Raw genomic sequence first — 72,089 nt, 5'->3', positions numbered from 1 at the left:
CTAAGGCTCCAGACTTAAAGCGTAACATAAGAAAAAACTTTAACAAATGTCTTGCAGATAACTCGTCTTCCATAACCGTAACTTTGCATTTCTAAAACAAATACAGTATTTAGCAAAATGCAATGACATTAATATGTAGATGCATCATAATACTGCTGCATTGTGGATCATTTTTCTAACAGAAAATTTTTTTTTTTTCTCTATATGTAGATTAATGAAGTATGTACGGTGATTTTGATGGAAGTGATGCATCAGATACAATTCTAAATAGCATCCTGGTAAACGATTACTACCAGATTACAATTAATAGACAAATTTGTTTCACAAATCTTTGCTGATCTGCAAAATTAACAGTTAAAAAGTATAAAAAAGAAAGTACACCCTTTGTATTCTATGTTTTTTCTTATGGAGATTAAAATCATCTTGTCCTAAGCATGTCTTTAAATGAGCTAAATACAACCTCAGTTGAACAACATTTTTAATTTAACAAAAATGAAGCCGAAATGAAACCATGTGAAAAATTAATTAGACCCTTACTCACCGGTGCATGTAACATTTTGGCTCCCATTAAAACGCTCCTGTTTGTTGCTGGCCACAAAACCCTTATCACACATGCAGGAATATGAACCAATGGTGTTATTGCACAGGGCATTAGGACCACAGATGATTTTGTTTTCTGTACATTCATTGATGTCTGAGAGAAAAGAACAAGAAAAGAGGTTCAGGTTTATCCTCAGTGCACCGTTAATCCAGGAAATAAAATCAGTATTATAGACATACTGACCTTTGCATTCTAACCCTTCAAGTGCAGTGAAGTTAAGTTTCCTGTTCTTATTCTGGTATCCAGTCTCACACTGACAGTAGTAGCCACCGACAGTGTTGGTGCAAACTGAATTATTAACACACACTTCCTCTTTACACTCGTCTTCGTCTGTGTCATAGGATAGAGATCACATGTAAAGAAATTTCAGAATCATGTAAACTCTTTCATTTTTTCCTTTTAATTTTCTCTAATATGCAGAATAGAAAGTATGTTTCAAACACGTTTGTTTCTTCAGAGTTCACTTGGGTTTGATAATAAACCAGTTATTGGGATGAAAGCTCGTAGGTGACCGAGCACAACTCTGTGTGTTCTAATTACAAGGTAACAAATAATACAGATGACATCAGTTCAAGTTTAAAGAAATAAAAAATGTTGAGGAAAATAATTTTACATGTATTTAATTATAATTGAAATAAAGGAGTGTTATAAAATCATTCTTGCAGGTTTGTTCATACCTTCACATTCACCGTTTGCCAGCCTTATGTGTCCTTTACCACATGTATCAGTGGTGGCGTTGCTCAGTACAGCTAACAGGAGACCTGCAACAAATAATGTACCTTTAGTTCAGTTTAACTGCGTATCTGTGTTGATTTCATTATTAATATTGTTCAGAGGTGGGAAGTAATGAAGTGCAAATACTTTGTTACTGTACTGAAGTAGATTATTTTGGTATCCGTACTCCACTATTTATTTAATTTTATTTATTTAACTTTCTACTTTCACTCATTACATTTTTACACAAATATCTGTACTTTTTACTTCTTACATTTTCAAAACTTACTTCAGTTTTAATTTATTTATTTGGTGAAATGTCAATATTTTTGAACTGCGCGCCGATTTCAGCCCATTAACCAGTTTCCTGTCATTGTGCGTCTTTTTTAATCCACTGGTGTATAAATCCCTCACTCTCACTCACCACAGATGTAGACTAGTTTATGAAGCTAAGAATGAACAGGCAGAAAGCAACAAAAAGTGAAGATAAAGTGGATGAGACAGAGGGAGTCAGTGATGTAAACATGACTGGGAACAGAGACATTCCTGATCATCATCATCATCATCATCTTTTCTCTGCTTGTGTTTTATATGTGGATGTTCAGCCTGGATACATTCATTAGGTAATTTTTTATTAATTTTGTATTAATTTATATTAGGCTGTTAAAATTCAAATTCTTTTAAATTGCACTAAATTGTATTAACACTCTCAAATCAGTGCACATTTCTGTTTTTACCATTTTTATAAAAAAATATAAATACATAAATAAATAACAAAATTTAAGAGGCGAAATTAAAACCTTCAGCAAAACATACATTTATTCAAGACGTCCCTTCTTTACTTAGATATAAAATAAATAAATAAACTCCACCGAAAAATATTTGTAATCAGTAAACATTGTTTTATTTCTGCGCCAAGTCTCAAATCAAACACCAAATCCACCATGTTTTACACAATTAACCCTCTGGGTGGCGTTTTGTGGGTTTTTCCCTCATAATGGCGAAGCGAACTTAAATTACTGTCTTTATTGATCATACAGATAAAAAACAAAACATCATTCAAATCTGTAAAATGTCTATGATTATGATAAAAGCTTCTTGACTTGAAGAGGTGCAGTTTCTCCGGTATCACCTCATTAACTGTCCGTGTGGAAACATAGCAAAGGTTCCGTTTAGTGTCCTGATGATTTACGTCATTTAAACCACCATTATTACTTTAAAACATTTACAAGAATTGTTTTCTTAATGCTCTATGTTGCATTCATATTTCTTCATGTCCATGTTGCTTAAAGTATTAAAAACAGGAAGTATTAATACATGGTACATTTAGAACAGATAGAAATGTGCGATTAAGTTGCGATTAAATATTTAATTTGATTGACAACCTTTATACATACAATGTACATATTACATAGTATATATTTTTTACTCCTCATAACATCTGCACTATTTTTCTCTATATGTATCTTTATATCCACACTGTACATTTATATAAGTGCATAGAGGTACAATGCAATGACAATAAAGTTCTATCTATCTATCTATCTATCTATCTATCTATCTATCTATCTATCTATCTATCTATCTATCTATCTATCTATCTATCTATCTATCTATCTGTCTGTCTATCTGTCTGTCTGTCTGTCTGTCTGTCTGTCTGTCTGTCTGTCTGTCTGTCTGTTTTTCATTAGCATTTGCATATATAACTTCAGCCTTCACTGCACTCATCATCACATGCTTGTCTCTCCATGCCCTTGCTCAGGTTTGGTTTCTGGTTCTTTGTTCATGTTTGGGTTCTAGTGTTTGTGTCCTATGTTTGCAATAAATAAAGATTCTGCACTTGCATCTACCTTATCTTGATAACTGACAGATTTTCTGTTGGTAATGAGGTCCTGTCCCTTTTAAGGGATCTCACTGTTCCTCTTGGGGAAATGGTAACCCAGTGGTTAAGATGTTTCACTTCTGATTAAAAGGTCATAAGTTTAAATCCCAGATCCACTGAGCTGCCACTGCTGGGACCTTGTGCAAGGCCCTAATCCCTCAACTTCTCAGTTGTATTATATTACATAAATGTAAGTTGCTTTTTTAAGGAAGTCTGGCAAATGCTGTAAAAGTAAATCTGAAGAAACTGTATATTTGACAAGCAAGCACTGTTTTGTCCTATTGACACTGAGATTCGTTTTTCTATTCCAAACCCACTCATGATAGCCTTGTTGACCCACAGGGTAAAGGTGGGACCCCAAATAATGCATTGAAAGCTGGCTGTTCAATATACATTGAATTTCTGCTTCTCTTGGCATGTTCATGTTGTCCAATGGAAACAATTTTGCATTAAACCAAAAAAACCTGCGATTTCATCAACATTCACATGCTGTCTTACAGCAGACGTCTGCAATACTAATGTGGGTGTAGTGTGTATCTGGTAAACTTGTTTCACTGTCTCATTTCTTGCCACATCAATACAGTGGTTAAACTGCACTGCTTGAAGCAGGTATGATCTCTCCATAGGAATGAAAAAGGCATCTTAGGAATATTATAACTCTCTTTTTATGACTTATGGAGCTGTATTGTGGAATCCTTGGGCATGAGATAAATCGTTTATCCTCCACCTACTCCTGGTACCTGATCTGTTTTTTATTTTCTGTGAGTTTTGTGGATTTTTTTTGGCCCTGGCATCTGAGCAGGCACAGCTGCATGTGGGATCAGTCAAAGCAACACTTATTCCACACAACGTTCCTTGTATTGTTCCTAAGAAACAGCTGTCAGGTCAGAAATGTCCTTGTGGTTCTTCCTGCTGGTCGAGAGAACAGCTGGTCAAGTTAGACACGTGACAATGTTTCAGGGCGCAGAAATATCTTGTAATGGCTAGTTGTATTATTCACATTATGGTTTTTAAAATAGCTCTGAATAGTTTAAAACACAAAGAATATCCGGTGCTTCTGTACAGTGGATATTAGATCACTGGCTGGCTTCTTATACTCTTCTACCACAATGCTGCTGATCTTTACATCTAGCTTAACAGAAAGTGGGATTAATATTAAAATGAATGTGCTTTAGTAGAACAAAAAAGAATAAATGTTGCCATGATTCGGTTTTCCCTGAGCTGCTTAGATAACATTTATAGAAGAGGTCTTCAGTGACAGTGCTTCGGAACAATCAGAGGTAAAGTTGTAATTTCAGGCTTAAGATTTTATTGTTTGTGGTTTCTCTGTAGAAGCACTATCTGCTTTATTAACTACATGTTAATGCTTCGGTCATTCCGAAGCATTCGGGCCGCCACATCCAGACTGTGCAATAGTTTATTTCCTCAAGCCATCGGGCTCCTCAACAAAGAACTGAACTGAACTGAACTCTCACACACACTTACACACAACTGTGTGACTGATCTGCACAATTTTACCGGACTCAACACACACTCATACTCACTTCGTGTGACTGATCTGTACAAACCGGACTCAACACATATCATACACTGCACACACCCATCATTCAGTACCACTCACACTAATCATTACCACAAAAATGTTTACATGCCGTTTTTGCACACCTTCCAGGATTACTGCTAATTGTTTTTTCGCACAATATTCTGTCCACATATTTTTGCCACTGTTCACTTTATCTCTGTTGCTGCTATATGTTTAATTGCACAATATTGTTTAAATTTTTCTGCTACTGTGCACCTAATTTTATTTTGTTAAGACAGGTTTACTGGCGGAGCTATTTTGTGTTTTGTGTATTGTATATTGTCCTGCACTGTCCTGTGTTGTCCTGCACTGTCTTGTGTTGTCTTTTTGCACTGTTTGCACCAGTTGCACACATGCACTGTTTTTTTTTTCTGTTTCTGTGACTGTTGTTTTATGTTGTTTTATGTAGCACCTGGGTTCTGGAGGAACGTTGTTTCATTTCACTATGTACTGCATCAGCTATATATGGTTGAAATGACAATAAACGCTTCTTGACTTGACTTGAAAGAATTTGTGATTTTGAGAACCTTTTTGTGTATGTTTAAGAGCTAACTGTCACCTTTCATATGAAATGGATAACTTCCTTTTTTTTACCTTACAGCTACTTCTTTTCTCATAGATTTGAAATCTGTTGGGTCATTTGATGGGTTTGTTTAAGAGGCGTTTCGGTTTTGGTGTATTTTACACTGTCTTTCAGTTTGAGATCTTCAAGAAAGAGGAAATAACGCAAGCGATGTACGGGAACAACTGTTTATAGCTACTGAACTTGTTTTGCTTGAAAATATTCATGTTAATGATCAATAGATAAAGAAGTGTGATGTTTTAATGAATGTAATAAAAATTATAATTATTAAATTGGTGTGGTATCACCTTTTTTTTTTACCTGTTACAGGTAAATATACAAGGTATAGTTATGGATTAATCATCACATGGCTGCAAGTTAAGGAGCCAGAAAAAGGGGAAGGTGGCATGTGCAACACTTACCAGATACATTAACAGGAACCAAGCTGTATTAAGTTATAACACTTACTGAAGTGAACACCTCCCTATTTTTATTGAGAGCAAACAGACTAAACTGTGTTGCCCATGTGCCTCATAATGTACAAGCAAATGCGCTTATTTGTGTAATTACAGTTTTCCATAGTTTTTTGCACAGGTATAATTTGAGAATGCAAATATGAAGTTTCTTAAAATTCTTTTCATTAATATCCATGCATTAATACTTTTATTTTAATTAGCATTTAATTTTATTTTAGAGTTTTCTTATGATTCCAAATCTGTCAGTAAAGAAATAAAGCTGCTAAATACTATGAATAATTAACACAATTTTCATGTTAAATTACACACTAAGCATCTCTCGTGTTACGTGCACAGAAAACAATACTTGCCCATGTGCTGTTATAGAAAAATAATCAACAATGCTGTGGGTCCAAGGTGTGGATTCTTTCGCAAAAAAACACATCCAAGCACACCTTGAGGTTTTCCATTTTGCAATTTAATTATTTATTTAAAATCAAGGCATCATTAAAAAAAGATTTATTAAATGAAACATCTATGAAAAATGTAGAACAGCTAAAAACAATAATATAGAGATATGACTGTGGTAAAACACTGATGTTTTAAGAATATAATTAATTTAGGGTGGTTAGAGTTACTTCATTTTGACACCACACTTTTTCTAAAGAAAATTGTAATTTAATGAAATATTAATTTTATTATTAACATTAATAAATTTTATATTTATTATAGATTTTTTTTTATTCCACTCTGTTAATTAAACATTTCTACATCTCCACTCATATTTACTTGAAGGTTTAGTCATTCTAGTAGGAGTATATTTCATACTAATTTATATTTTTAGCGGTTTTTATTCGCACTAAGTGTAAGTTTTTTCTTATTTATGCTTTTAAACACAACTTTTTACCCGACCAATCTGCCTCCTCTAGAGTTCCCCCCAAGCATAACAGCTCTTCCTGAGTTAATGCCACACTCCTGCAGTCCTGTAACGCACAGAGCGATAAATGCACCTTTAATTTCCTGTGCCTCTGTTTCCTCCTGTAACAAACACCCCAGTTTTCCAAATCTCCACCATGCACTCTTCACCTCACATCTGCTTTCTCTCCCCCTTATCATTTCTTTCACATCTGCTCTGCTGAATTCCCCTGAGCAACACGTTTGTTTTGTCATCGTCCCATGATGTCATGACCCTTTGTGTGTGTATGTGTGTGTGTGTGTAGGTGAGAAAAACCTGTGGTTAGAAGTAAAAGTTGAAAGATTAAACAAATGTAAGAAAAGGTCAGATTTTTAAAACATATTCCAACATTTTGCAGACACCGTGAAGCTACATCAGATTTTCCTGAGCTCTTTTCACTCATGCATCGCTTCCCTGCCTGAAGATGCTTGTAAAACTGCAGATGTTTCACAGACCTTTTCTCACTAAAGAGGCAAAGGCCTCTTAATAAACATCTGCTCACATTGTTTTTGCGATTAGGGCACAAAAAGTACTCCAAAAATCCAATCCACAACATACCTGACAGTTTCTCGATTCTGAGTTGCCAGAAGCTGTGGATTCATTTTTTTTTTATATCACAGTGCTGTTTAATACTTGATTCTGATTGGTTGACAGATATGGGGTGCAGTTAATTTTTAGCAAATGAACTTTTTATGTAATTGTAGTTCAGTAAAATAAACCAGTTTGGGATGTGACAGTAAATCAGTTTCATCAAACTCAAACCTTACAGTTCTGTAAGTTATATATTGGATTTAAGGCAAAAGTTTTACGGCCAACAAACTATCATTATTATAATGATAACACTTACTGTATTGTACACCTACTTTACTAGTCAGCAAAGAAATAAATACTAAATGCTAAATACTGTGAAATATTGACACAATTTTTTTTTTAAAACACACACTAAGCATGCTTTGTGTACATAACTCAACCCTTCGCTGTGTTCTGTTATAGAAAAAAAAAAAATCAATGATGCCATGGTGTAATGAAGAGGAATCATAGTTACCACCAAGGAAATAAACTTTTTATGTAATTCTAGTTCAATAAAATGAAATGTCGAGGTACTGCCTGCCACAGGACACACACATGCAACAACAAACACAATGACACAATGACATTTCAATTCATTACTCGTTACTGTATAAAATACAGTGAATAAATAAATATTACAGACTTTACTATATTACTAGAATCACATGTCCTCTCTCTCTCTCTCTCTCTCTCTCTCTCTTTCTCTCTCTCTCTCTCACTCTTTCTCTGTCACACACACACCTACACAAACACACAAACACACAAACACACACACACACACACACACACACACACACACACACACACACACACACACACACACACACACACACACACACACACACACACACATTTGTGTATCTCTCTTTCACTCACTCTCTCTCTCTCTCTAAAATGACTTCTAAAATGACTAGCAACAGAGGCATGAGATGGAATGCACAAACAATTATATACACAAAATATCTTGTCTTTTAAGACAAAAGACAAGATAATCAAAAACAATGAGAAATGTCTTTATATAAAACAGATGTCTTGAGGAGTGGGACCTGTGAAGTGGTGGACCAGCAGTGGATGAAGTACACAAAGCATGACTCAAGTAAACGTGAAAATGCTCCCTTTAAATGTTCACTTGAGTTAAAGTACATGTCATTGTGCATTGTGCGCAATTTATCAAACTTTCAGAACCAAAAACAAACAACTCCTTGGCTAATTGTAGCCATAAGATACATACAACATCCTATATGTCTTTTAAATTAGCCTTTTAAGCTGCACTGGAGATTCCCCCTTACTGAACTCAGTCCAGGAGCTTTTCAGTACAATCACAGAAAACCTTTATGATATCACCTCAATTAAAGGTAACCAAATCAATAAGTGCTGTTTAACTCCAATCCAACTAGACTAGATAGGATGTAATTGTTTTGTTGCTACACACATTATAATAAACTACATACTATAAATTTAAATGTTATGTAAACATTAATAAGAAATAGTGTTGCTCTATGTGTAAAAGCATAGCAGGCAGCACAGCATACCCTAAGTGATATACAGTTATTTACCTATTCATTAGATGAAATAGCCCTTATGATCCTCATAACAAGAGATGAGTGATAACGACTGATTTCACGGAAAGTAGTTAAGTAAAAAGTGAGATTTTAAACTTTGAAATGTAGTAAAGTTAATGTAAAAGTCTCCTCAAACGGAAATATTTGAGAAAAGTACAGATACACGAAAAAGCTACTTAATTCACTGTAAGGAATTACATTAACTTAGTTACTGTCCACCACTGTTACTTACACAATTAATACCATGAACCAATAATTCCTTCTTATTAATAATTCCTTTACAAGCTCTAATGCATTATTGGTTCTCTATAGTAACTTGTTGTTTTGAATAAAATCATGTCTGTTGAATACAGTGAATGTAAATGTAGTGTAAATGTATTAACTTGCACAGAAACCTGTATGGGAGTCCCTTTGCATAAAGTCTGATAATATTTATATAGTTATTTATGTGGTGATAGAAGGAGTCTCCAGTGTTCATGGGGGACAGAGGAGTTTGCACTTTGTAGTAACATCATGAACTAATAAAGCTGGTGAGATGTAAGGGGGAACACCTCACACAGCTGAGCGCGAAAAAATTATACAGCATGAAGTGTTAACAATATGTTAATTAATTTTAGTTTATTAACTGCTGTTGTATAGGACGACAGAGGGAAACACTTAAGGGTATGATGGTTATAAGAAAATAATATGTTAGTTGTAGTTAATCCACCACTGTCACTGATTTTTTTCATGACATGGAGTATTTCCTATTTAATAAATACTGTACATTTACATCAGACTGAATAATACTTAGAGACGCCAGCTTTCATGCAGACTATGACCAAGACTATTTTTTTTATAAAAACCCAGCAGATGTATTCACAATATCATCAGGAAAGCAATATGATTACAAACTCAACCCCTGCCATGGCAACATGAATCCAGAAATAGCGGATGTGACTCACCCAGAAACAGCAGATACACGTGCTTCATCGTGAGGAGAAAGAAAACAGATCCGACGTGAACACACTGAGTGCTGATTACACTCTGCTCTCACACATTCAAATGAAAAGAGAACACAATCACTATCAGTATCTTTGGTTTTCACACACAGTCTTTCTGCCTTAAACTCAGTTCTGAAATCAGACGAGGAGGGGTTCCATGTGTAAGCAGTGAGAAGGTCTGTGTCCTGCCCCTCTGGAGGTGGGAGAACACTGTAAAGTAGTTGTGATGCTGACGGTAGGAGTTTCCACAGCTATAAATATGAAAGGGCTGAAAATACATACAGAACACAGTGTTGTTTTTTTGATCTCTCTCTCAGTGTCTTTCTCTACAGTGGATGGAATATATTCATTAATAGAGATTTCAGAGTACTTTTCTATGTCATTCTGGATAAGGGCATCTGCTAAAGGCAAAATTTTTTTAATATAATTGTTTTTTAATTTTAATTTTTTAATTTTATTTTTTATAAATAAGACTGTGTTTTCACATCCATAGTCGGCAAACAGATAACTATATTTTATTGTAGAGACTGGAAGTAAATAAAAATATATTAAACAATGAATAAAACAAGCAAACAAACAAATATATAAGTTGACCTTTAGATTGTGTGAGCAATTTTCAGTCACATTCTTATAAGTAACACAGCACAGTTTTAAACAAACAAACAAACAAACAACAAATAAATAGACTTTAAAGACAATTTATAAGATGATTAAAAACAATTAACTTTAACTTAAACATTAATTACTATTAAACTTAAAGTTAAGACTCTAACATCCCTATGATTTCATGTAACAGGTTAACAATTTTTTTTTCATTGATGTTTTTTCCTGGTAGTTAATCTGTCTGGTATTGCAGTAAAAATGTACTTATAATAATTAATAACATATTACATATTAATTATAAAGTAATATTTTATAATAATTATATTTGCAGCATTTGGAAGACACCCTTTTCCAGAAGGATCCTGCACTAGTTTACTAGTTGCGTAGACCAGGATCAACTGAAAACTCAACCCCTATAATGTCTCTGGTCAGCTCGCTCTCACTGCGCACGCACTGAATTAAACAGTACAAGCTAACATTAGTTTGCTCGTTAGAGAGACTAAAGGTGGATTGATATGCGGATAACTTTACTAGTCAGTATATTTGTACATTGTAACAATCTTAAACATGTACAAAATGTTATTAGGTTGCTAGTTAGCTAAATAAATATAGAAAAGAAAGGTCTATTTTGAATCAAGTTCCATGTTGCACATTTGTTTGCCATTTTTACATTTTCTAAAGCCAAACCCACACCTCACATCACTCCATGAATATATGGACCATGAGATATGTGCATGTTAGAGATGTTGTTGGTAAAGTGTGTATTTTAAAAAAAGTCAGTCAGAGAATTTACATTTTTTTATTGACACTAGAAAATAGAAAATTGACACTAGAAACTGCTACATCCTGCTTAAACATAGCACATAGCACATACACAGCAGAGGAAGTGACTTTTGTGCAACCTTTCACTTTTTTTTTTTAGTGTCACACTTCAGCGTGGAAACAGAATGTTCTTTTTGAAGGTGCTACTTCTTACTTTTTAATCTCATTATTATATTGTGAATGTCAGAGCATTTGAACATTATTTAAGACTGTATCAATGGAAAGAGATATATACAGTATGTGTGCAATGTTCTTTTAGAGAGAGAGAGAAAAACTGGGGAGGGTTTTTATTTCTATACTACACAATATTCAAGGTTACGCATGGTCATAAAGTGCTATTCAGCCAGAAGAATGAGCTGTAAAGCCCCTGACCTCCTAACAATAGAAATATGAAGCCCATAAGGGACATGGTGACATAGTGTGGCACGATATACTGTCTTACTGACTGGTGTTTGGCTGTTATGCTGACGTTTACCACAAAAGTTATTTGTTTTATGTCACAACAATGGGGTGACCCATAAAAGACCAGGGGTCTGACCAAGGACATAGAGTGCCTGATGAGTAATGTTATTCAAAGTTTCTGAAAATAGGATCTAGTTAATTGTGCTGAAGTACAATATTTTTGGCTCTGTAAACAAATAAAATATTACATACATTTTTATTGCAAATGTTTTTTGCGTAGTCGCAGGCTCAAAAGTAATCTGACAATTGTTTTACATTGAAGTAGTAGCTCAGTGGTGTTTAAAGGCATTTGACTTTTGATTGATTGTTCAAAATGAGTTCAAATCCCAGCACCACCAAGCTAACTCTCCTGGGCCCTTGAGTAAGGTCCTTAACTGCCCAATTGTATGAATGAAATAATTGCCTCTCTGAATAAGGGTGTCTGCCAAATGCAGTGAATGTCATGATCATTTTAATGCTTGGATGCAGAAAATTACTTTCTGAAGTTTGTATTTCATAAACATAAAGCAAATGCTTCCCAGTTTCTTGCCTCAAGATGTTTTGACAGGCCTTACTACTGCATCTGCCTTAAGTGGCTGCTTGTGTGTGGGTTTTCTGCCTTCAGTTTTGTGTACAGTAAGAAAAACCAATGAGCATGCTCTTTTGGGCTGAGCTCGTGTGAGGGGTAGGAATAGTTCAGTGGTCAAGATGAAGTAGTTAGACTTCTAATCAGAAGTTTGTGAGTTTAAATCTCAGCACCACTAAACTGCCACTGCTGGGCCCTTGAGTAAGGCCTCTTTATACAACTGCTTAGTTGCTTGAATCAAATCATTTTAAGTTGCTCTGAATTAAGATATCTTCAAATGCCTTAAATGTAAAGAACCAACTAGTCCATTTAAGAACATTTAATTTCTAGACATTAAGAAAATCTAGTTTTGGTCTGTGCCATAAAAATGTGTAGCAAAATATAATGAATCTATTATTTCTTGAGTGTTACCAGGTATTGATTTGAGATAAAATGTCTGTATTTACATTCATGAAGGTGTCTCTCGAGTGTAGACTTTGGCACAATACACATATCTCACAAATCTCAACACATTCTCAAGTTGTCTAGGAATTTCCTCCACCGTGGAAAGAATTATGTGTCATGCTTTTTATTTGTCTTTTGTGGTTTCCCAGGCCCTTTGTTTTTGCTGGGTTTGCTAGTGCATGTTTTTCTTTTTAAGTGTTAATATGGCTACTACTAAGATTTCTGCTTCTGACCACTCTAGAAACTGCATCGTATTCCCATAGTGTTTCCATGAAAATTCAACAACTGTAAGAAACTCCATCTCCATTCCAAAAACCATTTCACACCTCGCCATGAAATTATAACTACTTATAAACCTTATTCTATCTATCTATCTATCTATCTATCTATCTATCTATCTATCTATCTATCTATCTATCTATCTATCTATCTATCTGTCTGTCTGTCTGTCTGTCTGTCTGTCTGTCTGTCTGTCTGTCTGTCCGTCTGTCCGCATATATATATATATATATATATATATATATATATATATATATATATATATATATATATATATATATATATATATGTATATATATATATATATATATATATATATATATATATATATATATATATATATATATATATATATATATATACAGTGAGGAAAATAAGTATTTGAACACCCTGCTATTTTGCAAGTTCTCCCACTTAGAAATCATGGAGGGGTCTGAAATTGTCATCGTAGGTGCATGTCCACTGTGAGAGACATAATCTAAAAAAAAAAAATCCAGAAATCACAATATATGATTTTTTAACTGTTTATTTGTATGATACAGCTGCAAATAAGTATTTGAACACCTGAGAAAGTCAATGTTAATATTTGGTACAGTAGCCTTTGTTTGCAATTACAGAGGTCAAAGGTTTCCTGTAGTTTTTTACCAGGTTTGCACACACTACAGGAGGGATTTTGGCCCACTCCTCCACACAGATCTTCTCTAGATCAGTCAGGTTTCAGGCCTGTCGCTAAGAAACACGGAGTTTGAGCTCCCTCCAAAGATTCTCTATTGGGTTTAGGTCTGGAGACTGGCTAGGCCACGCCAGAACCTTGATATGCTTCTTACAGAGCCACTCGTTGGTTATCCTGGCTGTGTGCTTCGGGTCATTGTCATGTTGGAAGACCCAGCCTCGACCCATCTTCAATGCTCTAACTGAGGGAAGGAGGTTGTTCCCCAATATCTCGCAATACATGGCCCCGGTCATCCTCTCCTTAATACAGTGCAGTCGCCCTGTCCCATGTGCAGAAAAACACCCCCAAAGCATGATGCTACCACCCCCATGCTTCACAGTAGGGATGGTGTTCTTGGGATGGTACTCATCATTCTTCTTCCTCCAAACACGTTTAGTGGAATTATGACCCAAAAGTTCTATTTTGGTCTCATCTGACCACATGAATTTCTCCCATGACCCCTCTGGATCATCCAAATGGTCATTGGCAAACTGAAGACGTGCCTGGACATGTGCTGGTTTAAGCAGGGGAACCTTCCGTGCCATGCATGATTTCAAACCATGACGTCTTAGTGTATTACCAACAGTAACCTTGGAAACGGTGGTCCCAGCTCTTTTCAGGTCATTGACCAGCTCCTCCCGTGTAGTTCTTGGCTGATTTCTCACCTTCCTTAGGATCATTGAGACCCCACGATGTGAGATCTTGCATTGAGCCCCAGTCCGAGGGCGATTGACAGTCATGTTTAGCTTCTTCCATTTTCTAATGATTGCTCCAACAGTGGACCTTTTTTCACCAAGCTGCTTGGCAATTTCCCCGTACCCCTTAACAGCCTTGTGGAGGTGTACAATTTTGTCTCTAGTGTCTTTGGAGAGCTCTTTGGTCTTGGCCATGTTAGTAGTTGGATTCTTACTGATTGTATGGGGTGGACAGGTGTCTTTATGCAGCTAACGACCTCAAACAGGTGCATCTAATTTAGAATAATAAATGTAGTGGAGGTGGACATTTTAAAGGCAGACTAACAGGTCTTTGAGGGTCAGAATTCTAGCTGATAGACAGGTGTTCAAATACTTATTTGCAGCTGTATCATACAAATAAATAGTTTAAAAATCATATATTGTGATTTCTGGATTTTTTTTTTTAGATTATGTCTCTCACAGTGGACATGCACCTACGATGACAATTTCAGACCCCTCCATGATTTCTAAGTGGGAGAACTTGCAAAATAGCAGGGTGTTCAAATACTTATTTTCCTCACTGTATATATACAGTGAGGAAAATAAGTTATAATAAGTTATAATTGTCATCGTAGGTGCATGTCCACTGTGAGAGACATAATCTAAAAAAAAAAAAATCCAGAAATCACAATATATGATTTTTAAACTATTTATTTGTATGATACAGCTGCAAATAAGTATTTGAACACCTGTCTATCAGCTAGAATTCTGACCCTCAAAGACCTGTTAGTCGTCCTTTAAAATGTCCACCTCCACTACATTTATTATCCTAAATTAGATGCACCTGTTTGAGGTCGTTAGCTGCATATAGACACCTGTCCACCCCATTCCAATTAGTAAGAATCCAACTACTAACATGGCCAAGACCAAAGAGCTGTCCAAAGACACTAGAGACAAAATTGTACACCTCCACAAGGCTGGAAAGGGCTACGGCGAAATTGCCAAGCAGCTTGGTGAAAAAAGGTCCACTGTTGGAGCAATCAGTAGAAAATGGAAGAAGCTAAACATGACTGTCAATCTCCCTCGGAATGGGGCTCCATGCAAGATCTCACCTCGTGGGGTCTCAATGATCCTAAGGAAGGTGAGAAATCAGCCCAGAACTACACAGGAGGAGCTAGTCAATGACCTGAAAAGAGCTGGGACCACCGTTTCCAAGGTTACTGTTGGTAATACACTAAGACGTCATGGTTTGAAATCATGCATGGCACGGAAGGTTCCCCTGCTTAAACCAGCACATGTCCAGGCACGTCTTGAGTTTGCCAATGACCATTTGGATGATCCAGAGGAGTCTTGGGAGAAAGTCAAGTGGTCAGATGAGACCAAAATAGAACTTTTGGGTCATAATTCCACTAAACGTGTTTGGAGGAAGAAGAATGATGAGTACCATCACAAGAACACCATCCCTACTGTGAAGCAGGGGGGTGGTAGCATCATGCTTTGGGGGTGTTTTCCTGCACATGGGACAGGGCGACTGCACTGTATTAAGGCGAGGATGACCGGGGCCATGTATTGCGAGATTTTGGGGAACAACCTCCTTCCCTCAGTTAGATCATTGAAGATGGGTCGAGGCTGGGTCTTCCAACATGACAATGACCCGAAGCACACAGCCAGGATAACCAAGGAGTGGCTCTGTAAGAAGCATATCAAGGTTCTGGTGTGGCCTAGCCAGTCTCCAGACCTAAACCCAATAGAGAATCTTTGGAGGGAGCTCAAACTCTGTGTTTCTCAGAGACAGGCCAGAAACCTGACTGATCTAGAGAAGATCTGTGTGGAGGAGTGGGCCAAAATCCCTCCTGCAGTGTGTGCAAACCTGGTGAAAAACTACAGGAAACGTTTGACCTCTGTAATTGCAAATAAAGGCTACTGTACCAAATATTAACATTGACTTTCTCAGGTGTTCAAATACTTATTTGCAGCTGTATCATACAAATAAATAGTTAAAAAATCATACATTGTGATTTCTGGATTTTTTATTTTTTTTTGGTTATGTCTCTCACAGTGGACATGCACGTACGATGACAATTTCAGACCCCTATTTTCTGGGTTTTTCTTTTCAGTAACACTACAGATCTACACAGATTTCTGTGTGTGATGGTGATAGTTAACAAAGGACTAAAAACAAGCACTACTAGTTTTAGTTTTATTTGTTGACATATATTTATACTATCGTGGTTCTTATTCAAAATGCAAGTATTAATGTCAGTGGCTGTGAATGTCGTTTTTTCTGATGGTTGCTTTTTTCCAGCGTAACTGATTTCATAAAAAATTCAGCTTCCTGTTTGGTTAGAGTCGGAAGTGTAAGATATTTGGTAACACACAAAAAGCCCCTTGATTTACGTACGTGTAGCTCAATTTCTTACTTTTTTCCGATATGATGGTTAAAGTCATGATGTTTCAGCATTTAATGAAAGAGGGTGATGAGTTTGATATGGCTCAGCTTCTAGAGAAACCCAGAAAAGATCCAGATTTTATCAAAAATGAACCTTTAAACCAGCTGAACCAGCAATCAACTTTATAAATTAAATCCTATTGCACAATATAAAAATTAGTAATAAAATTTTAGTAAGTACTTACTTCTTCTACATCTTCTTACAAGGGACTTACATCATACAACATATGACTTACAGAATCCTACATTTGAGGTTGAAATCATTTATTGATGTCTCCTTTAAACCTCTAAGCCCCCTTTTTATTTGTTTTTATAAAATCAATTCAGATTGCAATTACTTCGATTGAATTATGTAATCATAAGTAGTGAAACAATCTACATTCAATCTACATCTGATTTCTTGTTTTATGTATATTAATAAGGTTGTTGAAGCATATTGTGATAGGAAAATTTAAATAGTAGCTTTATCGTTAGATTTATGTTTTAGTGAGAGATACTCACTCCAGCTGTGGTTCTAAATATATGCTATGAAATTTATAAAACCGGGATCTTTTTTTTTCTTTCAATAGCTTGGCTTCAGAGCGAAAAAGTCCTTGCTGTTAAGTCTTAGTGTGCTACTTAATGCGATACTGAGCCTCTTCTTCTCTTCCTCTTCAGCTTGCACGCCGATTTCAGTTCTTATATAGGGTTTAATTTTAACCAGAAATGACACTACAACCACTTCCTTCTAAAGATGAAACCACAAAAACTTAACTACATGACGAATGGCACCATGTACACCATGCCAAACAATAAGTAACCAACAAAAAAAAAACTCTGTGTACATGAAACATGTGTTTCGATGTGGTAACTTTGGTAACAAATGTATTGGTTTATATTAAACCATCAGTAAGAGGATTCCACCACAGCACATAAGCCAAAGAAGAGGAAGTGATTTGACTTGTTTGCGACCATATTTAGGCTAAATATGTAAACTAATGTTAAAAAAAAAACACCAGTCACACATTTGTATTTATTTAGCATCCTCAAAGTAACACCTGAATCTAACTTAATCCTGAAGCTCAGTATCCAAATATATTTCATGAATAAAATCTGCAATGGTTCTTTCTTAAGGTCAAAACTAGCTGATCTTTTCATCACCATGGACACCTTTAAAACAGAGACACACAGATTTCCCAAAAACCTGCGGATGCTGACCATTTATTAACACAATAAATCACATATGAGGACATGTTAGAAACCACAGGCTGATTTTCCAGAATTCAAAATGATTGAGTTCTTGTGCAGCAAAAAGTTTCTCTTATGTTTACAGTGGGTACGGAAAGTATTCAGACCCCCTTAAATTTTTCACTCTTTGTTATATTGCAGCCATTTGCTAAAATCATTTAAGTTCATTCTTCTTCCTCATGAATGTACACACAGCTCCCCATACTGACAGAAAAACACAGAATTGTTGACCTTTTTGCAGATTTATTAAAAAAGAAAAACTGAAATATCACATGGTCCTAAGTATTCAGACCCTTTGCTGTGACACTCATATATTTAACTCAGGTGCTCTCCATTTCTTCTGATCATCCTTGAGATGGTTCTACACCTTCATTTGAGTCCAGAAATTTTTGATTATACTGATTGGACTTGATTAGGAAAGCCACACACCTGTCTATATAAGACCTTACAGATCACAATGCATGTCAGAGCAAATGAGAATCATTAAGGTCAAAGGAACTGCCTGAAGAGCTCAGAGACAGAATTGTGGCAAGGCACAGATCTGGCCAAGGTTCCAAAAACATTTCTGCTGCACTTAAGGTTCCTAAGAGCACAGTGGCCTCCATAATCCTCAAATGGAAGACGTTTGGGACGACCAGAACCATTCCTAGAGCTGGCCGACCGGCCAAACTGAGCTATCGGGGGAGAAGAGCCTTGGTGAGAGAGGTAAAGAAGAACCCAAAGATCACTGTGGCTGAGCTCCAGAGATGCAGTCGGGAGATGGGAGAAAGTTGTAGAAAGTCAACCATCACTGCAGCCCTTCACCAGTGGGGCTTTATAGCAGAGTGGCCCGACGGAAGCCTCTCCTCAGTGCAGGACACATGAAAACCCGCATGGAGTTCTCCAAGATGGTGAGAAATAAGATTCTCTGGTCTGATGAGACCAAGATAGAACTTTTTGGCCTTAATTCTAAGCGGTATGTGTGGAGAAAACCAGGCACTGCTCATCACCTGTTCAGTACAGTCTCAACAATGAAGCATGGTGGTGGCAGCATCATGCTGTGGGGGTGTTTTTCAGCTGCAGGGACAGGACAACTGGTTGCAATCAAGGGAAAGATGAATGCAGCCAAGCACAGGGATATCCTGGACGAAAACCTTCTACAGAGTGCTTTGGACCTCAGACTGGGCTGACGGTTTACCTTCCAACATGACAATGACCCTAAGCACACAGCTAAAATAACGATGGAGTGGCTTCACAACAACTCTGTGACTGTTCTTGAATGGCCCAGCCAGAGCAATGACTTAAACCCAATTGAGCATCTCTGGAGAGACCTAAAAATAGCTTTCCACCAACGTTTACCGTCCAACCTGACAGAACTGGAGAGGATCTGCAAGGAGGAATGGCAGAGGATCCCCAAATCCAGGTGTGAAAGACTTGTTGCATCTTTCCCAAAAAGACTCCTGGCTGTATTAGATCAAAAGGGGGCTTCTACTAAATACTGAGCAAAGGGTCTGAATACTTAGGACCATGTGATATTTTAGTTTTTCTTTTTTAATAAATCTGCAACAGTGTCAACAATTCTGTGTTTTTCTGCCAATATAGGGTGCTATGTGTACATTCATGAGGAAAAGAAATGAACTTAAATGATTTTAGCAAATGGCTGCAAAATAAAAAATAGTGAAAAATTTAAGGGGGTCTGAATACTTTCCGTACCCACTGTACATACATAATTAGTCCTATGAGTGTATCCCTAATGAGCGAGCCAGTGGCATCAGTGGCATGAAAAAAGCTTCCTAAGAAGGTATAACCAAGAAATCTTTAGAGGAACCAGACTCAAAAAGGAACCTCATCCTCATTTAAGTGAACAGAATGCCCATTCATTATAGTTCCACTATTTGTGAGGTAATCAACTGTTCACTGATGTAGACTTGAATACAAAACTGCTAATGGTGATTGCATTAAATCCATTAAACATTGTAGCAGACTGTAGTAATTACAGTCTAAATCCATCTTCATGATTCTTGAGTTTAACGCTGACCTCATAAATTATCAGGTTGTTCATGTGTAACCTTTCTCAGCTGCAGCGGGTGGTCTCCAATTGAGGAAAACCCCATCCAGAGGTAGAGGGTCAGGTTGAATTAGGCAGGCCTGGAGAGCAGAAAGGGACACGATCCTAAAATATCTCATATATGTGCATAGAAAAGTGTCTTCTGAGACACATATTTTGTGATTATTGACATAAATAGTATCAATATTACTGTATATTTAAATTGATCTTTTCAAGTGTCCTTTATGTACACTATAAATACTACACACTCAGTTTTAATTGTAAAATTGTGTGCAATAGCACCACTAATATTTAGAATAAAAACACACACAATTTTTTTAGGCTCTGATTTCTTTCTAGGCACAGACTATAGATCTGTGCAGCCTATCAGGCATCAGATATCATATGTATCAGACACACATGTGAAGGTAAATGAGAAGCTGTATGTGAAATACAGAGTGTAAAATGTAACTGAGGTGGATTGTATTTTATGTCCTTAGAGGACAAACTAGGATTAGCGAGACTTGACACATATTGTATAATCAAAACCACAAATTGGCGAAAGAGATGACGGATGTGTAAGCTTAGAGTTTTTTTCCGGTTTAAACAAAGGGGTCTTGACTTTTCTTTTTAGCATGTTTCTCTTTCCCTCTCACACACACACACACATACACACACACACACACACACACACACACACACACACACACACACACACACACACACACACACACACACACACACACACTTCATTTCAGGAAAACACGCTGATGGATTTAAGTGCTCTATTGTATGTGCCTCATTCTGTTTCCTTAATTCACTGTGTGATGAATGATAAACAGATTAAACCTCCTTCTTCACACTCTGAGTGCTCTCACAGGGTGTGCTGAGGTCACTCACACACACGCACACACACACACACACACACACACACACACACACACACACACACACACACACACACACACACACACACACACACACACTCTCATATGCATGCTACACAATATCTTCTTTCTCTTTCTAACTCTCTATTAAATAGAAAAATACATTACAACGCTCGTTTGTTACTGTGTCCCTTCTTGTAGTCTCAGATTGACCAAAATCTCCCGGGAACTGAACTAAATTCAGCCTTTTCCCTGTTTAAACGTGTTCATCTGTTCATCTCCTCATGTCCGTGTGAGTTTCCTCTGGGTTCTCTAGTCTCCTCTGACTGTTCTATCCTGAGACTTTTCCCTCCAATGTGTTCAAAGACTAGGACATACACTTTAATCAAATAATTCCCGCTATCTTTTCAGCTCTATTTATCTAATGATATTTCAATTACGAAAGGTTATTAAATGACTTACATTAAATGCCCAAATATTTGTATTTATTGATGTCATCATCCACTTTCAGATTTGCGTGATTCCTTGAAGACAATTGCACTACTTTTGTGAAGCTATTAATCTAAGACTATCAACATGTACCATTTCCTCAGATCAATGTTCTCTAAAATGTCTCAATATACTATACAGATGGCTGATGATAATATTTCAATCTGACTTCAAGTCTGGATTCACAATAGGTGAAAAGGGAATTCTGCTTAAAGGGCATTCCGGCACGTTTATTACCATGATGCCTTTGTGTATTTATTGTCCCAAACACTTCTTTTTTTCTTAAAAGAAAGCATCATAAGAGGCTTCTAATGGTTATATATACATTACAGCATGGTGTAATTCTTTCTACACATATCCCAGTTTGTTAGGATTGGGGTCAAAGTGCAGGGTCAGCAATGAAACAGTGTCTCTGGAGCAGAAAGGGTTAAAAACGTAGGACCCAGCAATGGCACCTTGACAGCGCTAGGACTGGAAATCAGTAACCAAGAACACAAGAAATTTTTTTCCCTCAAGCACATCCACCTCAATAGCACTTAAACTTACATCCGTAATCAATTCATGTGCCAAATATGTGAATTGTTCAAGTGCAATATTTATTACATTGCATTTACTTCCACTTCCATACTTCCATTTATTTTCCACTGGCACATATCTGTGTATAAGATATGAAATTTGGCATGCCACCCTTACTACCTTTTTCTTTTCAATATATATACTGTATCTTAAAGCTTCTGTCACTAAGACATGTGTCATGGTTCTATTATTAGAATATTCTATTACATTATAATGTGAAAATTTAAATAGACCAATAATTCCCAATATGAAACATGTCTGGATATCAGAGTAGAGGCAGAGCTTTCTACTTTATTGTACACTGATGAAAACTGATCTTTTCAGTCAAGGGCTACATGGCAAATTTCTATTTATTTTACTGCTGTATTAGTCAGAAAATTATAAATATGCCAAAGCACATTTGAAAAAGCAGCTCATGAATATTGTAATGTTGTATTTAGTCATTTGGCAGCATCTGGTGTATAACTATGGTACTGCAAATATCTCAAAATATTCACCATAAGTGTTGCAAGGACATTACTATTGAAGGTTATTTATCTCACAAATCAGACTTTTTTCCCAGAAACATGGGCTATATCAAGTCAAGTCAAGTCAAGTCAAGTTTATTTGTATAGCGCTTTACACAACAGACATTGTCTCAAAGCAGCTTTACACAAATCAACAGTTAAGGTGAATGGTGTGAATTTGTCCCTGATGAGCAAGCCGCTGGCGACTGTGGCAAGGAAAAACTCCCTTAGATGTTATGAGGAAGAAACCTTGAGAGGAACCGGACTCAAAAGGGGAACCCATCCTCATTTGGGTGACATCAAGAGTTTGATCATAAATCTTTCAACAATACAGAACACTGGAGAGTGAGAACTAACATGATTACTGGAGTATAAGATTATAAGTGATGTTCTTTCTGCAGTCTTATACAGTCTATATGGTTAGTAGCTCCTAGTTTTATAAGCTCAGCATTTGTGATCATCACAGATCCAGCATCAGCTTCTCCATGCCAGAGCCTTTAAACACTCCAGGAGGTCCAATGTCAAACTCCACACATGTAGCGGGATCCAAATGGCACTGGTACGTCTCTAGATGGTTCGGGATGTTTGCGAGTTCTGCATCTACTTCTTCAAAGGTCCGTAATCATCACGAGGTGGGAGGTGACTGGAGCTGGCCAAACCTCAGGGTGTCTCGGGATGGGGAGAGAAAGAGAAGCAGTGGAGAGGAATTAGCGTAGCTGCTGTTCATGATATTAACAGCACAAGTTGATAATGTGCATGTGATCAGATGTTCTGGAGCACAAGGTTATGATGTGATGTGTGTGATGTGTAGGCTTTGCTAAAAAGATATGTTTTTAATCTGCACTTAAACTGGGTGAGTGTGTCTGAGCCCAGAACACTGTCAGGAAGACTGTTCCAGAGTTTAGGAGCTAAATGTGAAAATGCTCTACCACCTTTAGTGGACTTTGCTATTCTAGGAACTACTAGAAGCCCAGAGTTTTGAGATCTCAGGGAGCGTGGCGGATTGTAGCGTGTTAGAAGACTGAAGAGATACATAGGAGCCAAACCATTTAGTGCTTTATAAGTGAGAAGTAATAGTTTGTAGTCTATTCGAAACTTAACAGAAAGCCAGTGTAGGGACGATAAGATTGGGGTTATGTGATCATATTTTCTTGACCTTGTGAGAACTCTGGCTGCTGCATTCTGGACTAACTGAAGCTTGTTTATTAATGACGCAGGACATCCACCTAGTAATGCAAGAAATGCATATCAATAGGAGAATGCTGTGGATGGAGCCACCAGGAGGGAGGAAAATAGAAAGACCAAGGAAGAGGTTTATGGATGTGGTGAGGGAAGACATGCATGTAGTTGGTTTGAAAGAGGCAGATTAGAGGACAGGGGGGTCGGATGACGGATGATCCGGTGTGGCGCCCCATAATGGAAGCAGTGCTTTTTTTTCTAGCAATTGAGAGTTTATATCTCAGAATTCTGACTTTTTCTCGCAGTTCTGAATTACTTTACTCGCAATATATTAAAAATTAGTTTTGGCAGCTCTGACAGTAGTGCAGTAATGTATTGTTTCTATAGAAACAACAAACACCATACAATATATTTTCCATGTTCCTGCGCATAATGCAGCTGCAGAATTGTTTTTTTTTTATTTATTTATTTTTTATTAAATATTTAACTAGTACAACATTTCTTACTTGACTTACTTTAATATACCTGTCTATGTAGAGAAACATTACTGTGTGGACTATACCATCTTTCCAGTGTACAGTTGTTCCTGTTACACTGTCATATAAGTAACTATAAAAACATTTTTTTTGACAAGTAAACATACTTAACAGTGTAAATAACACCATCAGACTTTTGTATTTAAGATTTTATAAAGCTTAACAAACATCATACACTCCTTTCTTTTTTTTTTAGACACTTGGCTTGGCAGTGGACCCACAGGGCAGAGGATAAATCAACTCTTCCTGGCCAGGAGACCCAGGGAGCTGTGCGAAGTCCACACCTGCTGCCCATTTCTGGATATATGCACCTATATATAAACTCACTCGCGTTCAATGTGCCTCTTGTATCAAGTTTGTTGTCATTTATGGGTATTGTGAATATTGATCCACAGTTCAGGTTATGTACTTTTTCTTTTTGTTTTATGTGAGGTTTTTATTTAGTTCATTTTGCCACTTTTTTATAAACAAATTAAACAAATTATCTGCATTTCCTTCTCAATTCCTGGTTCTTTACATTTTATGACAGGGACTTCATAAGCTACACATTAACGTTTCTAAATATTTTTATTTGTTGTTAAGAATAAACATTTTTAAATGAAGATTCTAAGAAATATAAATGTGTGAAAACATCAAAATCCAAAGAGGTAGAAATGTAAAAAAGCTCGGGTTTAAGTGTCGGTGTCCATTGCTTGTCTCAGCATGCGTGCAGAAAACACTGGTTTCACGGCACTCGACATCTGAAACGTGGAGAGATTCAACTGCAAGAAAAGAGAATGCAGAAAGAATTTACTTCTAAACAATATCAGTGAGCCAACAATAGTAAGCAAGCCATTGGAGACAGTGGCAAAGAAAAACTCCATGAGAGGTATGAGGTAGAATCCTTGAAAGGAACCAAAGGGAACCCACAATGTGTAATTTATACCACACTGTGCCTCTTATACCACAATGTGTCCCTTATACTACAATGTGTCCCCTACACTACACTGTCTCCTATTATACCACACTGTGTCTCTTATACAACAATGTGTTCCTTTTACCACACTGTTTCCTATTATACCAAATTGTGTCCTGAAATCACAATGTGTCCTATTATACCACACTGTGTCCCTGTTACCAGAATGTGTTCCTTATACCACATTGTGTCTCATATACCACATCGTGTCCCTTAAACCACAATGAATCCTATTATACCAAGGTGTGTCCTATTATACTACACTGTGCTCCCTTATACCACATTGTGTCCCTTAAACCACAATGTGTCCTATAATACCACAGTTTATCCTATCATACCACACTGTGTCCCTTATACCACATTGTGTCTCATTATACCACAATGTGTCCTATTATACCACACTGGGTCCATTATAACACACTGTGTCCCTTAAACCACAATGTGTCCTCTTATACCACAATGTGTCCTATTATGCCACACTGTGTCCTCTTATACCACACTGTATCCTATTATACCACATTGTGTCCCATTATACCACAATGAGTCCTATTATACCACAGTGTATCCTATTATACCACATTGTGTCCCATATACCACAATGTGTCCTATTATACCACACTATGTCCTCTTATACCACACTGTGTCCTCTTATACCACACTGTGTCCTTTTATAACACACTGTGTCCTATTATACCTCACTGTGTCCTCTAATAACACATTGTGTCCTATTATACCACACTGTGTCCTCTTATACCACACTGTGTCCTCTTATAACACACTGTGTCCTATTATACCACACTGAGGAGAAATCAGAGGAGAAATCAGAGTCACATCAGCCGCTTATTTACTGAGGGAGAGTTTTTGAAGAGCTGCATGATGAAGCTGTGAGACGTCTGGTGTTTGACTGGAGATATTTTTATGGAGAGCAAAATATTTTAATTTATTTAAAGTTTAAGATTATTTTTTATAAAATTGCACAAGAGCAAAGGAATCTGATTGTTTTGATTTGTTGTTATTTTAACGTTTACTTGAAAGCACCATTTTTATTGATTTGTTCAGGGTTTTTTTGCAGCATGTTCATATTTCTAACTATCATTTTGACAGGATATTTCTAGAGCAAAATATTTTAAGTTTAAGTTTATTTATTCTAGAATAATATTCCTGTCTGTTTTATTCATATTTATGTTCAAAAAACATTCTTTTAGTGAGTTCAATAAATGTTTATCCTGTTCGGCCCCCTCGGTGTGCATTGAGTGTTGGCCCCCGTGTGCAATTGAGTTTGACACCTCTAATTAGAATAATAGAACAGGGACATAGGGACAGTGTAAATAAGAATTATTTAAAAGATTGAGCAAACCTATAAAGAAAAATGTTTAATGAGTGTTTGAATGTGGAACATAATTGAAAATGCACTGAGATTTGAAAAAGAAAAAAAGTGTCTTTTTGTTTTTTGTCTTTTTATAACGGAAACACCGTTCTGAAGCGTCTTTACATCTATTTTGACCGCTCCCACCAACAATACCGTAAGTGCACAATTAGACGCGCAACACTAAACAAAATGCGGCTGTTTAACCGTGTATTTTCAAGATGCGGCTGCTTTAACCGCAGTAGCATTTTGCACAAGCAGGAGCTACTGTTACACGTGTTGGTGCAAAGTGTATTATTACCACACATTTCTATTTTATCTTTACCCTCGTCTTCGTCTGTGTTATAGGATAATCACATGTAAAGATCATGTACATCTATAAGACTATAAATACAAACTCATATTTGTGTTTGCCTTTTTTTTTATTTATTTTTTTTATTTGGTTCAATGGCCACTGAGTTTGATTGTGTAAACTACTATTAAAGGACTATTAAAGGAGCAAGTGAGCCTCAGTGAAAGCAAGAAAGCCTCAGTGCACCGTTAATCCAGGAAATAAAATCAGTATTATAGACATACTGACCTTTGCATTCTAACCCTTCAAGTGCAGTGAAGTTAAGTTTCCTGTTCTTATTCTGGTATCCAGTCTCACACTGACAGTAGTAGCCACCGACAGTGTTGGTGCAAACTGAATTATTAACACACACTTTCTCTTTACACTCGTCTTCGTCTGTGTCATAGGATAGAGATCACATAAAGAAATTTCAGAAACATGTAAACTCTTTTTTTTTTCTTTTATTGTTTTCTAATATGCAGAATAGAAAGTATGTTTCAAACACGTTTGTTTCTTCAGAGTTCACTTGGGTTTGATAATAAACCAGTTATTGGGATGAAAGCTCGTAGGTGACCGAGCACAACTCTGTGTGTTCTAATTACAAGGTAACAAATAATACAGATGACATCAGTTCAAGTTTAAAGAAATAAAAAATGTTGAAGAAAAACATTTTACTTGTATTTAATTATGATGGAAATAAAGGAGAGTGTTATAAAATCATTCTTGCAGGTTTGTTCATACCTTCACATTCACCGTTTGCCAGCCTTATGTGTCCTTCACCACATGTATCAGTGGTGGCGTTGCTCAGTACAGCTAACAGGAGACCTGCAACAAATAATGTACCTTTAGTTCAGTTTAATTGCGTATCTGTGTTGTTTGATATTTGTCATTGTGATTAAATATGGATTAATGAGATTTTCAAATCATCACTGTTTTTATTTACATTTTGCACATTGTCCCAACATTTTTGTAATTGGGTTTGTAACACTACCAATGCATTTTTTCTGACTGTGTTTATAGTTTTATAGTGCTTTTTTTGTGTAACAGAAAGATATTTTGATCCATTACTTATTACTGCAGAAGAAAAACAATGAATAAACGACAAATATTAATACTTGTTTAAAGGCTTTTTTTACTTTACCATAGATTATTTGCCACCAACGGATTGGCATGAAGACTTTTCAATTTCTTACATTCTGTCCATTCGCTTCAGTCTAAATGATACGCCAAAATGGCAGAGGTCTGATCTATCACACCCCACATGTGACATCCACAATACCATGAGGAAAGCAATAGGATTACAAAACTACAACCTAAATGGCCATGGCAATATAAAAACCAGATAAGGCTGATGCGACTCATCCAGAAACAGCAGACAAACAGGACTCATGGTGAGGAGAAAGAAAACAGATCCGGAGTAAACACACTGAGTTCTGATTAATCCCCGTTTTCAACCAAATGAGTAGAAAACGCAATAAACACACACACAAAAAAGCAAAATAAAACCACACACTTTTGTAGCACTCCCTAATTCTCTGTAAAGCTTAGTCTCAAACTTAGCTCTGAAATGAGAAGTGGAGGGGTTCAGTGTGTAACCAGTGAGAGGGTTTTAGAGTCCTGCCTCTCTGGAGGTGGAAGAACCCTGTAAGGAAGTTGTGATGTTATAAAATTCAAACGGCTGAAAATGTTAAAAAGTCTCAAAACTCAGCATTTAATGGGTAAGAGCATGAGAGAGGTTTATTTGGCACTTCTGCAGAAAGTGGAAGTCACTGTCCTTTCGGAACATGAACAGATGATTTATAATCTGATGCGCAGTAGAAAAACTGTACAGTACACACCATTTTGTCTATTTGTGTATTCAACATAAAACAGTTTCTGCACCTCCTCATAACTCATTTAAAAGACATCTAGAAACAGTCCAACACACTTCAATTAAAAACTAAGTAAAAACAAAGTAGAATTTTCCCAATACAATTCATACAAGACTCCTCTATAAAATTTGCGTTACTAGAATGTTCACCGTTTTTTTAATCTCTTTCTCAGTCTCTTATATATGGGAATAGTGATCTATTAGTTAATTAGGCAGTACTCATTCATTAAACATTCTATTTTTGGACGTTTATAAGGCATGGAACTTGCTTTAGGAGAGCTTGTGGTTGGTTCTTGACATATAAAACTTTTGTGTATTAATTTTAGAAATTTAATGTACAAATCTGATTAAACACCAACTGAGCAGTGGGGCTGAAACTTCCTTATTGTTTAATTAAACAGATTAAAGAAATGTGAGATTTAAATTTTAAGACAAATTTCTGGAAAATGACTCGTCTATGGTGTTAATACTGTAGTTTTAGTAAAATTTTCAGCAGAAAAGTATCAAACTGGTGAATAATCAACTCAGTAAATGCATTAAATAATACAAAATCATGTATAGAATCTCATAATGGCATTATAAAACTTTGCTGTGGTTGTGCAAACTGACAAAACTTTATTGTAGCAAGTGCTTTTTGTGTCTCACATAGATTCATGTTATCACTGTGTGGAGTTTCTTGTTGTGTTGTGAGTCTTAGATTCACACACAGTGATCTCACAGAAGCTTAACTTATCAGAAAGGAAGAAAAAAACAAAACCAAATATTCAAGAATATGTTTTCATTCATGGATATAAGCATTCCATATGACAAAGTGTCCTTGTACAAAGTGTTCCTAAGTATTTATTTGCTAGGTTTCTGCTAGTTACCATGTTTGTCTATTCATTTAGCATAAAGATATAAACCAGGACTAACTAACTTACAATATATGTTTTATACATTTTTCTCTGTTTGTGCTGATTTAAACAGTAAACGCTAACATTAGTTTGCTTGTCAATAATCTAGATAGACAGTCTACACATTTTTTAACAATCTGCACATGTATTTATATCTTTTAAATTAGTATGTACAGAAGTTTGGTAGTGTTTAGATAAAAAAATACACTAGAAACTGTCACTTCCTGCTTGAACATAAATGTGTCAAAGGAAGTAGCTATTTGCAGCAATTCGCTTTTTTATTTCCAGTGTCACAACATGAAGGCTAAATGTTCTTTTATTTTTATATCTCTGAGTGATTATCACTGAAACCAAAGGCACATTATTTAAAGCTAGCACATTATTGGCACATTGGAGGATGGATGTTTGGGAGGATGGATGGATGGGTGTTTGGGTGGATGTATGTATGGATGTATGGATGGATGGATGGATGGATGGATGGACACCTAGCATATTATGTTCTTCAAAAAGTGCAAGTATGAGGTTTTATGTAGAGACCAGCAAAATGGGGATGTGGTGTAGATAAATGTGGTCAAATATTTTAACATACAAAGGGTGACTAAACAGAAAGCATGTAGTGGATATAGAATAAAATGTGGAACCAAGCAAAGAATTAGGTATGAGGCAATTAACATGGTGGTGCAAATGATAAGAGTGGAAACAGCATTCATAATGTACAGTACATGTTCTTGTGGGTTCTTTTGTAGCATGTACAGTTGTAAATGCATGTAAATGTAAAATTTAGTGACCAAAATCGGGACGGGGTTATAATTCTTATGTAGGCTTCAACGTCTGAGTTTGGAGTTCAGCAGACTGACAGCTAATGAGAAGAAACTGTTCTTGAGTCTGCTAGTGTGACAATGAAGACTCCAGTTTAGATCACCTTCAAACCTTAGTCATGCAACAAATTGACACACATGTGATTTTGCTTCTGCTTCAGCTCTTTTCTCCGAACTTCAATCTTCTTCAAGGGAACAAATTTAAACAGCACATTTCCCACAGTCACTTCCTCCCTGAGCAGAAAGCTAAAAATAAATATGAAGACGTAATCGAAATGATCAGGTGTCACCCCAGCAAGAGGTTTAAAAATGTTAATGTTAGTCTGTAAAAAAAAACTCTTGGTGACTTTTTCCCCCCTCATGTTAAAAATGTTATGAATCTTCTCAGAAACATGCACCACATGGCCCAGATCTTGTGCACACCTCAACATCAGGTCTCAACAAATGTTTCTCTAGATTTTGGGACTAGTTTTTTAAGATATACAGTACAGACCAAAGGTTTGGACACACCTTCTCTTTCAAAGAGTTTTCTTTATTTTCATGACTATGAAAATTGTAGAGTCACACTGAAGGCATCAAGGGCTATTTGACCAAGAAGGAGAGTGATGGGGTGCTGCACCAGATGACCTGGCCTCCACAGTCACCGGACCTGAACCCAATCGAGATGGTTTAGGGGTGAGCTGGATCGCAGAGAGAAGGCAATAGGGCCAACAAGTGCCAAGCATCTCTCGGGGAACTCCTTCAAGACTGTTGGAAGACCATTTCAGGTGACTACCTCTTGAAGCTCATCAAGAGAATGCCAAGAGTGTGCAAAGCAGTAATCAAAGCAAAAGGTGGCTACTTTGAAGAACCTAGAATATGACATTTTTCAGTTGTTTCACACTTTTTTGTTATGTATATAATTCAATATATAATTCCACGTGTTAATTCATAGTTTTGATGCCTTCAGTGTGAATCTACAATTTTCATAGTCATGAAAATAAAGAAAACTCTTTGAATGAGAAGGTGTGTCCAAACTTTTGGTCTGTACTGTATGTTTATTTAACAATGCTGGAACAGGTTTGGACCTATTAGGTTCAGAACAGGGAAGTTCAGGGATCTGTGCAGGGCACTCAATTGTCCTAATGGAGTTCGCTTTGTGAAGTCATGCTGGAAGAGGTTTGGACCTCTTTGTTCCAGTTAAAAGAAGGTCAGGGATCTTTGCAGGACACTTGAGTTGGTCCATGTCCTGTTGGAGTTTCCTTCATAAGCAAAAGTGTTGTCTTGCTGGATCATGTATGGACCTCTTAGTTCCAGTAAAAGAAAATTCTATGGATCATGTAATTGTGGGCTTAAAATTTGTGAAGTAACCACATATGGGTGTGACGGTCAGGGGTGCAGATAGTTTCTCTTGTTATGGTCTATAAAGTGTGCAGATGTGAGTGCGGGCAGATCCGTTACTTTTACTTTGAAATAGGATTGGACGTTGTCATGGTAACGTAACCACCAGCTGCTTCTTTAGCCATAAACCACGCTAGCAAGTTAGCTATTTTATTTCTTTATTAAATTTTTTAACAGTACATTTTGTGTTTTGGTTTGTTTATAAATTATTATCCAATAATTATGTGTTTGTTACTTGGTGCGACCGGCGTCGGAAAAACGCTGCTCCTGAAACGCCTGCAAAATATCCTTACTCGGCTAGCTAGCCGGTAAGCTAGCTGACTAGCCGTATTTTTATTGTAATTAAATATATTGGGAGGGGAAAAAACGATATTGTTGAGTATTTCTGGCTAGGAATGACACATTCAGGGTTGGGTACATATATTATTGTAATTTTAATTCCCCTCACGAAGCTATTTAATGTTCTGCAAGCTCCAAAAGTTGTTCTTTTCCTCAGCAATGAGCTACAGCTGGGTCAGAAGGGTGAACCTGCAGATGTAGGAGAACCTCCAGCTACCCTGCCCACGGTGGGTTAACTGCTTCTGACAGTGGAAAAAGATGTTCTGCCTGCCTGAGCTTCACCCTCATCACTTGATCATAACTATCACATCCACCAAAATGTACTAGTTTCTATTCAGCTGGCACACACCCATGTGAACATCTCATTCCAGACTTATTCCCTATTATGTGTTGTTAAATAACCTTCTACTGGGAAAGGGTGTTTACTAGACTTCAGATTCATTCCAAAGGTGCTGGAATAATCCCCAATCAATACAAAATTACACTTGGTGTAGTCTGTAGACACTTGGACATCACAAAGTCCTCTGCCTCTTCTCCAGACAAAGTTTGAATTGCATTTGCTGTCTTTAGAATTGCATTGGATTTCTCTTTACTGAAACTTAGAGACACAAAGCTGTTCCAGCATGATAGTAGTGAGCTCCATGAAGACATGGTTTGTCTACAGTTGGAGTCGAAGGAACTCAAATGTGTCCTACAGTGAACCCCAGTGAACATCACTCAGACCTCCTTACCTTATCTTGTCACTAAACACAGTCTCCCGCTGAAATCCGTGTGTAAAGCTTTCCTAACAGAATGAGAGGAGGTTATTATAACAGCATAATAGGGACATCTGGAATGTCCCTTATCCAGAGAGATGTACAAAAGAGCTTTGAGGTCTCTATCAATTAATACATAAACACTAGGTTGCAGACTTAGGAAGCATGTTTTTTTTCCGAAATACATAAAACAACCGGGGGGGAAATAAGTGCTAGTTTGAAGGCCATTTGAAAATAGCCAGTGACACTGCTGTTTAGATGGCAGACATTGGAAGCATGTTATGAAATTTTTGGGATGTAAAAGAGTTAAAGAACAACTAGAGGTACCTGTTAATATTATATATATATATATATATATATATATATATATATATATATATATATATATATATATATATATATATATATATAACACCCAAGTGATGGTGCTGGCTGGAGAACCAGACCAGCCAATGCGTTGTTCAGACACTGATTCTGATGCACTGTATAGATGAGCTGGTTTATTTTATTGTACAGGTGGGCACCAACCTGACTGATCTGACCCTGAGGAAGAGAAGAGTGACCGTGAGAGAGCTAGGAGGCTGCATGGGTCCCATCTGGCCCAGCTACTTTAGGGACTGCACATCTGTGATTGTGAGTGGAAATGATGCAGGAGGTCAGACTGTATAGAAATATTTGACTTTACAGCAGGTTCAGCAATATCAGTGCATCATTTAATTTCATATTTCACACCGTAAAAAAACTACTTTCACATGCTTTCTTTCTTGCTCATTTTTCATACATTCTAGTATGCAACTGAAAAAAAATGACTGTGCTTTTGTCTTCAGTTTATGATAGACTCGGCCAACATCACACAGATTTCCTCCTCCTGCATCCAGCTGCTGGGTGTTCTCTCAGCCGAGCCACTCCGGTCCGCCTCTGTGCTCGTGCTGTTTAACAAGAGGTCGGAGTCTTAACGTTTTTTTTTTTATGCTTCATTTATGCTTCATTATGCTTTTCATAAAAATAAACAGCAGCCGTGTTCTCAATGACCGATTCTATAGTCTATCAAGGCAACTTCAGTGAATTACTTATTGTTCAAAACATTATTGCATGTATGCAATGTATGTTGGTATTTAAGCTTAAATAAGATTTCAATTGATTTCCAGGCTGAAAGAAGTAGGACTCGCAGTGGTATGAGGTGTAGAAAGTGATTCAGGTGCGCTTCAGGATTACAGCTTGTTGTTGAAAATGCCTTTTCATTTTCTTTCTAGTGACCTTCCCTGTATCATGTCCCTAGAGGAAATGAAATCACTCTTCAGGATAGATGACATCATTGCCTCTGCTCCCCAGTCGATCACAGTTTTGGAGCTCAGTGCTCGCTCTGGTAAGGGCCTTCAGGAAGTGCTCAACTGGTTGGACTCGACTCAACCTGACTGACCTGGATGATATGAAGATCTGATCATGGAAGATATTGACACATAGAGCCTAACAGTACATAATGCAAACATCCGTGCTAGGATCACAACCTGGTCAGCTTCATCAAACTGGGCAAAAAATGCAACGGAGATGATAAAATCAGCTCAACTGTTACATAAGTTCACACTTTTGTGGTCGATGATTTGATATGAAAAGGTAAATTTCAGTCTCGCTTTGGAAGCGGTAATGATACTTGTCAGTTTTCCAGAAATTCTCACATCTGATCTTTAGCATGAAAAAAATACTTGACATCCTTAGTAAATGCCCGGTCATGGCTGCGGTGGTATAAATGATGCTACTAGTTTGTGTATATTTTAGAAAATGCAAAAAAGTGTAATTAGAATTCATCACAGGCGGGTGCAAACGGTAAAAGTACTTGTGTAAGTGGAGATAAAACACACTTCTGTGCATCCCAAAAGTGATGAGATTGAGGAAATGTCTCTGTGTCTTCTAATTCAAGCGAAGAGAAAATTGTATGCCACTTTATCCAAAGATGTCCTACAGAATTGTATGCCTCCAACTTTTGGCAGAGCATCAAATATGGCTGAAAAAGTTTGGTGTCCCAATACTTTTGTCGATATAGTGCATTTGAAGTAATAAACAAATACAGGTGCAGATTATTCTGTTATGTGACCAGATTCTGGCTTTGCATAATATTGGTGTTCTGGTCAAAAAAAATACAAAATAATAATAAATAAAAGAGTATTTTCTGACTAATGTAAGTAATGAAACTTATGAAACACAACCATGAAGCAAAATAATCATAAGCGAGATGCATTTTCATTCCTATATTTGGTGAGAAATCTTTTCTATTTCCAGAAGTCTCTTATTCACACATTCTGTTAGTAAATCATCACTCCACAGTAAATTCATTCCCTTCATGAAGTGTGTTCACTTAGCAGCCAATTTAAAAGACAGTTTTTTAAAAAACCCAAAACACAGACAGACAGACATGTCTTGGTCTGGTGTTAAATATCTGGCACACTGATCAGACTTGCTTGACTGGGAGAGCTTCATTATCAGGATGGCTAGCTTCCATGCTATTCTGCTCATTAAGATCAGTCATCCAGAATGAATAATACAGAAGAAAAGTGGAACAGGAAGTCCCCAGGGTGTATGGAACACTACAGGAAGGGTTACTAAAGCAGGTCTAGAGAGTTGTAAAGTCACTGGACATTATGGAGTAGGCTAAAGTTTGGTCTAAAAGTAGATCATGTTCCAATACATAAAAAAAAAAAAGAAAGAAAACAGGCTGCTTGCTTATTTGCTGAAGACACATTGGTTCTGTAGTGCAGATGGATATAAGAGGATAAGTGGCAATAGCAAAGAGCCGTGAAAACAGTTATCCTGTATAAAAACAGTAGTGTCATTAATTTGAGCTATAATTCCAGTTTAGATCCGAGTCTGCAGTTAAATCGTCACTCCGTTATAAGCATCGTTACTCAGGCCAGCAAGCATACATTCAGGCCACATGTAGCTCACACCAGCCCTCAGAGGAACGGGTTCTGACTCTGGTCTGGCTGTCCGTGTGTGGATGTGGATGATGTGGGGGGCAGCAGTTGAGACATGTTAGGTTGTCCCTCTGAAGGCTGCGTGAAGGAGCTGGGTAAGGACAAGGGCTGACTGCCCACAGGCATTGGCAGAGAGGTGCTGTTTTGCAGTGAGCTGGGATCAGGGGAAGCAGAGCCGGGACGCATCTGATTGAGGGTAAGCCGTGTAGGCTCGCTCTGGAATGGATTTGTGACAGAAGGTTCACTCAGACCTAAAGGGAGTAAGACAAAAAAAATAATCATTCAAGTCAAGATGTTCAGTTCACATTATGCTTGATGTACTATATAAAAAGTTGGAACTTTGACAAAAGCATTATAGATACAAAAAGGATTGTTATGGTCTCTTCATGTCTTCTGTACAATCCTAACTAGTCAGTGGTGAGAGATAAAAATTATCATGTGAAGCACCTGTGTGAATTTGCATGCTGTGTAACATCCCACTCAGTCTCACCTGTTAAAAACGGGTTTAAGTTTTTGGGAGTGGGATTCGGTGGGATCAAGGAGTCAAGATTGACGAGCGAGGCCGCTGCCGGACCCAGAAAGGCTTCCGGTGCGCTACAGGTCTGAGGCACTGGCTCTGCTAAACATTCTCCCAGACGAGACAGGTCAAATAACTCTGGACTTCCCTCACCACGGCCATTGACGTTCACCTGGCCTCCATCCATGGCATCATCGAAAAAATCTCCATCTGAACAAATATTGTTTATTGCAATAAAAATCTGTACAAAATTAGTGTTAGTTTATTAAGGTCTAAAATTCTTACCTGTGGGACTCCCATGCCATGGTAAAGAGCCTTTTATAGGGACAGAAGACCCTTTTTTGTCTGATGCTAGTGCAGAGAAAGGATCTATTCCTGTGGCTGCTAAAACAAATCCACAAATATCAATAAAATCACTCATATGATTATGCATGGTATTATTTATTTTAGTTTATAATGTTGACCAAATATATTGTTCCTACCAGGAGCAGCAGCTGAGAGCCATGTCTGATTTGAGGGAACAGGACTGGGGGTGGTCTGAGGAGCATCCCACGGGTCAGGAGGACGTGACCGATGGTCCCAAGGTTGAGAATGAATACTTGGAGGTCCTGGACAGAAGCTGCCTGCACCTCGGGCTGAGGAGCTTTGTTCTGTTTGAAAATATGGCAAATGTCATACTGCAGTAGTTTAATGGTTTCTAAAAGGTTTAATCAACTGTCAACTGCTGGAGGATCAGAAGTTCAACCCAACACACCTTGTTCACTCTGTGATTTTAAAAAGAGATTAATGAAGGTATGGCCATTTAGATTATGGTTGTCATACCATTTCTCAAAATTATTTAATTATTCTACAAAATACTGCACCATTTGTAAACAGTAGATATTTGTATTTGATGTACATATGTTTTTCTCCTGGTAGATTGATGTTTTTTTGGAATGATTAAATGAAGGGATTGGTTAAAATGGATTCATGTGCCACATTGGTCATAGTTATGAATGTTATGAACTGAAAGAAATCAATGCTGCTACAGTAAAAGCCCAAATGTGCATTTATAATTAATCACTACAGCTAAAAAGGCTTATTTTAGTAGTACCTAAGTTTGTGAACAATTGAAGACAATTAAACATCTAATAATAACCAATAAACCTTTTAAACTGTAGCTAATAAGGATCAGAAAACAAATTCTGTGTGTGTAGCTACAAGTGCTCCATTCAAATGTATTGCAATATATTCATCGTTTGTAGCTCATGATCCAAGACTATATTTAAATGAGATGTTTTTCCCCTAACTGTTCTATCAGAAAGAAAGCATGTAGTGTATTAAAAACATAGCCAACAATACCCAGAGAATCCCAAGGGTCGACAATCAATGATCCCACAGCCTGCGTTTGACCACCAGCTCCAGACGCTTCCCACGGATTGGCACTAGGTGGCGCTTCAGAGGCAGGAACAAAAATTTCCATGAGATCCAACATGGCAGACTGCCAGGGAAGAGAAAGTAGCACTTTTAGACAAGAGATATTTTATAGGCCATTCCTCACTGCTTAGCCTTTGCTTGTGGCTGTAGGAAAAAGGGCCATTCAGAAACTGCAGTGCCAGGTATGTTTCAGAGAAGGTTACATATTCAAAAACTTATTTATAGCGTACTTTTTTCTTTAAGTACTGTATATGTGTCTGGTGCTGTTTAAGGAGTGAAGAGAAATGGTCAATATTCAAGATAAATCGCTTAATGTTCTTGGTTCATACCCCTCCTGCTTTGGCTTCCATTTCTCGTTTACTCTCTTCAAGAGCTTTCTGGAGCAACGACTCATCTCCCTGGCGACTTCGCTCCTCCTGGCAACCCAAAGAAGACACAAAAGTCATGTAAAGTACAGTCATTATTCGGAATTTCCTTCACACAGCTTGCTTGCTAATTATTAATCTTCTACAATAATGGAAATATGCCAAAGAAACCAAATGGGTTAAAAGTGCACATTCTTTACAGATTTACACAGAAGATGAACCAAAAGTCCTAAATTAGCAATAGGAAAATGTTTGTGGCGAAGATTAGCCATGACGAGAAAAGGGAAATAAGTTCAAACCTCCGATTCATACCAGTTATGTCCTGACTATATGGGAAAAGTTTTGGGGACACCTGAGATTAAGATTGGTACGTGTTTTTCAGTATCCCATTTCACATTTAGTCCCCATTTGCTTTTATAACCTCCACTCTTCTGGAAAGTTGTTTCACTAGATTTTGGCATGTACTTCTGGAGATTTGTGTGAGATTTATGTAGACACAAGAGTATTAGTAAATTCAGGAACTGCTGTAGGTGAAGTCAGTGTTCCAATTCATCCCAAAGGTGTTCAATAGGATTGAGGTTAGGGCTTTTTCTATAGCAGGAGATCTTCCACTCCATCGAATGTAAAGCATATCTTCATGGAGCTTTGTGCACAGGGGCATTCCACTGCTTACAAAAACATCCTACATTGTGATAACCGTTTGGGGAAGAACCATATATTGCTGGAAAAGTCAGATGGCCCAAAACTTTTGTTCATATAGTGTAGGTACAAATAAGAAAAGTTTGCATTCCAAGAATAAAACTATTCCACCACCACAGAATAACAGCAGTTTGAAGATTTGGGACAGCAAGTAGTAATTGTGTCGTATTATGTTTTAATCTTGATCCATTTATCTTGCCAGATTGTCCTCAGTTACTGAAGGATATAACGATATCTCTGCTGAACTGATTTGTTCCATAATCCTCAGTCAATTTTAATTCGGATTTAAGTCAGGAAAGTATGTTTGGGATCCTCCTTTTTTACATCTTTAACTTCTTGGCCAAGAAATGTACCGCTCGTCTGATAAACACTGGAACGTCACACCACTCACGTTTTCTCCGACGACTTTTAATGCCACAGAACCGAACCGAAGCTCCATATCATGATGCCACCTCCTACATCCATACTTTAAGGTTGTCATCATTTTTCTGCCAACATGGAGTCGAACTCTTTCCAGAGTTTTTTACTTTATTCCACTTATTTCCCCTGACTGTCCACACAGAGCTCATACCTGCTGGTGTTCCTCCTTACTGAGGCTCAGAGCAATCTGAAGCTGCGTCTCTTCATCCATGTCCAAGGGGACAGCGGGAAGAGGCTTCTTTAACAAAAGATACGGAGAAGACCATTAGTTTATGGCATGATTCTTTGGCAACTCTTTCATGCATGCTGAAGTATGTATCCAGGCAAAGAGCTGGTCATTGCCACACCATGTGACAGAGGTCAGGCCCTTTATCAACACAGGTCAGAGCAATCGACAGATAAAGCCATCTCTTTCCATTAGTGTGGGAGCGAGGGATGTGAAAAGAGCTGGTTAGTGAAGCAAAGACATGCATGCTCCTCTAAGGTTCATGGAAAAGCCAACACATTCAGCAGTAACCACACAGACACAGATGCAGTAAGGCGATGGAGCTGATCAAGCAGGGGAAGGGGAGGTTAGGAAGCGGTCGGTCCTTTCGGCGCTATACCTTTTTGGCCTCCTCCTTGCTGAGGCTCATTGCAATCTGGAGTTGTGTCTGTTCATCGATATCCACAGGAGGAGGTGGTGGCTAGAGAAAACGGGTAAGTGGTCAAACTTGACCGATTTCTCTTTATTGACAACTTCATTTGTATAGAAACGCTTTACTAATCAGGTATTATGTATTATAAGGAGTAATGCATAAGATATTGGTAAAAAAATAAAAATCACCTACATTCAATAATGTCAATATTTTAAATGCATTTTATTCATGAACAAATAAAATAAATGTGTTTATCTTTAACGATAATTAAAAACTTGCTTTTGGAAAATACAGATTTTGTATTTTTTAAATAGCTCAAAAAAATATAGAAATAAATAAAATAAAAAATTATATATATATATATATAATTATTATATAATATATAAATATATAAGTATTTGAACACCCTGCTATTTTGCAAGTTCTCCCACTTAGAAATCATGGAGGGGTCTGAAATTGTCATCGTAGGTGCATGTCCACTGTGAGAGACATAATCTAAAAAAAAAAATCCAGAAATCACAATATATGATTTTTAAACTATTTATTTGTATGATACAGCTGCAAATAAGTATTTGAACACCTGAGAAAGTCAATGTTAATATTTGGTACAGTAGCCTTTATTTGCAATTACAGAGGTCAAACGTTTCCTGTAGTTTTTCACCAGGTTTGCACACACTGCAGGAGGGTTTTTTGGCCACTCCTCCACACAGATCTTCTCTAGATCAGTCAGGTTTCTGGCCTGTCGCTGAGAAACACGGAGTTTGAGCTCCCTCCAAAGATTCTCTATTGGGTTTAGGTCTGGAGACTGGCTAGGCCACGCCAGAACCTTGATATGCTTTTTACAGAGCCACTCCTTGGTTATTCTGGCTGTGTGCTTCGGGTCATTGTCATGTTGGAAGACCCAGCCTCGACCCATCTTCAATGCTCTAACTGAGGGAAAGGGGTTTCCCCAAAATCTCGCAATACATGGCCCCGGTCATCCTCTCCTTAATACAGTGCAGTCGCCCTGTCCCATGTGCAGAAAAACACCCCCAAAGCATGATGCTACCACCCCCACAGTAGGGATGGTGTTCTTGGGATGGTACTCATCATTCTTCTTCTTCCAAACACGTTTAGTGGAATTATGACCCAAAAGTTCTATTTTGGTCTCATCTGACCACATGACGTTCCCCCATGACTCCTCTGGATCATCCAAATGGTCATTGGCAAACTTAAGACGTGCCTGGACATGTGCTGGTTTAAGCAGGGGAACCCTCCGTGCCATGCATGATTTCAAACCATGACGTCTTAGTGTATTACCAACAGTAACCTTGGAAACGGTGGTCCCAGCTCTTTTGACCAGCTCCTCCTGTGTAGTTCTGGGCTGATTTCTCACCTTTCTTAGGATCATTGAGACCCCACGAGGTGAGATCTTGCATGGAGCATCAGTCCGAGGAAGATTGACAGTCATGTTTAGCTTCTTCCATTTTCTAATAATTGCTCCAACAGTGGACCTTTTTTCACCAAGCTGTTCAAATACTTATTTGCAGCTGTATCATACAAATAAACAGTTTAAAAATCATATATTGTGATTTCTGGATTTTTTTTTTTTAGATTATGTCTCTCACAGTGGACATGCACCTACGATAACAATTTCAGACCCCTCCATGATTTCTAAGTGGGAGAACTTGCAAAATAGCAGGGTGTTCAAATACTTATTTTCCTCACTGTATATATATATATATATATATATATATATATATATATATATATATATGTGTGTTCATTATGATGTATCCAAAATAGTCATGGAGAAGTAAGGTGAGTGTTACAAATATAAATATTTCTTTATTTTTGCACTTAAATGTAAACTTTAAAGCTGACATTTTGTCTTTTAAGAGTTGCCCTTTCCACCAGCACCCACAAAGCCACACTTACACACACCCAGATCATTTACTCTGTCAATATGCTCTCATAGGGGCTGACACATGAGCACAAAATCAATGCTTCAGTCCATTCATGCATTTTTACTAAAGCACATATCCAGATCCAGATGCTACAGCGCATGTTGGCAAACGCAACGTCAGGCCGTTTAGATTTGTGAACTAAGCTTGTGTGGAAGCTCAACATTGGCTTGTATTGTGTAGTGTGTAAATACTATTTGTGTAAATACTAAAATAAAATAAAAAACACTGAGAAATTATGAGTGCACTGATTTTGAATCTTAGCCAATGCAGACATTTGAGTGCATCCTACTTATATCTACTTTGTGTAAGTGTAAATAAAGGAGGAAAATCCTTGCATGTAAAATAGTAAAAAAATTACAGTGTTTCTATTGATAATAAATAATAGCAGATGTTTAATAACAAACTATACCCATTCGTGTTTAGGTAATTCTCTGATATTCTGATTTGGAGAGTCTTTATTGTGGTATTAAACAATATTTTGTAATGCATTTATGGATTTAGGGACATTTATAGCCTATATAGTTATACACTTTATGGACAAAAGTATTAGGACACCTGACATGTCCAGCAATATGTGGTTCTTCTTTAAAGTTTTACCACAAAGTTGAGGGACACAATTGCATCGGAAGCCTTGGGATGCAGTAGCATTAAATTTTCCCTGCACTTGAGCCAAACGTGTTCCAGCATAACAGTGCCCTGTGCACAAAGCCAGCTACATGATATGTTTAACGTTGGTTGGCGTGTTAGATCTTGATCACCTTTCAATAAGGCTATGACCTTAACCCTAATGAACCCCTTTAGGATGAATTATTCACTCTGACTACAGGCCTTCTCACCTCACCTACATCGTTACTAACACCTAAGTGGCTAAATAAACTCACCCAAATCTCCACAAGCACACTCCAAAATCTTAAGAGTGGAGAGTGGAGAGTGGAGGTCATTATAAGAGTAAATATGGACCGGATGTGGAATGAGACATTGAAGAAGAAAAGCACGTGGCAACCTTATGGTCAGGCGTCCACAAACTTTTGTCCATATAGTGTATATTAGTTGGGCAAATTGAATGTAAAAATCACATTAGATTTACAAAAGTTCCTAAATGCATACTCATATGTATATGTTGTTATATCACAAATTACCATAAGCGTTCTCAGCATGGCAGATTTCCATTTAGCCACGCCCACAAAACGCCATAGAATGCAAAACTCAGAGAGCTGAAAACGACCAAATGGTGACGAAATTGTGAAATAGCACCTACTAAGCACCATACTAACACTTCCTCCAGCTTAATCGTCACCACTTATACGAATTGAAATCAATCAGGATTCAAAATATTTTCCTAATATATAAATTGACAAACTCCAGAGCAGAACTTCATGTTATATATGATTGTCAATAGCTATCGTGTAGCAGAATAAAAACAACAAAGCTTAAAACGAACATCCTGACAATGCATGGCCTTAGTTATGTTGTCTGTAAGGGGATAAAAACAACGATGTAATGAGTAACAGTCTCTATTGGCAGCAGCTGTCCAACATCTGTCTCATCAGGAGCCAGATTCTGCTGTAGACTTTATAGTGGAGAACAAAAAAGTATTACCTTAACCTGAAAAATGTTCTGCAGGAGTGCACCTTATTAAAAATTAAACATACTTCCATTCTATAACCTGAAGTTGCATGCAAGCAAACCGTGTCAGATTCCAACGTTCGGGAATTTACACGCAAACCATGCACACTGTGACTCAGAACAGCCTGAAGTGTCACGGTGTTGCCCTGCGAGTTATGTTCTTTTATAACTCGTAATAGCAAATACAACGCATTTTGTATTTGGGATGTTCGAGGATGTGATCATCTTACATCATTATTTTCTCTCTTTCACAGGCAAATGCATGTGCATGAGCCAGCAAGAGAGAAAGTACGAGCTCTGTAAGTGATCCTCACCTTCTCGCTCTCCTCTCGGCTCATAGCCAACGCCAGCTGCAGCTGTAGCTCTTCTTCGCCAGTGGTCTGCGGCCGCGCCTTCTCCAGCTCCGGGGCCAGATGAGTAGGAGAAGTGGACACTAAGGAAAGACAGAGATAGATAGGAAAAAAACTGTGATGAAAACATGTCTTTATTTATCTTAGAAAAAGTCATGGTATTGTGAAACAGTATGGCAGTGACAGCCTCTGCATATTAAGTTTTTAGCGAGCACCCAAATGAGTGCGGCTCCATGCCCGGGTGCCTCTCTCATGCTGCGAGGAACAATGGGGTGCCTGTGTAGGGCAGTTTGAGGTGCAGAATTGGTGTGTGTGTGTGTGTGTGTGTGTGTAGGATGGGTGTTGGTTGTTATACTCCATACAGGCTCTAGTACACACACACACACACACACACACACACACACACACACACACACACACACACACACACACACACACACACACACACACACACACACACACACACACACACACACTTTGGATGAAACTAGACCAAAGGCCTTAAAGCCAACAGCCAGTGCCTGGTCTCGACTGAATTGTACCATATTAGGGGAAAAAATGGGGAGCATTAATCCACTTAAATTAAGAAAATATATATATAGTAAATTGAAGGCTTTATGTTCCCTCACATAGCAACCGGTTATCATTTATACATTTAAAGGCATTTCCAAATATTTTAGCTTGAAATTGTCTTTTCTATCTAGAAGGAAACAAAACTTGTGATAAGTTGATACAAATAATGTCCAGATATAGGTTTAATAAACTCGTATTTGGTTTATTGTAATCTTCCAAAATAAAATACTAAAGATATTTTTACTTTAGCTTTTTTGAAGTGTATATATATATATATATATATATATATATATATATATATATATAAAATACATAATTGACATTTTCCTTTAAATTGGTAACTCGTTCTGTTTGTATTATTTATATCTGTTTATATCTATTCTATTCAAGGTAAAGCCAAAAACCAAAAGGTTTCACTTCTGTCAGCTAAGAACAGGAATCTGAGGCTTTAGTGGCAGCAGAATCGCCCAACCAGACCAGCTGAAGATCAGAAAAAGACCAGGTGTTATTTCTTCAATCTTCAACCATCCATCTAAAGGTAAACCAGTGGCCACTGTAGCCACAGCTTCAGCTGACAGGAGTGAAACCCGAACTGGTTTTCTGCTGTTGTAGCCAATCTTTTTTAAGGTTCAGTACTTTTCTGCTCACCATGGTTGTAAAAAGTGATATTATGACATTCTTTAAGTCAGCTCAAACTAGCTTCCTATGCCCACTTTTTATTATCTAAATTTGCAGAACTGCTGCTCAATGCATGTTTTTTGTTTTTCGTACCAGTCCTTGCTAAATGCTAAGACAATCTCCGGACAATCATCAGATTATTAAAAACTCAGTCCAGCCCACCTGGCACTGATGCTGTCAAAGTCACAGATCACATTTCTTTATTCTGACGTTTGATATAAACATTAACTGAAGTCTCCACACAATTTTCAGCACTGCGTTGCTGAGATACGATTGGCTGTTTGAATGAAAGCAGGAATGTTTAGGTGTACTACTGTTTTCTTTTATCATCGGTCACATCTACAGAGAGTCTCTGATGAGGAAAATATGCTAGAGCACAACAATACTGAAAGGCCATAAGGCAAGAAGTGCTGAGAAACAGAGGAACAGGAAATCAGAATTGTGTTTATCTGTCTGCATGCTTTGGGACTGGGGGAGAATGAGGAAGAGTTATTTTGGGTGAAAGCAAAGACAAGCGATTCAGAGGACGTAAATCATCTGCACGATTTTATACATTTCACTGCATTCCTGCCACATGACTGGGATATTTGCTTGAATGAGGTGGACCTGGTTTCCTAATAAAGTGGTATATATTTAATATATTTTCCAAATAAGCCAGAATTTCCATGCTCTTTCCTGGGAAAGAAGCAAAATTCTGGATGCTATCAACAGAAAAGGTTACTAATTGAACGGAAAATGCACCACTCCTGTCAAACGTTAGCCCATGAATTCTGTGCCGGAGGAGTGGAAAAAGTCTCAAGAGCTGTTTCTGTGCTGTCAATGAAAATCCTTGGTGAACATTTCAGTTATTCCAAACCTTCGACGCACCACATTTTTTTCGGACAGGCCACAAAACAGGTGACGAATCTGGAAAATCCAGTGGAGTAGATTGTGAAATGAGCTGCTCCTTTGCAAACGAGGTCATCTGGTTTGAAGCTTGTGTTCCATAAAGTATGCGGAGAATGAAATCGAGCAGAAAAACCCGATGGCTCAGAACAGCGTACTGCCCCACACACACACTTAACACAAACACACAAAGTGGCTTCCTGCCCCACTGGCCTTTGCTGGACGGTGGGAAAAAAATGGAACAGGCATGCCACTAAATATCAGATAAGCTTTTGATGGACACGCAAGAATTGCCCAACTGGGACACAAGTGCATTCATGTACTGCACAGTTCAAAACATTCTCACGCTAGAATTTTCTATGTACTGGGGCAAAAAGGACAAGAGTCGGCTAAAGAGAAAATAAATAAATCGCTCATCAAAAAAAAAGTATAAAAAGACTAAAATGAGATGTTGGGCTCATGAAGGGGGTCATTAAAACCATACACAAGAACAGGCCTCCTGTAAAATATGATGGATTGTTGACGCTTCGGGGGTGTTTTTTTTTTTTTTTTTTTTATCATCAAGGAGGTTAAAACTCCACTCGCTGTAATAATATCCACATAGGCATCCAATCGAAATCAACCCAGAAATGATTCTAAGGAGCAAGATCAATGTGAAGCCATTTAAATTTAAAGATCTACAAATCTACAAAGATGTATAGGAGCTTCACATGTTCTGCATGGTACAGTGAATTTATAGATCTCTCCAAACTTGTCAGACATCAAAGGAATTGATACAATGCTGTTATTTCCACTAAATATACACTAAAGTTCTGATCTCCTGTTTGCCGTGCTTTATAAAAATATCACAATTATTTTTTAATAAATCTGGAGTTAACTCTTTCGAAGCTTGCTTTTTCTTCATTATAGTCTGACGCTGACCTGAGCCAACTTTTATCTACATAAATAAATGTGGCATTCCCTTATAGTTCCTCTGTTTAAAAATTAAATTGGGACACCGCTTGACTTTTCCACAAAATCAAGTAGATCACAATGAATTGTTGGTGCAGCCTCACAAAACATTCTGGACATAATGTTAAAAAAAAAAAAAAAAAAAAAAAAAAAAAAAAAAAAAACATGGATAGCAATGTAGTCACCACTCTGGAATGAGGTTCTCCAGACCTTATCTGAAGGACATTGTGTGTGAAATCTGGCAGAGAATGGACATGTTGGGAGGAAAAATGGACATGGAAGAGGTTTGATGCAGATGATGATGATTCTTTTTTAAGCTGGTTCACACTATGTGTGGCTCAGGATGAAGCTTTAATGAGTTGGAAAATAATTTAAATATTTCAGTTCCTATGAACCCACTTTTGGATGTAGAGGTTAAAGGAAAATAATACACTTCACCACATATTTTTTCCTTTAACAACAGTGAGTGAGTCAATAAGAATTAAGTGTGTTTATGCTACCAGTGTGTATATGTGTGTTATGTCTTGAGTTTGATTTGACCTATGAGTTAGTGATCACACCTTGGTGTGTGGTTGTCAGCACCAGAGCTGCCAATACCTGCACTCATGTCTGATTACTCACTACAGTCTATTCATAGTGTCTTACTCACTGCTAACGGAGGAGGGCGAGCCCCGAGAGCGACCATATGTGTCCCTGTACATGGCCCCTGTGCTGGGTTGGCTGGTGCGGCTTCCCGGGTAAGGTGGAGGCATGGAGCTGTATACCATGGCTCTGCTGGTGTGGGCCATTCGCTCGCGGGTTATCCGAGCCTGGGCCCTCTCCTGCTTCAGTTTTTCGTTGTCCTGGAGCAAAGCAACGAGGTGCTTGGCCTTCTCACGCACGTTAACACCCTGGTCCATGCCATCACGGTCTATGTACTGGAAGTCACGGAGTGTCTGGATCGCGTGAATGTTCTCCTTGCATTGCTGAGCCACACGCTCCGCGCCGGTCTTCACCAGATATTCCAGCAACGTCAGCGCCTTGTAGACGTGCCGCCAGTTCTTGCCGTGGTCGTTCAAGCGCTTCCAGATTATACCCATGATCTCGGAGAAGGTCACCACGTCGAAAGTCAGCTCAGAGATCTCGATCATGAGCGAACCTGGAGGACCCCATGGGTCGTTCGAGGTCGCTTCGCGCACTTTGATCTCCGCCTCTGTGTAATTGTTTACGATGTTCTTCATGGAGCGACGCAGGGATGAAGTCGTCATGGTGTTTCAGTTGGAGGAATATGTTGCCTCGGGGTACAGAGATGATTCGGTGGAGGTTTGAGTATTGAAGAGGAGCGAGGTCACCAAATTCAGCAGTATGCATTGAAGTCCACTATGCTATGAACCTGGTGTAGAAACAAGTAAAACAACAAAACGTTAGCTTCCATACCAACAAAACACTTAGTCAGAGGAGATTCTTCATGCATGAGACACTTCATGAACCTTAAAAAATAACAACCCACCCTTAGAAAAAGCAAGCAGGCTTTAATGTCATTATTTAACCAACAATTCTTTATAATAATCCTAAAAACAAAAAAGCTCCCCTTTTGAAATGTAATACTTCTGCTGGAAAAAAGTGCATGAGCAATAGTTCATTAGAACAAAATAGATCTGTGCTTAGCAAGAAATGTTTATTTGGCTAATAGCTTATCATTTCTCTTGAGCAAGGACATTTGTGAATGCTTTCCTGACAGATTCACCCAGACTAAATAGGATTATCAGTGCTGGAGCAGATATCAGCAGTGTGACTCAATCTGATATTGGACCTATTTCATGGAAGAAAAACGGCACAATTTATTCTTGTTAAATTAACCCAAGGAAAAGGACATCTGATACTCTGCACTTAGAGAAGTATGAAACGTATGTCACCTACCCACCATTGTACCAGCATTGCAATCTGTATCCATGGAGGAAGTGTACTAGAATAACTTATGGCACCTGACTGGCTTAACCTGTTTTAAATATGCACATATAAAGATAAACACTGCTGGCTGTATAGAGGTTGGAACGTAAAGATTCCTTTATCAAGCCCGAGTGAAATGTAGGAATAAGAGGATCTAAAAATAAGAGGTTTTCTTTGTTGATCAAGTGTATACCAAAAGACTACCATATATTATTGGGACACCTGACCTTTTCAACTACATGTGGTTGATCTCCAAAATGTTACCACAAAATTAGACACACTATTGTATAAAATGTCTTTGGATGTGGTAACATTTAATTTTGCCCTCACTTGAACTAGGTGACCCAAACCTATTCTAGCATGCCCCTTGTGCACAAAGGCAGCTTCGTGCTCCTGCTCCAATCTTCCGCTATAGAGCTCTGACCTCCCAAAAGAACAGATGTGGGAATAAATTATAATGCGGACTGCACCAGACCTTCTTGCCTCACCTACATCAGTACCTGACTAGTGGAAGATCTTCCAGAAGAGGCAAATTACAGCCAATGGGCACTAAATTTGTACAGGTGTCTACAAACTTTTGTACATGTGTCAATCCACATTAATAACGCTTCAGGAAGTGGTAAGAACCACATCGACAGATTAGGTTGGTGATTTGTTGTGACATGGTCTTGGATTTGTCACTTCTTTGAAGTAAAGATAAGAAGTATACCATCCTTAACATAGCCTCTAACAAGATTTCCAACATTTCGGTGTATTTAATTATTTGTCCTCATGATGTATCTGATTCCTGCTCCAGGCTTCCATATCATTCTGGTTTGTTTGGCTACAAATGGCACGGTTTTAAGTTGTGCCATCATTACTCTTTCCAAGCAAAATGTGAGGGTGCTGTTATCTCAGACAACTTAACCTGGCTAAACCAATCCATTTCTCTGGTAAACGTGAAGAACTATATTTGCCTGATCGGAAATATTACGATACATCCATCCCCTTTACATATTTGTGAAGGTGTTAAGCAAAGTATGAAGAACGGAGATTCAGTTTAGTTTTTAAACTTGAAAAGGTGAAGAAGTCCTATGTCACAGCCAGGTTGATTCGATGAGACTTGCTAAACTCTGGGCTGAAGAGACCTTTCTGACATCCCAAGTACGCATTCCAAGTTAAGGGGGTCTTTGTTTTTTCCTAAACGAAGGTCTGAAATTCTGAGTTATGGGTTTTAAAAAAAACACGTATCCAAACTAGAAGTCAACTTCCACACAGTTTCCTCTCTGAATAAGCCTGACAGAGAAGTTCTATCTTAATGGAATGAACGTGGTGTAGAACAGATGAGCTTTACTGGCAGATCATAACAGCAGTCTCCGAGGACCGCATGCAGGAGAATTATCTTTGGGATCGATATGAGAGCACATCCTCTGTGGCTGGGAATCATGGCTTCGTTGTGATTGTGTGACTGATAGGTACTGCGGTTACAGTGTATTAGATAGTCGGTCCTGGGCCATTGATGGTAATAGTTGAAGATGTAAATGTCATGATTCATTACAAACACCCACAGAAACTCTCACCCGAAAAGTGCTTACAGTGTACGCTTTTATCACAAGGCAAACTCCTCTTCCGATAATGCCATGGGAATGTCCGTGAACTGCTTTTCACTCCATATTTAGCCAGTTTTTACCAACAGATGTTACATACATAGTATTAAAAAATATTTAGTGCATCTCAGAGTATTGCTAGAAGAGTCTTACAAACTGAACGTTTTAACTACAGTTTGACGTCGCCATTGTTACATCGCTATTGTGATAACTCGATCTTAAAATGTATCACTAAAATTCTCCCTATAAGTGGAATAACCACTGGCAAGAAAACTTTAAATTCAGTTCAATGTTTCTGTTGCAATTAACAGAAAGTGTATTATTATCTATATAGATTAATACTTTGTGTGTATATGTATATTTATATGTATGTGACATTCAACCAAATCCAACATTGCCTCAGAAACCGACGCACCACAAGAAGACAAATATAGCTTCAATGAGCGTTGGGAATGCTGATAAGAAAACATATAGTGTTACACAATGCAAAGTCACAACCTTGATGTTAGGTAAGGTTCGCTTTGGGTGCTAATTGATACTTTGGGTTTACTTTTTAACCTTGTCTTAGCGGACTTACAAAGCCATTTAGTAGTTAAAGTTCTTTTTACACTCGTCTACAAGTTACACTCGTCTACAAGTTAGAATATTTGAAATGTTCAATACATAAAAAACTCACATGGGCATATAGAAACAATATAAATGTTTCTGTAACAGCACATCCTGAAGTGTTTTTATTACTCTGCATTACAGTAAATTGCCAAACATTACAATGATTTTAAAAGAAAGTCATAATTGTACCTGTTATCGCTTACATTATAGCAGCTATAAATGCTCAGTCCCTCACAAGCCTCAATTATTTGAGGTTAATTGAGCTCTATTTTTTCTTATCTGTACCAATAACTAATAAATAAAATATATATAAAATGATAAGAAAAATATGGTTCACACATGCCTCATCTCCATCATTTTATAGACACTCCCCCAAACCCAAACACTCCTCAGTCTAAAATCATTAAACGACCAAACAAAAACATATAATTTGGGTGGAAAGGAGTAAAATAAATCGAATACTATTCTAGTATTGCCGATTCTTGCCTAACACAAAAGAAAAAAAAAAATCATAATACTATATTACTATTATTGACAAAAAGTTTAGACACTGTACAAAGATACGTTTTGATCAGTCTGAGATAGCGACATTCCAGCACTGAACAAATGTTAGTAAAAAACACGAACTTATAGACTCTTCACCTCTTTATAACACAAAATAATTATTTTATTCTTCACTGAGCGATCGATGGGAAAGAGAATAATATGTAGTAAATCCAGCAGCCAAAATCGCACAGACAACACCAACAACATATAGGGCTATGGAGCTACTACTGTAGAATTATCAAACCAAGGGGGCAGGACTTCGTTTTTTGGGGAGCATTTTAACTGGACGGACATGAGACAAGTACAGGATGACTCATCAAAAAAAAAAAAGTTAATAAAAACGAAAAACAATTTTATTTTGTTTTCCTAGCCGTGTTTCATAGTGGTGTCTAATCACATGGAAGTTGTGAAACACCAAACAAGTAATGATTATTACTTTCTGGAAAAACAAAGTTTGGAGTGATAAGAGAAGTGAAGGTAAAACACAGCCCACATCTACTGTCGATCTTATACCCAAACACAGGTTTGTTTAGTATTCCTGGAACTTGCATTCTGATTAATTATTATTATTATGAATATCATTAGGATAATAATGATGATTATTATGATCTGTAGCCTGTAATCATTGCACATCACTTCACAGCACATGATTAAATGGTCACATCATCTTACCCACCATGCATTTTACTTCCTCACAGCTTTTGGTTTGGTCTCTAGCTCCAGTTCAGACCCTCAAAACCCCCCAAACTCTATTCCCAGAGCATCGGTGTGATCCAGCACTGCGTCAAAAGAGCCAGAGTGACTCAGCTAAGCTAAGCTAATGGACTTTTTTTTTCTTCTTCACCCCCATGAGAAGATGAAACGAATGTTGTTACTTTGCATGTTTGCAGTTTTCCTTCCCCTCCTTCACCTCCTCACCTCCTCTCATCATGCCTCGTCACATCCGTCCCAACTTTAGGATCCTGTCCGTACGTGCGCAACCTTTCCACATCGCTCCTGTACACATTCCTGCCGATACTTTCCGCAACAAACACACACACACACACCTAACACGCGCTCTGAATACAGTCAGGAGCTTTTCGGGTTTCAGGATGGGATCTGATTTGTATTCGGGTGTGAGGTGAAAAAATAAGCCGACTAACCCAAACACACCTCAACACATAAAGCCTGAAAGGGCAGGGGCAAGTGAAGTGAGGGTGTGGGATAATAAGGAGGGAGGGGTGCAGAGTGAGCCATTAACCCTTTACACGCCACAACATGCGCGCGCGTGTGCGCGCACACAGAACAGGGTTGCCAGATTGCTCGCAATACTTCGTTTGTAATACTATATGCGCACATGATACAATGCGGTTTCTTTCTTTCTTTCTTTCTTGAAAAACAATTTGAAAAATGAAAAAGGACCGATATTTTTATTATTTTACTCATACGAATATTCCATCACCAAACTACAAAAAAAAAGTCATTTTCCCATTTCTTTATGGACACACATAAACGAAAATCAAAGGGAAAATTAAAGAGAAAAATTACGATTTTAATTTTTTCGACACAGGAAATTGACTTTTTATAGGAACGAGACAAACTAATAGGGGTGTAGACTATTTAATGGATTAAATGCAATTAAATAAATGGGAAAAATCTATTAAATAGTTTGTATCTGTTAGACCCCAATTTGGGTAACACAGATACAGAATTTTCCTTCAATCTTTCATTCATTCACTACCTTAATATACATTAATGTCAGGATTGTCTCCATTTAAGAGAAATTCTTTAATCTATATCGCTAGCAATTATTTAGGGTTTATATCCAGCTTCAAGAATTTCCAACACAAGAGCACCAGGGCGTCCTCGTTCAGCATTAGGACACTGATATTAAAAGACCAAAATTCGGAGCAGCGATGAGGCCAGAATATGAAAACAGTGAGCAAAGTTTTGCATTAATCACAACTAAACTATTAGCTTATGTTTTAAAATACTTATTTCTTCACAATTAAAAACAATATCTAAAATATCTTGTACCTTTGGTCAGTTTATGTTATCTGATGTAGCACCTTGGTCCTGTAAAACGTTATTTCACACTGTGTATAGGAGAAAAGACAATAAAGTCTAACTGTCTCACTATAATAAAAAATATATTTAGTAGCGCTCCTACCCTATATAGACTGTATAAGCTCCGCCCACTTCTGATCTGAAACTACTGTGACGTACTATACGTTAACCGTATTATACTGTGACTGCTGTAAAATGGATTATGGGTATCACTTCTGCCGGAAGTAGTAGCAACATGTTTTGTTTATGTGCGGTTTGGGAGTAACACGCGCTGTTTGTGGTTGCACTTTTTTTTTTTTTACTAGAAGAAGCATAAGTTTCTTAATGAACAGTACTATAAACCAAGCCCGTGCACAGAGGGGTGGTGTCCCGGTGCCTAGAGCACGCCTCATCTGCCCTCATCGGCTGAGGTGTCCCTCTCCCCCAACCCCCCAAAGCGTTCTGTTAATCCTGACTCTGATAATCCACTCCGTGTTTTCTCCCCCGCTCAGCATCACTCACAATCCGTGTGAAGAGATTTCCCGAAGGTCGCTGCATGAACAGGTAGATGCATTACAACCCACATTACAGTCAGTGGTCGATCCTCCGAATGAATCATTTGCTAGTGTAATTATTTGCTCTCGGTCTTCTAAAAGTGATAACACCTTCTACAAAATATCCACGTCTAATCAAATTTACTCGATCAGATCTAATATAAACAAGACCAAATTTGCTGTTGTTGGCCCACTCTAAACAGAAAACAACAACAATGCCTTCACAAAAAATATATATATAAATATATATATATATATATATATATATATATATATATATATATATATATATATATATATATATATATATATATATATATATATATATATATTAAAAAGCTCAGTTAAATCATTATATAGAATATTTAGCAGTTTGTCACACAAAAAGTCTTGTAATAAGGTGTATTTCCCATTATAATCGCATGTCTTAGTTTATACTAGTAATCTATAAAACATCATATTAATTATTATTTGATTAAAAACCATAATAATAGTAGGATCATTAAAAAAAATGTTTTCAATGAGTTGTTTATAAGAATATATATATACCATTTATTAAATGCTGTAAAAGAAACAGATAAACATAAATGTAAAACAGTAAATAGTTTATTTTTTAGCAATGTGAATTGATGTTATATCAAAACTCCTTTCTTTCTTTTTTCTTTCTTTTTTCTTCCTTTTTTTCTTTCTTGTTATTTCATTCATTCTTGTCTTTCTTGCTATCTTTTCTTTTTTATTTCTTGATCTCTCTTTCTTTCTTTCTTTCTTTCTTTCTTTCTTTCTTTCTTTCTTTCTTTCTTTCTTTCTTTCTTTCTTTCTTGTTATTTCATTCATTCTTGTCTTTCTTGCTCTCTCTTTTCTTTCTTTCTTTCTTCTTTCTTTCTTTCTTTCTTTCTTTCTTTCTTTCTTTCTTTCTTTCTTTCTTCTTGCTTGCTTGCTTGCTTGCTTGCTTGATCTAGAGCAGGGGTGCACACACTATTTCAGCATGCGAGCTACCTATAAAATGACCAAGTCAAAATGATGTGCCTATTTTAAAAATGCATAAATAATATCTATATTTTTAATGTAATGCTTTCTGCCCACACCACCGTTGCGATCGACCTGTCTGGAATCGTGATCTAGACGTATTTGATCTAGAGGGTTAGACGGATCGGCTCAAGCAGGACGCCATACATACACTAATCCACACACTCATTCACACTCTCATTAACACACTCATTCACACATACGTTCACACTCACCCATTCACTCATTCACACTCTCATTAACACACTCATTCACACATACGTTCACACTCACCCATTCACTCATTCACACTCTCATTAACACACTCATTCACACATACGTTCACACTCACCCATTCACTCATTCACACTCTCATTAACACACTCATTCACACATACGTTCACACTCACCCATTCACTCACATAATGCAGCATATCCAATACACTACTTACAGGTTTTTGGAAAGTGGGAGGAAATTCAACACAGAGTAGCTTTAGGGGGCTCTGGAACCATTAGCAATGATGATGATGATGATTAGTAGTAGTAGGAGGCGGAGGAGGAGATATGAAACTAAAAAAAAGTGATGAAATGAGGAAAGACAGCCAATATGGCAACCACTACAGTGCCACCGGTCTTGTCTGGTGCAGGCATAGCTGTTCAGATCGCTCTCTCTCTCTCTTACACACACACACACACACTGTTTGCATGTGAATGTGCAGCTGTAAAGGACCATGCCAACAAAACTGTTCACACCTGTGGCGTGTAATTTCTACCCAAATTGTGCTCTGCTGTTTGGGGAATTACAAACTCATATTAAGAGATTATGTTTCACATTATATTTCACATCCTTTTTTAAAGGAAAGTAAGTTGCTTGAGTTTTACAATAAAATTATATTTATGGCAAAACAAAAATTAGTATAAATAATAAAATGTTGAATAAAAAGGGTGTACATGATGATGCATGAACTATTTTTATGATGAATGAATGGTGTGATGAAGCACGGAATTCTACACATCAGTCAGACACCTTTTCTGGAATGAAGCGAATCATGTATATAGGTTTGTCTTTCATTGTTTTCTTTTGGTTTTCTTTTCGGCTTGATTGAGGACGTGCCCTGGAATGTGTAAGAACTGGAATGTCGAGCAAGAACGAGCAGGAAGGGTGAGCTCTTATCTAACTTCTGAAACTTTGAGTTAATGTATATCTACTGTATAATTTTAAATCTCATTTATCACAGTGACACAGTGACTTTACTCCATACCCTACTATTAAAAGACAAATACACTATATGGAAAAACGTATTGGGACACCTGACTTTTCCAGCTATATGTAGTTAATTTCTACACTGTTAGCACAGGTAAGTTGAAGGCAGATAATTGTATAGAAAGTCTTTGGATGCGGCAGCATTTCATGAAGATATGGTTTGAAGTGGAATTGGTTGAAGTGGAAGAACTTGAGTAGACTTCTATAGAGTGCTAACCTCAACCCTACTGAACACCTTCTGGATGAATTGGAATTCTGACTGCACCCCAGGCCTCCTCACCTCACCTATATCAGTACCTGACTTTACTAAACCAGTACCTGGCTTTGGCTTTGGATCCGAAGATTGTGCGTTCAAATCCGGGCCACACCAAGCTGCCAAACAGTTCAAATGCATTTTTAATGCAAGAAGTGCTACTTTAGGAATCTGTGAAAGATGTAGGTCTTTATGTGTGTTTTAAAGACTGATAATGTCTTTCACCTCAGAGCCAGAACAGTGTAGAGTCTGGGTTAGGGTTAACCCTAACTCATTAAAAATATCTCAACATTTGCGATCATCACAGATCCAACACCAGCTTCTCCATGCCAGAGCCTTTAAACACTCAAAGAGGTCCAATGTCCAAACTCCACATGAATTTGGATCCAAATGGTGCTGGTACGTCTCTAGATGTGTCGGGATGTTTGCAGCATCTACTTCTTTAAAGGTCCATAATCTTCATTAGGTGGGATGTGACTGGAGCTGGCACAACCTCAGGATGCCTCGGGATGGGTAAAGAGAGAGAAGCAGTGGAGAAAAATTATTGTAGCTGCTGTTGATGATATTAACATGCACAGGTTGATAATGTGCATGTGATTAGATGTTCTGGAGCACAATGTTATGATATATGATGTGTGTTATGTGAAGAACTCGCTAAAAAGATTTTTAATCTGCACTTAAACTGGGAGAGTGTGTCTGAGCCATGAACACTGTCAGGAAGACTATTCCAAATTTTAGGAGCTAAATGTGAGAATGTTCTACCACCTTTAGTGGACTTTGCTATTCTAGGAACTACTAGAAGTCCAGAGTTTTGAAATCTCAAGGAGCGTGACGGATTGTAGTGTGTTAGGAGACTGGAGAGATACATAGGAGCCAAACCATTTGGTGTTTTGTAGGTAAGTAGCAGTAGTTTGTAGTTGATTAGAAACTTAACAGGTAGCTAGTGTAGGGACGAGAAGATTGGGGTTATATGATCATATTTTCTCGACCTTGTGAGAATTCTGACTGCTGCATTTTGGACAAACTGTAGCTTGTTTATTAATGATGCAGGACATCCACCTAGTGGACAAATTCTCATTATGTTGTGAAAGAGAAATCAACATGGGCATGTAGATTAGCTTTGTGAGAAGAAAAGGACAGTTGATTGTCCAAGGTTCCTGAAAATGTCCACAATTATTTGTGCCTTTAGTTTGTTTGTTTATGACGTCAGCATAAATGTGATATTTGAGAAATTGTGAACTTGTAAGGTATAAAGGTTACTGTTATGATTTCTAATAAAATGATTATTATCAGCCTTTAAGTTTTTTTTTTTAAACTGATGCATCATTTTGTGTACCAAATTGTTGACATTGAGACTATTTGAAAAAAACACCATTATGCTGGCCATTTTGTCTGTCTGGAAGCAGTCGGATGTGTCACATGAATAATAACAGGGTGTATTTTAATTTTCTACATTTTCTTCTCCTGAACCCTTGGGTGTGTCACCTTGATCCAGGCTGGTAAACCCTGTTGGGGTTTGCTTTCAACTCTAGACTCAGACAGGAACATACATTTTTAATGTCCATAACATACTTTCTTTTTTCCCCTTTCCTCACATCCTGATACTGGGACAGTCTGTTTCTTTTTTTTTTTCCTCACACAAACTCTCTATAGACACACACACACACACACACACACACACACACACACACACACACACACACACACACACACACACACACACACACACACACACACACACACACACACACACACTTTGTTATCCCCTGTAAACAGACCCCAATTTCTTTGTTTTCCAACAAAAGCAGGATGACATCACTGGAGCAAAGCTTGAAGACAGACGTGTGTGAGGGGGGCGTAGACGGAGAGGTGGAGCAAAGCAAGGAAGTGCTGCACAATGCTGACATCAGACTGTTCACTGCATCCATTCACTGCACAAGCACAATTGGGCTCCTTTATAATATATCTATCAGGTAGATTTAAGAATAGAAGTTGCTGACTGTCTATTGCCAGCTGTGTGAAAATGTGAGAATAACAGGAAAATGATGTGGGTAGGAATTACTGATGCTGGAAAAGAAAAAGAATCAGCGGATGAGGTATACGTTTCAGCTGAGCTCAGCAGAGCCTGTCTGGAATCTTTCATACGTCTCTGGCGCCCTCATGTGGTTTAGGCATTTATTTAAAGATACATGTAAAATGAGTTCACGTTTTTTTTATCCCCAGTAATAAAAGGCGTAAAACCCGATTTTAAACCGATTTAAAAGTGAATTATTATAAAATGCATTAATGCTGAACGGGAGGTTAAGCAAATTAGAACCAAAAATGTGTGAATCAATGAATCAATGAATCAATGAATCAATAAATCAATCAATCTATCAATCTATCTATCTATCTATCTATCTATCTATCTATCTATCTATCTATCTATCTATCTATCTATCTATCTATCTATCTATCTATCTATCTATCTTTCTTTCTTTCTTTCTTTCTTTCTTTCTCAATTTCTTTCTCTTTCTCAATTTCTTTCTTTATTTCTTCCACTCTGTGTATTTCTGGCTTTTCCTGTCTTTCTTTTCTTTCATCCATTCAGATGGTGTTTGTTTGTTTTATTGATAATTTCCTAAATCAATATTTCATCAATCTTTTTTTTTAAAGGCATTATTCTTCAGGTGCTCTTCATATTAGAGCATACACAATGTGTAAGTGTCTTTTATTACGCAGAAGGGTGTAGCTTTTACTTGAAGTTTTTGTGTGTGTGTGAGTGAAAATAAGTGCAAAAAAGACAAGCACCTGTTTGATATCACCCCTAGAAATTAGTCATATGACCAATCTTGGGGATCTCAGTGCAGACTTATACATGTCCATGTTATCTCAGATAATATTCAAATAATAAATGATACCTGGTAAAGGAAAAAAGTTTGGTTACCCCAAAACAAACTATCCCTGTTTTAGGACTCTAGTGAGAAATGAAGAAGAAACTAGGGATGAAACTCAGGAGAAAAGAGACAGTACATGTAAAAACCTTCGGAAAAACTCTACTCTAAAAAGATTCATAGTAGGAAAAAATAGAGAAAAGAGGTAGTTATGGGTTAAATCAAAGGAATTTTTTATGGTTTTAAATAATTAACATTCAGGAAAAATACAGAAACAAACCCTAGTATGGCTCATTGGATTAAAATTAATTTTTAAAAAATGCACAAAATAAAATAGGTATAAATTTTTATGAAACATTTATTTGTTCACTTTCCTAGTACATATGCTAAACAAAACATTTTTCAATTCAAGATATTTGATTTTTATTAAATTCAAATGTAATGCAGTTTCGAGTTTTATTTGCCGGTCTGATTGTAAGACTAAGAAATATAAAATTGACATTGATAAAGGTCAGAAACATGTTTCTAAAGCTTCCATTAAATACAATTCAGTACATTGCTGAGATTATTAAAACATTTAAAAAATGTATGCTTTTTTCTTTTACCCTTTCAGTGCAGTACAGATGAGATGCAATGTTTCAAGTGTTACTTCAGAACCTCTTTTAAAAAAAAAAACTGAAGAAAAAACTTCAAGTAGTTCTGGTTTAAGAGTCTCTTATATCTCTTTGTGTCCATCTGCAGATGTGGGTGTGCTGAAGAACGTTTCCAACTCCAGCAGCAAAACAGGCAGAATACCGTCCAATAACGCCAAACCCTCCCAGGAACAACGCAGTCCTCTATAAACACAAAGTAAGAATCAGAGCCAGTGGTTAAGGTGCTGGGTTACTGATTGTAAGATCGGGGGGTTCAAGCCCTGGTATCGCCAAGCTGCCACTCTTGAGGGCCCTTGAGCAAGGCCCTTAACCCTCTGTGCTCCGAGGGCACCATATCATGGCTGATTCTGCGCTCTGACCCCAGTTTCTGAGCAAACTGGGATATGTGAAGAAAATAATTTTACTGTGCTGTAATGTACATGTAACAAATAAAGGCAAACAAATAAAATATTCTATATATCAGATTAAAGGAGCAGTATTTGGTCATTTATCAGAGACTAGAAACATCTTCAAACATTAAAACTGCTCTTTTAAACTCTCAAAAATATCTGGAAACTGTTGCTATTTGTGTAAATCTTGACCTCAAGTATCAAGATCCTACACCTGGGATCTCCAAACTTTTGTTCACCTCAGACCAGCTTTGGTTTAAGACTTCGTGTTTAATTATATATATATATATATATATATATATATATATATATATATATATATATATATATATATATATATATATATATATAAAAAAATCAAAGGTTTTAGTCACCTGTCATCGAGGATCAAAAAGCCCCTCTGTTGAAGTTTCTGAACATCTGCTGAGGCACCGAGAACCTGGTGAAGGTTCACCTCTGGGCTGAACGCTGCCCAGTGCTTCTCCACCAAAACCAAACAGATTAACATGAGGGTTAGTTTCCACAACTCATCCAACACAACTAATTCAGGGCATGAAACAACCGGTACCTGCATTTTAAACCAACAGAAATAACTGTGTTTGGATAAATATTGAATAAAACACTCTGGTTGTGCTGTTACAGGTAGCTTGTAATATTAGTGTCACTAAAGCAAAACTGGTTCAATTCCTCTGACAGTAAGTGATTTATTGCTCTTAGAAAATGCCTGCCAACAATTAAAATGTTTGATTCATTAAAGAATGTCATGTTGCACTTTTTATCCATTTATCGTTACATGTAATGTATAAACACTTGATGCATATACTTTTTTTCAGTTTTGATTTGACAAATAAAATATAAAACATTCAGAAAGACAGGCTTTGTTGGTGTATATTATTGTATATATACAGTGAGGAAAATAAATATTTGAACACGCTGCTATTTTGCAAGTTCTCCCACTTAGAAATAATGGAGGGGTCTGAAATGTTCATCGTAGGTGCATGTCCACTGTGAGAGACATAATCTAAAAAAAAAAAATTTTTTTTTACTATTTATTTGTATGATACAGCTGCAAATAAGTATTTGAACACCTGAGAAAGTCAATGTTGATATTTGGTACAGGAGCCTTTGTTTGCAATTACAGAGGTCAAACATTTCCTGTAGTTTTTCACCAGGTTTGCACACACTGCAGGAGGGATTTTGGCCCACTCCTCCACACAGATCTTCTCTAGATCAGTCAGGTTTCTGGCCTGTCTCTGAGAAACACGGAGTTTGAGCTCCCTCCAAAGATTCTCTATTGGGTTTAGGTCTGGAGACTGGCTAGGCCACGCCAGAACCTTGATATGCTTCTTACAGAACCACTCCTTGGTTATCCTGGCTGTGTGCTTCGGGTCATTGTCATGTTAGAAGACCCAGCCTCGACCCATCTTCAATGCTCTAACTGAGAGAAGGAGGTTGTTCCCCGAAATCTCGCAATACATGGCCCCGGTCATCCTCTCCTTAATACAGTGCAGTCGCCCTGTCCCATGTGCAGAAAACCACCCCCAAAGCATGATGCTACCACCCCCATGCTTTACAGTAGGGATGGTGTTTTTGGGATGGTACTCATCATTCTTTTTCCTCCAAACACGTTTAGTGGAATTATGACCCAAAAGTTCTATTTTGGTCTCATCTGACCACATGACTTTCTCCCATGACTCCTCTGGATCATCCAAATGGTCATTGGCAAACTTAAGACGTGCCTGGACATGTGCTGGTTTAAGCAGGGGAACCTTCCGTGCCATGCATGATTTCAAACCATGACGTCTTAGTGTATTACCAACAGTAACCTTGGAAACGGTGGTCCCAGCTCTTTTCAGGTCATTGACCAGCTCCTCCCGTGTAGTTTTGGGCTGATTTCTCACCTTCCTTAGGATCATTGAGACCCCACGAGGTGAGATCTTGCATGGAGCCCCAGTCCGAGGGAGATTGACAGTCATGTTTAGCTTCTTCCATTTTCTAATGATTGCTCCAACAGTGGACCTTTTTTCACCAAGCTGCTTGGCAATTTCCCCGTAGCCCTTTCCAGCCTTGTGGAGGTGTATAATTTTGTCTCTAGTGTCTTTGGACAGTTCTTTGGTCTTGGCCATGTTAGTAGTTGGATTCTTACTGATTGTATGGGGTGGACAGGTGTCTTTATGCAGCTAACAGGTGCATCTATTTAAAGATAATAAATGTAGTGGAGGTGGACATTTTAAAGGACGACTAACAGGTCTTTGAGGGTCAGAATTCTAGCTGATAGACAGGTGTTCAAATACTTATTTGCAGCTGTATCATACAAATAAATAGTTTAAAAATCATATATTGTGATTTCTGGATTTTTTTTTTTAGATTATGTCTCTCACAGTGGACATGCACCTACGATGACAATTTCAGACCCCTTCATGACTGCTAAGTGGGAGAACTTGCAAAATAGCAGGGTGTTCAAATACTTATTTTCCTCACAGTATATTATATATATATATATATATATATATATATATATATATATATATATATATATAAAATGGCTGTTTATATTTCATAGAATGTAATTTCCGATTAAAATGAGATTTTTCCATACCTTATGGGAAATCCCTTCAGTCAATCGGAGTCCCATGACCAACACCTCCTCCAGACTGCAGACACGACACGACACAGCAGAGGTTAATATCCTGAGCGTGCGGTATGTTCAGTACTTGACAAGTTGTGAATGTATGAATGAAGCTCACAGGCCTTGCTGACTAAGCTGTATGCGTCTGCGTGTTGCATGTCCGTGTTGCTGCACTTCTCTCATCCAGAAGTCTGGCTCTAAAGTCTGAGTGCGAGCCTCCCGATGGATCAAGCCCAGAGCTCGAGGAACGAACCGACCATGAGCTCCTGAAACACAACCGAGTACACGAACAGCAAACTGAACTCCAGCTTTTTTTCCTGTACGAGAACTGAAGACATCTTTCTTATCTCTCTCTTTTTGTCTGTGTATCTATTTCTGTCTCTCTTTCTGTGCATCTGTCTATCTCTGTCTGTCTCTCAGTGTGTGTATGTTTATCTTTTTGTCTTTTTGTATTTATGTCTGTTTTTTGTCTTTACCTTTCTACATTTTTTATCTTTTACCCTTCCTCCCTCCCTTCCTCTTTTTTGTCTGTTTTATTCAGACTCTCTCTCTCTCTCTCTCTCTCTCTCTCTCTCTCTCTCTCTCTCTCTCTCTCTCTTTCTCTTTCTCCCATCAGTATGAATAAACATTTCAGATTGAATTTACATAAGTAAAAACGTACCTGGTCCAACTCCTATATACGGCTGTGCTCTCCAGTAGCCCAGGTTGTGTGTGCTTACAGCATTCTAAACAAATCAAACAGAAACATCGCTGTAGCTTTAGAGTCATAAAATTTCCACTTTAAACCATCACTTTTCTGCACTCACATGTCTGGCGAAGTTGGACACCTCGTACTGCAGGAATCCGGCCTGCTCCAGAACCTTCCGAGCGGACTTGTACATGGAGGCAGACACATCATCAGCAGGCATGCTGACGTTTCCCTGCTCTACCTGCTTGTACAGGTGAGTTCCTCTCTCCAGGGTCAGCTGGTACAGAGACACATGATCATCACACACACGCAGAACTTCCTCCAACTCTCTCTCCCACGATGCGACTCTCTGACCTGGAATTCCAAACATGACATCGACCGAAACACGTCCGGGGCAGAGGGTCCGAGCTTCTTCCAGAGTCTGCAGAGCCTGCTGCGGGTCATGATCCCTCCCGAGAACCCTCAGGCTGGACTCGTTCAGAGACTGTGAAGAGATAAATTCACGTACCAGGAGAATCTGCTCAGTGGCACAGATATGGGTTGTGGCTTTTTTTGTACTTTGCATGAGGTAGTCTGCATTGGTGTAGAGACAAATCGTATAGCTGAAGGTTCATAGTTCAGTGGTTAAAAGCTTTAAAGCCTATAGAGCCCTGGAGTCTTTCATTTTCTTTGGAACTCTCTAGAACCCTCAGGTCTGTAGAAATTATTTTTCAAAACACTTAAAACAGCCCATAGTATCTTCTGGTCTGTAGAAATTATTATAACTCCAAAAACCAGAAGATACTATGGGCTGTTTTAAGTGTCTTGAAAAGTTCTTTAATGGATTTGAGAATGACCTAGAAAGAATTCATTACTACAAACCATATAGACCTTAATGTCTTTAGAACCTTCATCTCTCATAGGACCTGCATGCTTTTTGGGTTGAGGTGAATTTTTCTGTTGTAGAGTAACATGTTTGCCCCATTAAGTGTGTGTGTGTGTGTGTGTGTGTGTGTGTGTGTGTGTTCACACCTGCACCCCAACAGAAAACCGATTGACTCCGGCAGACACGAAATCTCTGAGTGCGGTTCTTCCTGAGGGCGCAGGGTTCACTTCAAGCGTCACTTCGGCGTGTTTGCGGAGGCGCGCGTGTGCCGAGACGCTCTCTAGTACAGCAGTTACTGTGGAGGTTAGGGCCAGGCTTGGAGTTCCTCCGCCAAAGAACACTGAGCTGATCCTACACAGAACATATACTTCTTGTAAACAAATGCCATATAACTAACATTCAGTATCCGAATGAACAACATAAGTAGAATTCTGCATTTCTGTGTACAGTGGTTACTCGGGTGCTTGGAAAAAAAAATCACAAATGTTTGTGGACACCTGACCGTAAGACTGGTATGCGGTTTATAAATATTCCATTCTACACAGAGTCCTAATTCTCTCTTATAATAGCATCCACTTTTCTGGGAAGATGTTCCATTAGATTTTGTGGAGATTTGTGTGAGATTGTTTCAGCCACACGAATCTTAACAAAGTCAGGTGCTGATGTAGGTGAGGTGAGGAGGCCTGGGGTGCAGTCAGCGATCACATTCATCCCAATGGTGTTCAATAAGGTTGAGGTCGAAGCTCTATCACAGGAGATCTTCATGGAGCTGCTTTGTGTTCTGGGGCATTGTCATGCTGGAGCAGGTTTGGGTAAAGGGAATATTTACAATTGTATGCCTCCATATTTACAATCGTATGCCTCCAACTTTGGTAACAGTTTGGGAAAGAAACCACATATAGCTGGAAAGTCAGTCAAGTAATTTAGTCCATATTGTGTCTTATTTCTTGCATGTAGTTTAGCAAATTGTCTCAATTGTCTTTGAGTCAGTTTGCCAATAGCACCAACTTATGAGTCATAACAATGAGGAAGAAACTTTTCATGGAAAACTATTCACCGCCCTCTACTGGGTGACATTGAATGAAGGGATTATAAACTATTACAGTACACAGGAGTATCAGGGTGTGTGTGTGTGTGTGAGTACATACTGAGAAACTTGGCTGAGCTGCAGCAGTGTCCGGATCTCCTGCTGAAGGCATTCTGTCATAACCTCGTTATTCACCGAGCGAGGGATGTACTTGTTAAAGTTGCAGTAAGAGCATCGCTTCAAGCAGTACGGCCACTTTTCGAAAAGAAAAAGAGAGTCTACATGTTGGCAGTCTGAAGTTTGCTTCTTAGGAGTTGGAGCTACAATTATTATTCATATTATTATATTTTTGTGATTTGGATAATTGTTGTGTTTGTTGGCACTGGTCATTATTTTTTTTACTGTTATATAATTGCTATTTAATACATAACAGGGAAGTGTAAACTTAGTAGACTTTGGATCTGAAGGTCATGAGTTTAAATCCCAGCCACACCACACCAAGCTGCCACTCCATGTGGCCCTTAAGCAGGGCCCTCAACACCATTGCTGGTTAGTTGCATGAATTAGATAAATAATTTAGTGTGTATCCGCAATAGGAAATGTAATTAATGCACCACATAAAGACAGGAAGACACTGTGATACTCACATGGACATACAGTGAAGCCTGTTCTGGATGTCCTGCAGGACTTTGCTCCTGACTGCTGTAAACTTTAATTCCTCCTGCCTGCTCACCCGGACACATCAAACCCGAGCGCCTCCAGACAGCACACAAAATATTCATATTTAACCCATATATTTACGCCATATTGTCTTTTAGCAACGAATGCATTTCAACTATTTAACATATTATATATACATATAAAATATATACATAAAATTTTCAAAACAACTCAAACTCGTGCCAGGAAAACATTTGCGGAACTATTTTACGGATACACATGTTGGTTCTGTCCCAAACGGAAAGATCTTTTCCTGCGCACTTCGGGCTATGCAAGTGACTGGCAATGAGCAGCTGAAATAGTGCTCTCTAGCGGCCTAATGAGGTAACACACGGATTACTTTTGTAGTATATTATTTGTTTTACTTATTATTTTTTTATTATTATTTATTACTATGTAATAGTTATTATTTATTAAATACAGTATTATTATTATTAGTGTTGTGTTATGTAGTGTGTGTTGATGCTGTTATTAAAACATAAATCCCTTATTACATTTACGTTAGAAACTCCATAGAACTTCTAAGCTTATAAAACATTTTGTACTTATTATTTAAAACTAGGTGTCCGCCTTCCTAGATTTTGTCTTCTTTTTTCTGCTTTTGCAAGTGTGTGATGTCGTTCGAATATTCACAATAATCCAAAACTATAAAACACTATATAAAAAACAACAACAACAACAACAACAACAACCAATATTTATTATTTTAATAAGTATTATAGTAAGTAATAAGACCTCTGGACCACCTCAAGCATGTAAAAACAGTACCAAACAAAATTAAATGTTTTTATTAATAAAATATGTACTTTTATAAATGTATATAAAAGTACCAGTTAAAAGTTTGGATACACCCTTTCATTCGGTGTTTATTATTATTATTTTTATTATTATTATTATTATTTTCAACATTATACATTAATACCGAAAACATCCAAACTATGAAAAAAAAACACGTATGGAATTATGTCTAAATTATTGTTTAACAACCAAGAATTTTTTTTATATTGTACATTGTGGATGCCTTCAATATTAATGTACAGTAGTAAAACAACTAAAAATACAGAAACATGCCATGTATTTTTACATATATTATTTTTTTCGCAGAACCCAAACTCGTGCTAAGAGAAAATTTGTTGCACGGAACTATTTAACGGTTGCACACATGGTTCTGTCCTAAACGGAAATATAGCTCCCTTTGCACATCGGGGTATGCAAGTGACTGGCAATGAGCAGATTAAATTATTGCCACCTAGCGGCTGAGAGAGGTAACACATACATTACCTTTTTAATATTTGTTTTACAAAAACAATTGGATATATTGTTGGTTTTGAGTGGTAAGACTTGCTTTTATTTATTTTGTTATTATTTATTTGTATATATTAAACAACATATTTAAACAACCCAAACCTTAATTTAACAAGAAAATGTAAATCTGGCAACCCATGAAGTACTTTCGGTTTCTTTTCTAACAGCACAGTGGCGTCTTGGTGGCATTTTTTCTTCTGAATATAACATCTTTTTTATTTCTATTCGTGAAAAAAAATGTTGTTAATACACCGACTGTATTATTTTTCTATATTATAGTTTGTGTATAAGGTCCTTTTGCCTAAAAATCCAAGGTAAGAACGCTTCCTGATCCTGCTGCATCATATACACGCACATCGCACTTTTTCTGTTTACACATTTAATGTGATTGTATATTTATTATATTTATTAGCACGCAGAAATGTCAGTAACATCATTTACATATTCTACTCATGAATATATCAGATTTGCATTGTGCATATGAGACTGGAATGAAGAGGAATGTGTAAAAGAATGAGCAATTCTTGATTTTTAATTTGTTAATACCCTCATCTACATTTCTCACGTGGAAAAAGTTCAAAGTTTAAGTGCATTCTACCTGAACTGGGATCACGTGTACTCAAGACGTCAGAAAGTCACGTGTTTTATACAGTGTCTGTAAAAAGTTTGGAAACCTCATGATCTTGGAATCTTATAATCTCAAAATACACCAGAAGTGGACAAGAAATGCCTGGAAGAAGGTTCTGTCTACAGATAAGGGGAAATGGGACATAGTTGCCTCCACCAGAAGAACTTGTAGGACAGAGAACAGGACAGAAGATGTTATCAGACTGCCTCACCCACACAGTCACATGGGTTGGAAACCTGATAGTTTAGGGTTGTTTTGAAGCAGGGAATGTTGGAGACTTGTTCCAGGTAAAAGGAACCAACATGGCAACCATTCCAGCACCATGCAGTTCCGTCTGGACTGCGGCTCATTGGAACCCAATTCACCGTACAACAAGATGATAAATGGAAACACACGTCCGAGTTCTGTAAGCGTTATTTACAGATCAGACAGTCAACTGGACCTAAATCCTATTGATCTACTCTGGGATGAACTGGATCACAAGATCAGAAAGAAAACTCCAACCAGTGAAGAACCGTTAGAAGACTGTATGTGAAAAGTTAATTCAAAGACAATATGATGTCTAAAGTGTCTACAATAGTCATGAATAATCATCTGTAAATATCATTTACATTTAAAGTCTATGTAACTTTTGCGCAGTGATTTTGAACCAATCAGAATCAAGTATTCAAACAAACTTTAGTATGATTGAAAATGATTGTATAAGTAAAAAAGTAAGAAAAAAAAGCTTAATTAATATTACTTACTTAATCTCTCTCTCTCTCTCTCTCTCTCTCTCTCTCTCGCTCTCGCTCTTGCTCTCACACTATTCATTAAAATGTATTCAAATGAATGTAACTGTATCGCAGTACTTTTTCTTTTGTATATGATTCCAAGCAGCAGAAATGTAGATCTAAAGAAACTATAGATAAAATGATAAAATGACAAGTAATTATAATAAAGCGTCATTCCGATCGATTCATTTCCAATGTTGGGACGTGACCGTGTTATAAGGTGATAATCCACAGCTAGTTGTGAGGCTTTACACCGTTTTAATGCTTTTCAGATCGTGCACTGAAACGGTGTAACACACACAAATAAAACTCCGTCAGAACACTCAGCAACAGACAGAAGTGTTGTACGTCTCTTTTTCCACACAGGCGAATGACGAACTGAAAGAAGATGGCAGCAGTCGAAGGTAAGTGACCTGACTTTGACTCATATGTCAGTGTATAATATACGGTAAAAAAAAAGAAAATAAAAGACTCTTCTTGCTTTGTTTGAACTCAGATACTTCGCCCGATTGCCACTCCGTCCCAGTGAGGCGCAAGAATAGCATTACTGATCCTCCTCTTAGTGAGTTAACTATCTGTCTACATGCTTACATTTATTCCTTCATGCATGTATTACAATGTTTATTTAAACTACATCCTGTTTTCCAGTGTGTATTATGGCGTTTGGAAGCTCTGGTGATCAGCAGTTCTCTCTCACCGAGTCGATCCTGCAGAAAGCAGTCTTTACTGGTGCAGAGCCTAACAATATATTAACTACGAAGACTTGTGGAAACGTGTGTGAAAGAAATGTGACTCTGGTCAACACTCCAAATCTGGACAATCACAAAATATTACACTACATGCTGAAAAAAGAGTTCAAGAAGGCGATTTGTTTCTCGTGTCCGGGACCGCACGCCGTCCTGTTCGTGCTGAATGCGTCAGAGGTGCCACAGAATGTATTCGCCGTTTTCAACCCGGTGGTGCAGTGTTTTGGAGAACACATCCTGAACCTTACAATGATCATTTTCTACCATGAAGAAAAGACGTTGAGTTCGCCGTTAGAGGAAATGGTGAAAAAGAATAAACAATTGATGGAGCTTCTTAAAAAATGCGGTCATAGGTATCTGGTCTTCGACAGGATGAAGAACAGGAACGAGGGCACTGTAATAAGGAAACTGTTTGAGGAAATAGACAAGATGGAGGAAAAGCATGGGATTTTCACGAATCGGGAGTTTGAAGATGCTGATAAGCGAATCAGGATAGAAGAGAAAATCCTACAAGATAAGAGAAAGAGGGAGGTCAGGGTCATGAGGGAGGAGCTGGAGCAGAAGTATTCTGCAGAAAAGGAAGATCTGGAAAAAGAAATAAGAATTTATGAAGAAAAGATCAGATTAGAGAACAGGGAAAAGGCTGAGGTGCAGGTCGCAGACAGACTCGGCGTCACTCTCAGACTCGTCGATTACATGGCAGCGGTAGGAAAAGGAGCGGTTGCAGGGGCAGTGATAGCGAAGGTGTTAGGGTTTCCGGGGATGGCCATAGGAGCAGGGGTTGGTGCAGCATTCGGTTGTTTATTAGGTGGTGCAGCTGGAGCAGTTTGGAACATTATTAATGATGCTTGGGCAGATTTTAGAAGAGACACAACTTAACAACGAATAGGTACTTTAACTGTAGGCGTTCACACGTTGGCAAGTACAATGGTCCTCGAACATGCCGTCCTTTTCATAATCACAGTCCACAGCCAACACGTGGATCAGGATTTACAGGAATTGATGTTAAAACACAAAATTACTGTTTCCCACTGCGTTCTTGGTGTTTTGTCACTGCAATACCTCGTATATGTTACACAAATGAACTATACACAAACCTTCCTGCATGCAACCAGAAATAATTTATAGTTTGGTAGAAATAGTAGCCAATCACAGTGAAGAAAGTGGGATATAGAAGTTATAGGGGGATATGAATGGGGGTTTATACAGGTGCAAATGAACTAAAGGAATAAAGAAAACTGTGTTTATTATCTATACACCAGCACCTTGGTCTGTAGACCTCAAGATCTGAAAACGGAATCAACAGAATTTCCAAGTAGGACTCGATATTAAAGAAGACAAACTAAAGTTAAAGAGATGAGAAGCTCCTTAGACTTTGAATTCCATGCTGTCAGAAAGTTTACAGATTTTCTGTTTGGTTGCATCAGACAGTTTTTTAAGAGCTTTTGAAGGAGCACTTTAATCTTCCATGAAACATCTGCCTTTTGTATTAGCCATTCCATTTCTGTGCTATTTCTTGGTTTGGCTCATCATCATATTGAACAAGTCTGTTCCTCCTTGCAGAGACAACCAGCTTTCGAGATAAAATATTCTTATTTCTATAAGAATCAATCTTTATGAACCAACTGTTGCAAAATACAGCCTCAAAGCATCACTAATCCACCTTTTTTGATTATTCTACAGTGGTTTTGAGGTTCATTTGTTTGTTAGGTATTCCCTTAAAATCTCCAAAATGATTAACAGCACGCATGACTATAAATTTGTTTATTTGACCCCAAATCACTGTGCTGTGCACATTGGGGTTCTAATTATATTTAGGTCTTATATCCTCAGAAATAGGTTCCCTGGTGGTCTAGTGGTTAGGATGCGGTGCTCTCACCGCTGCGGCCCGGGTTCAATCCCCGGTCAGGGAACCAACCTCAGTAGTTAGGGTTGCACAAGTGTTGCACTCTTAGTGCCGGTCCCAAGCCCAGATAAATG

At 37.7% G+C, this 72,089-nt stretch overlaps 5 protein-coding genes and 1 long non-coding RNA gene across 23 annotated transcripts in view; 3 read left to right on the top strand and 3 right to left on the bottom strand.

Moving 5' to 3' along the window:
• Positions 1-10,057, bottom strand: part of adgre5a (adhesion G protein-coupled receptor E5a) — a 23,261-nt gene extending 13,204 nt beyond the window's left edge. The window contains exons 1-4 of the mRNA XM_083524447.1: positions 9,828-10,057; positions 1,279-1,362; positions 785-931; positions 542-694 (exon numbers count right to left, since the gene is read on the bottom strand). Of these exons, the coding sequence (XP_083380573.1) occupies positions 542-694; positions 785-931; positions 1,279-1,362; positions 9,828-9,855 (412 nt within the window). The 5' untranslated portion in view covers positions 9,856-10,057. The remainder of the gene's footprint in view (positions 1-541; positions 695-784; positions 932-1,278; positions 1,363-9,827) is intronic.
• A 21,926-nt stretch (positions 10,058-31,983) lies between these two features.
• arl16 (ADP-ribosylation factor-like 16) lies at positions 31,984-35,715 on the top strand. Of its 2 annotated transcripts, none has more exons than XM_083524644.1 (5): positions 31,984-32,223; positions 32,412-32,481; positions 33,526-33,642; positions 33,837-33,952; positions 34,263-35,715. In XM_083524644.1, exons 1-5 carry the CDS (start codon positions 32,138-32,140, stop codon positions 34,426-34,428), a joined length of 555 nt encoding a protein of 184 aa, XP_083380770.1. In that variant the 5' UTR covers positions 31,984-32,137; the 3' UTR covers positions 34,429-35,715. The 2 variants fall into 2 exon arrangements, with proteins under 2 accessions (XP_083380770.1, XP_083380771.1); XM_083524645.1 differs by having other exon boundaries at positions 31,985-32,199; positions 32,424-32,481.
• On the bottom strand, positions 35,241-53,851 carry epn3a (epsin 3a). 17 transcript variants are annotated; one of them, XM_083524462.1, is made up of 11 exons: positions 53,729-53,851; positions 47,692-48,414; positions 43,920-44,038; positions 40,001-40,081; positions 39,547-39,633; positions 38,241-38,327; positions 37,837-37,975; positions 36,978-37,145; positions 36,781-36,879; positions 36,469-36,705; positions 35,241-36,229 (listed from the first exon to the last, which is right to left on the bottom strand). In XM_083524462.1, the coding sequence occupies exons 2-11, from the start codon at positions 48,287-48,289 to the stop codon at positions 35,958-35,960; spliced, it is 1,887 nt and encodes a 628-aa protein (XP_083380588.1). In that variant the 5' UTR covers positions 48,290-48,414; positions 53,729-53,851; the 3' UTR covers positions 35,241-35,957. The 17 variants fall into 17 exon arrangements, with proteins under 17 accessions (XP_083380588.1, XP_083380592.1, XP_083380591.1 ...); XM_083524466.1 differs by lacking the exon at positions 53,729-53,851 and adding an exon at positions 52,389-52,938 and having other exon boundaries at positions 36,781-36,876; XM_083524465.1 differs by lacking the exon at positions 53,729-53,851 and adding an exon at positions 52,631-52,938 and having other exon boundaries at positions 36,781-36,876.
• Positions 53,852-54,055: 204 nt separating this feature from the next.
• LOC310717007 lies at positions 54,056-59,107 on the top strand. The gene is made up of 3 exons (XR_014530714.1): positions 54,056-54,301; positions 56,404-56,458; positions 58,619-59,107. It is a non-coding gene; the product is annotated as an uncharacterized lncRNA (long non-coding RNA).
• A 921-nt stretch (positions 59,108-60,028) lies between these two features.
• rsad1 (radical S-adenosyl methionine domain containing 1) lies at positions 60,029-66,970 on the bottom strand. Its single transcript, XM_083524533.1, has 9 exons — positions 66,585-66,970; positions 66,059-66,192; positions 65,057-65,261; positions 64,164-64,529; positions 64,019-64,082; positions 63,476-63,623; positions 63,328-63,382; positions 61,103-61,206; positions 60,029-60,522 (listed from the first exon to the last, which is right to left on the bottom strand). The coding sequence occupies exons 1-9, from the start codon at positions 66,717-66,719 to the stop codon at positions 60,402-60,404; spliced, it is 1,332 nt and encodes a 443-aa protein (XP_083380659.1). The 5' UTR covers positions 66,720-66,970; the 3' UTR covers positions 60,029-60,401.
• Positions 66,971-69,722: 2,752 nt separating this feature from the next.
• LOC310716931 (GTPase IMAP family member 7-like) lies at positions 69,723-71,486 on the top strand. Its single transcript, XM_083524579.1, has 3 exons — positions 69,723-69,767; positions 69,860-69,925; positions 70,012-71,486. The coding sequence occupies exons 1-3, from the start codon at positions 69,752-69,754 to the stop codon at positions 70,986-70,988; spliced, it is 1,059 nt and encodes a 352-aa protein (XP_083380705.1). The 5' UTR covers positions 69,723-69,751; the 3' UTR covers positions 70,989-71,486.
• Positions 71,487-72,089: the final 603 nt, after the last annotated feature.

The sequence above is a fragment of the Silurus aristotelis genome, assembly GCF_946808225.1.
Source record: "Silurus aristotelis genome assembly, chromosome: 21".
Taxonomy (NCBI): domain Eukaryota; kingdom Metazoa; phylum Chordata; class Actinopteri; order Siluriformes; family Siluridae; genus Silurus; species Silurus aristotelis.
The sequence above is the reverse complement of the archived record's forward strand: the minus strand, read 5'-3'. Positions and strand labels throughout refer to the sequence as shown.

What these genes read in the sequence shown, in the direction of transcription:
- arl16 (XM_083524644.1), top strand. Translation starts at nt 32,138, where the DNA reads ATGTGTTTGTTACTTGGTGCGACCGGCGTCGGAAAAACGCTGCTCCTG. An exon ending in GGGACTGCACATCTGTGATT is followed by an intron (nt 33,643 to 33,836) that starts GTGAGTGGAAAT and finishes TTTTGTCTTCAG; the next exon opens with TTTATGATAGACTCGGCCAA. An exon ending in CTCGTGCTGTTTAACAAGAG is followed by an intron (nt 33,953 to 34,262) that starts GTCGGAGTCTTA and finishes TTTTCTTTCTAG; the next exon opens with TGACCTTCCCTGTATCATGT.
- epn3a (XM_083524462.1), bottom strand. Translation starts at nt 48,289, where the DNA reads ATGACGACTTCATCCCTGCGTCGCTCCATGAAGAACATCGTAAACAAT. An exon ending in GTAAGGAGGAACACCAGCAG is followed by an intron (nt 38,328 to 39,546) that starts GTATGAGCTCTG and finishes TTGGGTTGCCAG; the next exon opens with GAGGAGCGAAGTCGCCAGGG. An exon ending in ATGGCATGGGAGTCCCACAG is followed by an intron (nt 36,706 to 36,780) that starts GTAAGAATTTTA and finishes ATATTTGTTCAG; the next exon opens with ATGGAGATTTTTTCGATGAT.
- rsad1 (XM_083524533.1), bottom strand. Translation starts at nt 66,719, where the DNA reads ATGAATATTTTGTGTGCTGTCTGGAGGCGCTCGGGTTTGATGTGTCCG. An exon ending in TGTCCAACTTCGCCAGACAT is followed by an intron (nt 64,083 to 64,163) that starts GTGAGTGCAGAA and finishes TGATTTGTTTAG; the next exon opens with AATGCTGTAAGCACACACAA. An exon ending in CAGCTTAGTCAGCAAGGCCT is followed by an intron (nt 63,383 to 63,475) that starts GTGAGCTTCATT and finishes TCGTGTCTGCAG; the next exon opens with TCTGGAGGAGGTGTTGGTCA.
- LOC310716931 (XM_083524579.1), top strand. An exon ending in CATTACTGATCCTCCTCTTA is followed by an intron (nt 69,926 to 70,011) that starts GTGAGTTAACTA and finishes CCTGTTTTCCAG; the next exon opens with TGTGTATTATGGCGTTTGGA.